The sequence below is a fragment of the Colius striatus genome, chromosome 1 (assembly GCF_028858725.1).
Source record: "Colius striatus isolate bColStr4 chromosome 1, bColStr4.1.hap1, whole genome shotgun sequence".
Lineage (NCBI taxonomy): Eukaryota > Metazoa > Chordata > Aves > Coliiformes > Coliidae > Colius > Colius striatus.
In genome coordinates this window covers 152,205,752-152,273,885 of record NC_084759.1, presented here as the reverse complement: position 1 = coordinate 152,273,885, position 68,134 = coordinate 152,205,752, and the positions used below count along the sequence as shown (strand labels likewise).

At 48.6% G+C, this 68,134-nt stretch overlaps 6 protein-coding genes across 8 annotated transcripts in view; 4 read left to right on the top strand and 2 right to left on the bottom strand.

Moving 5' to 3' along the window:
- IL2RB (interleukin 2 receptor subunit beta) overlaps positions 1-10,482 on the top strand; it is a 13,569-nt gene extending 3,087 nt beyond the window's left edge. Inside the window, exons 5-10 of the mRNA XM_010201209.2 lie at positions 1,645-1,753; positions 2,702-2,850; positions 3,246-3,417; positions 5,201-5,297; positions 7,057-7,141; positions 8,712-10,482. Of these exons, the coding sequence (XP_010199511.2) occupies positions 1,645-1,753; positions 2,702-2,850; positions 3,246-3,417; positions 5,201-5,297; positions 7,057-7,141; positions 8,712-9,533 (1,434 nt within the window). The 3' untranslated portion in view covers positions 9,534-10,482. The remainder of the gene's footprint in view (positions 1-1,644; positions 1,754-2,701; positions 2,851-3,245; positions 3,418-5,200; positions 5,298-7,056; positions 7,142-8,711) is intronic.
- Positions 10,483-15,530: 5,048 nt separating this feature from the next.
- On the top strand, positions 15,531-32,634 carry TMPRSS6 (transmembrane serine protease 6). Its single transcript, XM_010201210.2, has 17 exons — positions 15,531-15,678; positions 15,851-15,993; positions 16,198-16,265; positions 17,506-17,690; positions 20,273-20,314; positions 21,220-21,424; positions 21,779-21,915; positions 22,479-22,591; positions 23,056-23,165; positions 24,215-24,360; positions 25,282-25,380; positions 27,823-27,936; positions 28,261-28,377; positions 29,577-29,745; positions 30,117-30,388; positions 31,657-31,793; positions 32,476-32,634. Exons 1-17 carry the CDS (start codon positions 15,531-15,533, stop codon positions 32,632-32,634), a joined length of 2,364 nt encoding a protein of 787 aa, XP_010199512.2.
- A 1,361-nt stretch (positions 32,635-33,995) lies between these two features.
- On the bottom strand, positions 33,996-41,400 carry KCTD17 (potassium channel tetramerization domain containing 17). 2 transcript variants are annotated; one of them, XM_061988934.1, is made up of 7 exons: positions 41,188-41,400; positions 40,459-40,567; positions 38,663-38,754; positions 37,423-37,518; positions 36,924-37,049; positions 36,070-36,208; positions 33,996-34,723 (listed from the first exon to the last, which is right to left on the bottom strand). In XM_061988934.1, exons 1-6 carry the CDS (start codon positions 41,398-41,400, stop codon positions 36,119-36,121), a joined length of 726 nt encoding a protein of 241 aa, XP_061844918.1. In that variant the 3' UTR covers positions 33,996-34,723; positions 36,070-36,118. The 2 variants fall into 2 exon arrangements, with proteins under 2 accessions (XP_061844918.1, XP_061844919.1); XM_061988935.1 differs by lacking the exon at positions 36,070-36,208.
- A 5,779-nt stretch (positions 41,401-47,179) lies between these two features.
- Positions 47,180-50,102, bottom strand: MPST (mercaptopyruvate sulfurtransferase). 2 transcript variants are annotated; one of them, XM_062012027.1, is made up of 3 exons: positions 49,935-50,102; positions 48,729-49,381; positions 47,180-48,120 (listed from the first exon to the last, which is right to left on the bottom strand). In XM_062012027.1, exons 2-3 carry the CDS (start codon positions 49,321-49,323, stop codon positions 47,822-47,824), a joined length of 894 nt encoding a protein of 297 aa, XP_061868011.1. In that variant the 5' UTR covers positions 49,324-49,381; positions 49,935-50,102; the 3' UTR covers positions 47,180-47,821. The 2 variants fall into 2 exon arrangements, with proteins under 2 accessions (XP_061868011.1, XP_061868020.1); XM_062012036.1 differs by lacking the exon at positions 49,935-50,102 and adding an exon at positions 49,610-49,734.
- An 8-nt stretch (positions 50,103-50,110) lies between these two features.
- Positions 50,111-58,587, top strand: TST (thiosulfate sulfurtransferase). Its single transcript, XM_010205279.2, has 2 exons — positions 50,111-50,745; positions 58,095-58,587. Exons 1-2 carry the CDS (start codon positions 50,160-50,162, stop codon positions 58,391-58,393), a joined length of 885 nt encoding a protein of 294 aa, XP_010203581.2. The 5' UTR covers positions 50,111-50,159; the 3' UTR covers positions 58,394-58,587.
- Positions 58,588-59,259: 672 nt separating this feature from the next.
- Positions 59,260-63,939, top strand: CIMIP4 (ciliary microtubule inner protein 4). The gene is made up of 5 exons (XM_062014506.1): positions 59,260-59,268; positions 61,108-61,665; positions 62,180-62,324; positions 63,547-63,657; positions 63,854-63,939. Exons 1-5 carry the CDS (start codon positions 59,260-59,262, stop codon positions 63,937-63,939), a joined length of 909 nt encoding a protein of 302 aa, XP_061870490.1.
- The last annotated feature ends 4,195 nt before the right edge of the window (positions 63,940-68,134 follow it).

Below are 68,134 nucleotides of genomic sequence, written 5' to 3'. Positions count from 1 at the left end.
GGCAGAAAAGGATTTGTATGTGGAGCCTCATCTGGAGTATTTTGTCCAGTTCAGGGCTGCCTAGCTTAAGAGGGACGGGGAACTTCTGGAGAGAGTTCAGCACAGGGCCACCAAGATGATCAGGGGACTGGAGCATCTTCTTTATGAGGAAAGGCTGCAGGAACTGGGGCTGTTTAGTCTGGAGGAGACTGCTGGGGGGACCTCATTAATATTTACAAATATCTAAATGGTGGATGTCAGGAGATTGGGGCATCACTTTTCTCTGTTGTATCCAGTGATAGGAAAAGGGAATGGAAAAAAACCTGGAACACAAAAAGTTCCATTTAAACATAAGGAGAAACTGTTTCACTGTTCAGGTGAGGGAGCCCTGTCACGGGCTGCCCAGGGAAGGTGTGGAGTCTCCTGCTCTAGAGGTCTTCAAAACCTGTCTGGACACGTTCCTGTGTGACTTGATCGAGGGGAGCTGCTTTAGCAGGGAATTGGACTGAATGATCTCTAGAGGTTACTTCCAATGCTTACCATTCTGTGATTCTGTGATTTTGGGTGTATAAGCAATGTGACATCCAGGAGAAGTATAATAAAGCCCAAACCTAATCCTTACTCCAGTCCTGGAATTGGACTTGATGTATGTTGTTTATATGTATCATCCCCGTGGGTTCACCTGCAAGGAGGGATTTGTTTCATTTTCAGCTGGACCATGCTGTCCCGACTCATGCAGGCAGAATGCAGGACAGACAGATCACGTGCAGCATTCCTTGTCTCAGTTACATGGATTTGTCTCCAGTTCCTTCCTCTGAGGAGGGATGGACATCACCATCAGCTGTGAGCCACCTCTTGACCTCATTTTCCTTGAAGAGCTCACTATCATTTTCCCGATTAACTGCTCTGAGGTCTGGTTAGGTGTGTCAAATGCAAGATGCAACAGCAAGGAATCACAGGAGCTAATGGTGATGCAAATCCTCTAGCTATTATTATTTAAATCAGTCTTTTTTTAGACTCATTATGTACTTCTTTCACTCATATCCAGAGTTACTGTAGTCCTTGTGTTTTCAGAAAAAAACACACCCAAATATGAGCTAATTCTCCTTATTGACAAAGTCACAATCAGTTCTAATGACAGACAAGCTTTCCTGCATTTGCACATCACGTGGAAAAACAAATTGCAGGGTTGGTAAATGGCTCCAAAATCTTTTCTTTCTAATCAAGCTGATTTCTCTATTGCTTATTTAATGTTGCATGATGCCTGTGGTACTTTAGTATCATTGCATTTCAGGAGTAATATTTAATACTACAGTCATCTCAGTCTTACCAATGGACACAAAACATTTTAGTAAAAAATATCTTTTCTCAATAAATGCTATTTGTAGAAAGTAACTTGTTCCTCTCTTAGTCAGCATGTACATCAATCTTAGCAAACCATCATACTCTGTGCCCTTCTCAGCAATGAACAAAAATACCCGACCACATGAAGTATAAATCTTTGGTTCCTCACTCACCATTGAGGCTTATGCGTTTCAGTCGCAAATATCGTCCACATTTGTTGCAAAGAAGCTCCCTTAAACCTCTTATACATAAGCAATACTTAGAAATATGAGTGCTTATTGATGAAGCTTCACTGTCACTAATGGAAAATTTTCCTTGCAGACTCAATGCTTCACCTCTGCAGACCGTCTTACCATGTCTGTCCATTGCCAGACTGGAGAGAACCGGTCTACACCTGTGCAGATAGAAGATTTCAGTCCACTTGCAAACAGTGAGTATTCATGTATCTCACAGTCTCTGAAACTTCCTCATGAAACGATAGCTAAGTTCGCTTCCCCATCCAACCCTTGTATAACCCCTGCAGCTGATGTGTGTCTTTCCTTGTCTCCTGCTACAAGCACAGATTAATCAACCATATTAACTCCTGCCACTCTCACCTCTAACATGCAATATCATGCCAGCCACTTCCTGTCCTATCCTCTGCCTGGGACATTGTTTAGAGAGAGTGCTTTGAACTCGGAGATCTCACTTCAAACAGCTCAGCTGATGTCCCCAAAAATGCACGCTGCAAAAAAGGAGGGAAAGTCTTGCTGCTCTTCCTCCTGCCACTCTTGCCAGATACATGTTTCCAGCCTCTTTTAAGCCAGCTTTGGCTTGCACCAGTCTTTGATGAAAAGATTCAACTCACTAATCCAGGAGAAAAACATCTGTTTGAGTCACTTTTTTTTTTTTTTCTGGATGTGTGAGAGATTTCCTGTCTCAAAGAGACGTGCAACAGAACTGCTGCAGAGTGAGGCATATAAGGAGGCATGGCTGGAGCCTATTGGGAGGGATCAGCCTAGACGGTCTGCGCAACTCTATTTGCTGTGGCTGCAGCTCTCTGAAGGAGCAGCTGGGAAGCAGCTGTCTCCCCAGCCATGCTCCATTCTTGTCAATGAGATTGCCTTGTGGATCACCCCTACAAGATAGGATGTGTGGCCATGTGAGATGGTTTACAGGGACCACTCTCACAGGGTCACAGGAGGAGATATCTTCAATGTAGCCCAGAAACAACTGATCTTTTGCCATCAATAACAGTGGAGAAGAAGGGGGAACAGAGAAGGGGAACTCGCTGACCCCGGTGGCTGACACCTGCTTGTGTCTGCATTGGGGTTTGCAATGGAGTCCTGTTATGGACAACAAGGAAGTCACAGCTCTGCTCCTTCTTCTCTCTTTCCAGTAAAGCTAAGGCCTCCAGGAAATCTTCAGCTGATTAGCAAAACTGAAAACACCTACAACTTAACGTGGAGCCTGAATATTTCCTCTCACTACTTGGATGGGGAGCGGGAATACCAAGTGCGGTACCGGAACACGAGTCAGTCCTGGGAGGTGAGTACAGAGAGGGGTACTGGGATCTGTCACCATACAAGTCTTGGTCTTCTTTACATCACCCAGGACTTGCTCCTGGACCTCCTGAGGACAAAACAGTTTTGGTGAAGCTGGAGCACAGACAGTACCCTGCACTTTTGATCTGCGGCACCTGTTGCCAGTGTTTGGTGATGACATGGAGGCACATGGGAATCCTGTTTTACTTAGTGCTGTCACAAAAAAAAATCCAGACAGCTCCAGTGTAGACCTGAAAGGCATGAAAAAAACAGGGTGAACAAGCAGTGCACAAGTTGTAGGGATCTGAGAGAGGCCCTCTCTGAGGGCCTTGGAAGAGATGGGTACGTGAGGCTGTAAGCCTGGATGTTGATGATGCTCTAATTTTGTCCTACTCCTAGGAGGCCAGGATCTTCACCATTTTGCAGGACCAGATGTGGCTGGTGTTTGAGCGCCTCTCACCCAACTTGAAATATGAGGCAGCTGTCCGTGCAAGGCCAAGTGCCTCAAGTACCTACAAAGGCGTGTGGAGCGACTGGAGCGAGGTGATACTGTGGAGGACACACGCTGACCGTAAGGATCAGAGTCAGTCTGTCTGGGAGGGGAAAACATGGACTCAGGGAAAACAATCTAGAAGGGCCAAAGCAGGCTGAGAAGCTGGAGGAAGATGGGTAGAGAGTATTGAGCTGACCAAAGGTTGGAAACAATCTGTCCCTCCTAATCTGTTAGTTCAAGCTGGTTCAACAGAGCTTAAGGGAAAAGACTCCCTGACCCCAACAGAACCCCTCTGACTTCCAGAAGCTAAGCAAAATCTACAAGATGTTAATTAGGGACTGCTTTCCCAGAGCAGCAAGGCTAGATGTCTGACCTGCAGAAGCAGTGCTCAGGTCTGGCATTTTCCCAGGTGCTAATGTGACCTAGGAACACAAATCCAGCTTTCTAAAAAGGCCCAGTCTATTGGAGCCATTGGTCAGGGGACTGCAGTGAAACAGAGAGCTCAGCTCCTGAACCGAAGGACAGCCAGAACCAGGAAGCAGAGTCTCACAGAGAATAAAAGAGACTTACACGCATGTTAAGTCTCTTCCAAAAACGTCTGCTGGGACTTGCATCAGTCACTGCTGTGAACCACAGCACAGAGGACAACTCCAGCCTTGAAAGACAGTGCCCTGAGCAAATCTCTTCGGTGAGTCATGGCTGTGGTCTCTGCTATTTCTTCTCCGAAAAACAAGCAGCTGGAGGTTATTCCTTCTCATGTCACCCCCACCCTGCCCCTGCTCAGCCCTTCCCTGTTGTGCCTGGTGCTCGTATAAACAGAGGAGCTATGTTTAGAAAGGGCACCGTGTTGCTGTGGCGATCAAATTTTGACAGTGTGTGATGTCAATGAATAGGATAAAACCGCAACCAGTTGTCATAGCAACCAAGACCCAAAGATAACCAGGGTACCAGAGGCAGAGGAAACAAAGTGATCTGAGTAGTATCTCAAGGACAGGCAAAGAAAGAATGTCCTAAAAATTTCACCTCCTCCTTTTGTTTTCCTCTGTTCCCTCACAACTACTCCAGAGGTGCTCTGCAGGCCCAGACTGAGGAACACTCGGGCTGGAGGGAGATGAGGGGGCAGGCAGAGGAGATAGGCACCAGAAGCAAAGGTGCACTGGGGAGATGTGTGTGAAAGAGACAGATTTTTGTAAAGTTTGAGATGATGCCAGACAAGACTGAGGAGTGCTGGCAGGACTGGCAATGTGGGAACTCAGTCTCTTTTTCCCAACCATGCAATCAAAGTACTAAAAAAACAAAAGGAAAGCTGTAACTTTCCTAGCCTCCTAAAGCTTCCCTACACCACTCCAAAGAGAGAAGCTAGCCCCTTGACCCCTAACTCTCTCCATTCTTGGTCCTCCTGCCTTTTTAAAGGCCCATGAACCCCATGACTCTTGTCTCCTCAATGGCCCATAATGCTATCTTGAGTTGCCAAGCCCACTCTAAGCTGATTTTAGAACTCCCTGTTTCCTTCGTAATTAGACAGAGAGGTTGATGGACATTTCAACCAGTAGTCTGTGGCAACTCATCTGCGGCAACCCCTAGCTACAGTGCCATTAGGGACAGGGAGTTCAAGCTGTTCAGTACAAATTATCTGTTGAGTAGTGCCAAGTAGTCTCTCAAACCCGTATCAGCTCAAAGACATCCTACACAACACAGCAGAACTCATTTATCTGACCTGGATATTTTAATCTTATATGATTTTGTGACATTATATAGAACTATAACAAAGGCCGGCTTTGATCACCTCGAAGGGCTCTTACCTCCAGAATCCTGGCTAAAATTGCACAGCAACTCCCTTGTTCTCCCTCTCTTCTTGCAGAAACATCCCGGTTGATCGTGCCAGCTCTTATAGCGAGTACCTGCATCTTCGTGGTCATTGGGACTGCCTTCCTTATTAACTTACGGACCCTTAAATGGTAAATGACAATCAAGTCTTCCTCTCTGTCCCTCTCCTATACCTTGCACGTCTTCTCAAAACCTGGGTTAGTTTTCACTTGGCATTTCCCAAGATAGAGAGTGGCTTAAAACTATAGTTTATAGTCCAAGGTTTTGAGGCTGAGGTTGTCTAAGGACATGTATCACCGTCCAAGATGATGTGGCTTCACCACCACCATTGTATTGTGCTGCGCTCCTGTGGCCTGGTGCCGTGCCCTGGCTGACTTAAAACCAGATGCCTCAGCACTTCTGTTGCCAGGGGTTAGAGTAGTGCACCAAAATTGTCACTTAAAAAGCAGGTTGAGCACTCCCTCAGCATAAGGGACCAAGCAAGCTTAGGTACTGCTACCTTCTCACTTAGACTCTCCAGCAAGAGCTCAGGCAGTACATGGTGACATTTGGTCTGTAGGTAAAACTCCTGAGCAAAGAGCATAGTTCTTCCTCTCCCTGTTCTGTGCAGTCCTGAGGTGTCTCATCACGTGCTGGCAAACATCTATATGATGCTTTAAAGATCTCTTTGCCGGTGCTCCTACTCAGACACTGCTTTTACTCAGAACCGAAAATGTCTCACAAGATTACCCCGTGCAATAATATGGAGAGTGACCTGTCAGCACAGCGAAGTTAGAAATGGCCACATGTTTTCACATCAGGGTGCTGATGTTCACAGCAGGGAGAAAGGAGAAATACTCTCAAGGATGAAGCAGCAGAGACTGGATGGCTTCTCTGTAAGAAAAGGAGGAGCATGCTGAAGGAAGATGGATGCTGAGAAAGTCACTGGTCACTGTGTTTTACCTTGAGTCATGACACAAAGGCGAGGAAGTGCTAGCAGTATGGTAGAGAGAGAGATAAAAAGGCCTCCTTTCTCCAGAGAGTACAATTAACCTGGGGGAACTGGATGGAGGATAATGCTGAGGCAAGACACAAGGAAGGATTAGACATGCATGAATAAAAATAGCATCTGCAGTGCTGTAAGGTAGTTTATATGCAAGAACTAGCAAATTCTGATGCTTCAGAAAGTACACTGATTGCCTCCAGAGGTCAGGAGGGTCTTTCCTCAGAGCATCCCACAGCAAAGCTTCAGCAAATTACTGACAGGATCAGCCGACCTCTCCAAGGGACTGAGGAGCAATTAGATCACTTCGTACTGCCCCGGGATGACAACACAGTGGTTCCAGTACAGCAGAGGCCTATGAACTCATGTTAGGTGTACTCAGCTGGCTTGCAAGGCCATCATGTCCCAACTATACCATGCAGCATCCTGCTAACAGGGCAGAGAGTCGAGGCAGAGCTTTGCCAGCCATGGTAGTGGTCGGGCCATGTGGTCCTCTGAGTCACCGTGGTGTCAGCAAGGCAAAGAGAGGGCAGCTCAGCAGCTGGAGCTTGGAAACAGGGGAGACCTGCCCTGCTTGAGACCAGGACAGGGATCTAAAGGGGTCAGGTGGAGAGATTAGGGTGACCAGCCAAGACAGGAAAGAAAACAGTGACCTGTTGGTTGTGGTTCCCCAGGATAAAGGCTGAGGAAAGTGTATTTTCCAATCCTGGACTCTCTATACCTCTCATCCCTCACCTACTGTATTTCAGACCATTCAAGAGCAAGGAGAGCACTCAGGCTCTTTCACCTCTTCCCCATGCCAGGATAGTACCCATGAGCTGTGATACTCTCTCCTGCCCCCACCACAGTGACAGATTGGTCAGGATCAGGCCCAGCTTCATTCTTCCTTCTGATTCTCTTTTCTCAAGGTTTAAGAAGATCCTGAAGATTCACATCCCAGACCCTGAGAAGTTCTTTCCCCCACTCGTTTCAATTCATGGAGGTGACATTCAGGTACCATACTGGGGGTGGTGTCAGTGGTTATGAGGGAGAGAAAGAAGGGTCCAGCTGCACATGCCTGAGACAAATAGATATTGTCAGACTTACATGTGGAAACAGGACACATGTGCCCGTAGCACCAGCTGCTGGGTTCTCTGACCTTCTAAAACCTGACTCTCGGCTGAGATATCTCTAATTACAGAACTGAGAAACAGCAAACCACGCAAACCTCAGCACCTTGCTCCCCTAACAGGGAGCCTGAAAGAAAACAAGGGACCTGTGGGAGGGAGCTTGGCCTCTCAGATCCTCTTCCACCCTGCTTCAGTCCCTCTCTGCCTGCCCTAGTCTGCCCAGCTCTTCCCCAGGTTTCCATCTGTGATCCCCTCCTCCTGGCTGGGAACCTTTCCTCGGCTCCTAACATGAGTTGCCATCACGCTGGATGAAACGTAGATGTTTTCTGCATTCTTGTTGTCTCTTTCCCTTCCTTCTCCACCCCCACTTTCTCCCTTCCTCTAATCTCTCCGTGAGTTTGGGCACCTGCAAGGAGACAATTACTGTTCTGTGCAGTATTAAAAGGAGTGTCATATGCAAGATGTGGGAGGTGATCCCAAGGGGCATCTTACTTTAAGAAGGATGGAAACAAACTGCAGAGAGTCTAGAGGTCAGTGAAGCTTTGGAAAAGCCTAAGTGCAAAAAGCCACAGAAAGCTTCAACTACAGGGAAAGAGTGCAGAGTAGCAGGGCAGGGATGTGTAGCAGACACCAAAGACACTTTCTCAGTGCAGGAAGAGCTAGAAAAAAATTACTTCACTGACCATAAAGGCAATTGAGTTTGATCTTATCAAAACTAGCAAGTTTGATCTTATCAAAACTAGTTTATTTTTTGCAGGATATCACTCATGGTGAGTGTGGAAATCTTCGGCCTGGAACAGCACTTTAGACAAGAAATCTGTGTAGGGCTATGTGGATGTATCAGAAACTGGCTCAGCACCTAGGATTAGATTCCATGAGAGGCATCATAGAATCACAGAATGGTTGGGGTTGGGAGGGACCTCTAGAGATCATCCAGTCCAACCCTATACTGAAGCAGGTTCCCCTTGATCAGGTCACACAGAAACATGTCCAGGTGGGTTTGGAAACCTCCAGAGCAGGAGACTCCACACCCTCCCTGGGCAGCCTGAGCCAGGGCTCCATTACTTTACAGTAATCCCTTACACCCTTACAGCGTCTCAGCATTGCTTTTCATGTTTCCACCTTCCCTTCATCTTACGGTCTTGTAAGTTGTTTTTCTTCCTTACACTTTAATCCTCCTTCTTGCATTCCCCACTCCAGAAATCTCAAAACATAGACTTGCAAGATCTGCTCTTGATTTCAGAGTGATAGAAGGATATGCTCTTATCTGAAAATCCTGAAGATAAGACATCATGAATGTGAATTTCCTTCCCGACTACCGCTGGCAACTCTTGCTTGGACACAGAAAAAGTTACTTGATTGCTGTGGGTTCTTGGGAGAGGAAATCTTTGGTTCCTTGCTGGGTGTTGTATTTTGGGAGTAACAGTCTCTGACCTGTGTTTCTTTCCCATCAGAAATGGCTCTCCTCCCCATTCTCCACATCTTCTGACTGTGTGAACAGCACAATGCCTGAGATCTCTGTGCTAGAGGTGATGCAGAAGAATGACCAGGAATCACAGTTTCTACTTTCAAAGGGAACCTTGACTCCTCCCTCAGAAACCAGTGGGCACTCTGTATCCAGCTGCTTCACCAACCAAGGCTACTTCTTCTTCCACCTTCACAACTCCTATGAGATTGAGCCCTGTCAGGTCTACTTCACCTATGAGCCTTTCACCCAGGAGTGCAGTGGCAGTGAGGATGGCGAGTCTTACCATGCTCTCCCCTCCCCAGATCTCTGCACACTGACAGAAGAAAGGCCTGTGTTGTCCCACAACTTCCTTCAACGTATCAAAGTGTCCCAGGGCTTCCAAAACAGCTCCTTTGTGGAAGAGACAAAAAGTGAAACCCAATGGGCCACGGCTATTTCTGGGCCTCTCCAGTCAAGTGAAGACACCTCACCAACACCAGTTTTGAAACAGGATGAGAAGGTGACAGACAAAGCAGCATTACAACCTGTTGAGACCCTGTGCCAGCTGGACACTGACTTTCCTGACCCACCAGACCTGCATGACAGCAATACTACTGACGTAACGGTGGGGAGCAGGGAAGCAGGGCCTCCTATTGACCCCTGTACACCAGCAGCACATGCTCCCTCTTCTTTATCTCAGCCTCCACCTCTATGGAACAGCCAGGATGAGGATTCATGCAGAACAGCCTTTTCCAGCCAGGTCCCAAACACTGGTGCCTACCTTTCTCTGAGGGACCTCCAAAGCCAGTACAGCCATCGCTCTGTATAGAATCTGCCTGGAGGAAGGCCATGGGTAGGAAAGGCCTTCTCTGCAGGGAAGGCTAGAGGGATAGTTTCTCTATTCAGCACATGAATGTGACTTCAGCACCAAACCCGCTGGGACTGTTCTTTAGTGATGCTGGAGAACACAGTTACTTCAGAGGGCCACAAAATCAGAAAAGGGGTAAGATGAACAAGGTGTAAATTCATGGCTGGTTACACGGGTAGTAATAATCACCAGGGTAAGGTGTAGTGAAACAGACTGCTGGAAATGAGAGGGCATTTTGTGTGGATAGCTGGACTAATGGACAGTAAAGCAACACACGGAGTATGACAAAGGCATGTTAAAGCTGCTCGGTAGCTACACAGCTGATGGAGACATAGAATCTTGGTTCTAGGTATGAAGGCCAACAAGGACTCACCTTCATAACTGAATCTATTTCTCTGCTATTACTGGGACCAACAGCATAGAAAACCTTTCCCACGCTGCTCAAGTGACATCCTGAACCTCAACAGCTTGGCTTTTCCTTTCCCACCTCCCAGTAGGAGGCCAGCACTTCCATGGCCTTTATCTTGGTTGTAAAACAGCACTCAGCTTTGAGGCTGACATAGTCCGTTTGCCTCATCCCAGCATCAAAAGCTCCAATGGGAGGGAGAAATGCCTGAAGAGGTCAATAGGAGATTTTGTGCAGTAGCACTGCCAGTTGGTGCTGGAGCCAATGATGAAAGGGAGGACGACATCACCTCCTGATTGACCAAGGGTGTAATTTTTTCTCTAATGTCCTCACTTCAGCTTTTAACCGGAGATTACTGAGCTACTCAGTCCAGCTTTAGACACAAATCTCTAAAGTCAGCTCAGAGTCACAACCCACTCAGCTGCGTAAGCAGTGCAGTGTAAAAAAGAAAACCCCACTATTTGGTTAAAAATACTGGGGAAATCCTGTCCCCCTCCCCCCTGTTTCCCCCCGGTCTGATGATGGCAGTAAAAAGAACGCACATAATTTCCCATCCTTGCTGCAATATTTTTCATGAAATCGAAAGTCTCTCTGCCTTGCTGGCAAAATGCAGCTATTTGACTACGATAAGCTGATTGCAGAATAGCTCATCCCACATCCTGTATTAGTGGAAAACATCTCAACGGTGCTGCCCATTCACTTCCATTGCTCAAGGGAAAACGGTGCGTACTTTGCTAAGATGCGGCAGTTTTTCTGAGCCCAGAAAAGTAACCCACGAATCAGCACCTTTGCTGAAGAGGAAAACCTCAGTCTGCTCACGAAGAATGGGGATAACAATGACTACTGGCTTTGGTCTTTTATGTTTCCTCCGCATTTGGTGACCTGGGTTGAGAATAAGCAACACACCACAGAAGTGGCAAGGCAAAGGAAGACAAGCTGTTCTGGCAACACTCATCCCTGCGTTCAATATCTGTACTGTCTGTCCACTTTCTTAACATATTTCTGGACTATTCAGCAGCAGGAAAATACCTGTGCTAAAGGTCTTTCTTCTAAGACCTTTTATAACAAAAAGATCAAAGATGTAAAACTTTGTGGTACTTCTGTCACCCCTGTGAGTATCACCAAAACTAATTCTTCCCTATCTCTGCTTGTACACATGTCGAGCTATCCCTTTATGCTGCTCCCACACTGTTACCTGACCTTGCATTGTGCAGTCTGAATGTCATCATGAGTCCCAGCCACAAGGTGACCCTGTGGCTTGTATTTCACCTCAAAAGAGCTGCTGAAAGGAGCTGAACCTGCCTGCAGCTGAGAGGACTGGGGGAGATATACCTCTCCTCTCATCAGCTTCTTCACCACCTGTATCAGATGGGGACTGCTCTGTTGTCTACAGGAGATAGCAGGTGAAGATAAGAAAGCTTACTAGCTTCCTAGGTAAGGAAGCACAGGGCTTGTCCAGCTGCTTGTTGTGTTTTGAGAATCTTCCCAAGTGGACTTCAAAAAGAGCTACTGAATCCCTTGCCCCTGATGGGCAATTTGCTCTCTGACATGAGCCACAGTTGTACTGACGGTTATCTTGTCCCAAGGTAGATCTTCATAAGCTTTTCAATTATTCTTGCTGCTGAGTACAAAAGCAAAACTTTGCCTCACTGTAAATAAAATAAATATTAAGGAATCTATGGTATTGATCTTTTCTTTGGGGTGGAGGGAAAAGTTTATCTGCTTTTCTAAATAGGGAACTATCAGCTCAGGCTGACAGACCTTTAGTGCTCCTTCCTACTCCTTTCCCCAAGGGACTCAGCCACCTAAAACAGAAAGCAGGGTTGCAGGCGACCCTGCTGCAAGCCCCTCAGGACCATCCTGCTGGCTCAGTATTTTTCCCCCTCCTTGTGAAAACGCTGACAGGTTTCGAGCTGGCAAGCTGCTGGCACCGCATTCGCAGCCACACTGGGTGTAAATGTGTGACACACCATGGCAGGAAGCGCTCGACATCAGATCTGGCGATAACTGGACCTTTCTTCCAGGAAGACGAGATCATGTGGTCGCGTGTGTGAGTAACCCAGGTCGCGAATACCAAGGGTTTATAGCACTCTCGGCTGGGTCCCCGAGAGCCCTTTGGAAATGTCATACGGGGAGCGGCCCTGTCTCGAGCCGCTGTGAACGTGCAGCGTGCAGCTCGCGTAAACCACAGAAAGAGGCTATGACGGTGTCCAGCAGAACCAGAGGCAAACCAAAGGTCAACGTCAACACCGTGTGGAAAATACTCAGCAAACAGCCACAGATGCCAGCCCTCTCTTTATCTTAAGCCTGGAAACAGCTGTCACATCTCTCATCTCCCTTTTTCCAAAATACCTTGTTCGTAAATAGGCAACAGCACTTTCAGCCCTCTCCCACATCCCTTCCTTTTTGGGTTTTTTTTTTTCACTGTGGAGAAGCAGAAAGTGAAGGGTACTTTCGGTAAAGGAATTCCTCTGAAGTCAGATCTGATCAAGGTTTGGGCCTTTGGTTCATTCAAAAGCCTGTGGTGATAGATGTGGTGTGCTTGCTCAGATAGATCAGATTGAGGTTCTGTATTTTTTGTTCTGCTCAAAACAACAGAGAAGGAGGATGCTTCTTTCCAGTAAAGCTGGATATAAAAAAGCAAAGTGTCTGGCGTTGGGAAACACCCTCAGCTGGGTTCTGACCCACTGTGGGAGGGACTCATAACATAAGCTTGGAAATGGTATGTACAAATATATACATGCCTAAAGGTGCAGCTAGTCCCCAGTTATCTGGGGAAATGTAACCTTTGAAAGTGAAATTTTGTCTCTTAAATGTCTTAAGGAGTTTTGAAAGTACTTCTTACTGTTACTACATGCCTCAGTTTCCCATGCACTTTATGCAATGATTTAGTCAGGATAACCACACTGATGTTATTCCCAGTTGAACAACTCAACTTTTCATCCACAGCTAACATTTTACTGCAATTCACCGTGAGGCAACTACAGCAATGGCTTTTGGTCCTTGTGCAGTCCCAGGTTAAACCTGAAACAGTGGCAGAGCTGCAAATAGACATCCCTTCCTAGCTGCCAAAACAAGCCCAAATGGGCCCTGTCCAAAATGAGCTCAGCCCTGGGTCAATGCCAGTGGCTGGAGCTCAGCCTCAGGTCAACAGTCATCCATGTCCCCGTACCCTCTACCCATTTATTGACAGAATAACTCTATTTACTCTGCTTTAGCCAGAGTGTGGTTGCTTTCTGTGAAAAACAAAGAGGCACACGGAGAGCTGCGGGGCTGTAAGCAGAAAGTGGTGCAGGTGCAAGGTAGGTGAGGAGGACACAGGGCTAGAAGAAAAGCAAACGCTGCAGGGAGGAGTCAGTGGCAGTGCAACAGGGTGCGAAGAGTCCCGTGTCTGGAGACTGGACAGCAAGAAGTACAGGAAGGCCAGAGGGAGTCTGGCAGGTCAGGACTGAGAGACACCACGCTTTGCTTTCATCTGAATGTGGCTTTCATCATCATGTGGTAACCAGACCTGCTGCCTGCTGCTGTCTTCCCTCCTTCCAGTGATCTACACCTGCTAGACAGCATCTGCTCCATCCCTGTGCTGGGGACCACACACTCTGAGTCTTGCCTCTCCCTCCGATGAGACCCAGGAAGGTAGCTAAGAAATACAGCAGTTGCTCAGCAACTCCCTGTTCCCTGAGGAGGACAACGTAAGCTATCTACACCAGCCTCCGGGGTTGTTCTTCTCTGCTCTGCTGGAGGTACTCCTACCCTGACTTCTTCCAGGCTCCCCCTGCTCAGCCCGTGCATCCCCTCCCCCAGCAAGCCTCCGAAACCTCCATTTCAGAAAAGAAAAGAAGCCATTGTCCGGGTTGCGCTGACCCATCACGGCAGGATGGGGCAAAGGCCGAACTGAAGCAACATGGCTTCGAGTTATTGATTGCCGAGGAGACCTTGAGCTTGGGTAAACAGATGTCCTCCTCTCTCTGCAGTTCCGTGTGTGTGCGAGCTGGCTGGTGTAGGGGGTGTGGGCCAAGCCTCACAGGTGGCAGCAGGTTTCAAAGGTAGGTCTGCAGCTCCTGGGGGAAACCCCTGTGCCTACCATCAAATCTTCTAACAAAGAGGCTCTTCTGCTGCTGCTGCTTCCTGCCTTCTCCTCTCCCCGCCCCTCCGTCTGCGGTTCTTTGCTTGTGCCGACTGTTTCTGAAGGGATGTTGTGATAGTGGAGACATGTCATCGCTCCCCTGGACCACCTAACCTGCTTTGTGGGGGGGGAGACCATCCCTAGGGGTTGCACAGAGAAGTAACCCATGAGAAGCAAGGAAGGGCAGTTTGTGCTGGGCCTCTTTGTACCGTGTGTCTCTCTTTAAGGGTGCACTACAGCAAGCAGATTGTTCAACTGCTGATGTTCTCCAAGCTGGGTTTAATGTCCCAGAGTGAGTTACCCAGTTGCTTAGATCCTGCAAACATGTTTCGATGTGGCAAGGCAGCCTTGGAGAGCTTGGGCCACAGGAACTGGAGAAAGCAAGGAGACTGAGAAGACCACTCACCCTTATCGTGTGAACACTCTGTGGCATTCACGCAGGCTAACATGAGGCATGAGGCCAACCACCTCTTCCCACACCTGCAGCAAGTCCCTCCCACTTGTGGGCATTCATGCCCCTAAGATCACATGCACCACTGGGCACAGAAGACTCAGAGACAAGCAGACAGGGCACGGGCATTCCCCAAGACCTCTGTGCCCTCCCAGACACCATTTTCCTCTCCAGTCACAGAAATACAGAAAGCCTTTGGGGGCAGCCATGCACTGGGTGATGGAAAGGAGAAGGAAGATGGATGTATATCCAAGATTAATGTGATTATCTTGAGCAATGGCATTTCTTACCCTCAGAGACTGGGGCTGACAGAGAGGGTGTAATCAGGAGGCAGCCTGGGGAAGACAGAATATGTCCACTGGCACAAGCAGAGGGTGGTAGAGGGATGAACCTTATTCATGTGCTCTCTCATCACTAGCTCAGCTAGCGAGTCAGTGCCAGCATGGGCTTAGCCCTGGGACACACGGTCTGGTGGGAATGGCAAGGTTTGTTTACTTTCAGGGGCAGAGTGCAAAATGGCACAGCAGGGAAAGTGCAAATTCAGGCTCCCAGGCTGTGGCTGTTTGGTGCAACCTCTGAGTGCTTTTGAAGTTGCGGATTTTCTTTTGCATTGATTTCTAGGTCAATAAAATATCAGTTTTAAAACCATTCCCAGCCTGGAAGGACAACACTTTGCCTACGGAGAAATCCATTATTGTGCTCATTTATGGTTTTGGCAGAAGCAAAACCCAGGGAATGCCTTTGAAAACTGAGGGATTACCAGGAGGTGTAGACGTGACAGTGTCTGAATTCACTGAATTAGAAGCTTTACTCATATTTGCACTGAGCAAAGTCTTTGACTGTTAGCACACAGATCTCTCGGGGCTATAGATCTTGGGAGAGGCACACAGAGAGGGAAGAGGACCTCCAGGCAGATGTAAAGGGATGTGGAAATCCCAGCCTGACCGTGGTGCACCGTGTCTCTAGATGCCCCTGATGGAGGCCGAGGAACAGGAGGAAGATGCCAGTTCCCTCTCAAAGGATGGATCAGAGACCAGCTCCCGTGACTGCCTTCGCTATGTGCCCCTGGGGATAGCCTTTCTTCTGCTAGCTGGAGCTGCTGCAGCAACCTGGTACTTCCTAGGTAAAGATTTAACGTGTTTTGTCCCCAAGCAGGAGGTGGGTGGGGTGTAATACAGGCAGCGCCCAGCTTAAAGCACATTACTGGCTCTAGGGTGATCTTTATAGACTTATACAGAAGGGCAAACCCCTCTCTGCTGTGTATAAGGTAATCCAGTAGTGTCTTCTGTTGGCAGACTACAGACCGTGGCACCTGGAACCGTCCCTCCTGCAGTTTTACTGTGGCAGCCTCCAGGTCCTCAATCGCCAGTACTCCCCGGACCTTGGGCATGTGGAGTCCAGAGCCTTCTGGTTGGAGTCAGCTAAGCTCCAGAATATGGTGAGGGCAATTTAATCACCAGTGCAGGTGATTTCATCACCTGAGGCAAGTCAGTGAGTAGAAAGAGGAAGAGAACAGGTACCCTCACCCAAGCAACAGACTTGCTGGTTCTGTACAGCAAGAAGGATGAAACGTAGGGTTGGCCATCTGTTCTTTGTCACTGTAACATTGCACAATAATTACCAGATGACATTCTCATTGCAGCTGAAGGAACTGATTCGTGCCACAGAGCTGGGTCGATATTACAACTCGAGCACAGTGTATGCCTTTGGGTGAGTAGCACCTACAGCATACTTGCTTGTTCGTGTGTGAAAGCTTCCAGTCAATTGTACTCTGGTTTCACTGAAATCTGGTTGTGACAAAATTGCTGCAGTCCTCACCATGAGCTCTAGGCTAGGCTGGGCAGTCCAGATCCAGAATGGTTCCAGTGTGACAGAGATGGGGATATTTTGATGCTCAGGTTCATCTGAGGTCATGATGAAAAGCCAAAACTGAGAGTTTTTTCAGAGAGGCAAAAGTTCAAGAAATTCCCTGGGAAGAACTCAAAAAAAAACTCCACCAGGCTTGGCATTCTTGATAGAAGCTAAGCAGCTGGAAGTTGATTTGTCTAAGTCAAGGAAGTCACTTTATGGCCTGATTCTAGGCACCAGAAGGGAGAGGTCAGAATGCACCATGGAAAAGGTATTCCAGCCAAGAAGCACAGTCCACCTGGGAACAGGGTAATAGTGGAATGGGACAGATGTGGGGCTACAGCTCTGCAGGTCATGACAGTAGATCAAGAAAGCAGGAATAACTTCCAAACTGAAGTAGACATTTGTTTCTGATCTTTTTCCACAGAAAACTACACCCCTGATTTTGTCTCTCAGCTATGGAAAATTCCAATTTTTAATGTAACTCCATTTTCAACCAGGAAAATAAAACTTTCACTTGCAGTTCTTCCTCTAGCCTTTTACTGAACAAAGGTTTTGTTTCAACATCTCTTTGCCCTCCCCCAGCCAATTTTCTCTGCCAGCTGGTTGAACAGAGCTTTCCCAGTCACTGTCTCCTGCAGCTTGAGCCTGCCCAGCATTAATGGCTTGTGGTAAGGTACCGAGTCATAAATCATCCACTTGTCACAACTGGGAGGTGAGACAATGAAGTCTTGAGTGTTTCTTTTCAAGCCCTGGTCAGCAGTAACCAAAGGTCATTTCTACCTGAAATGAGACTACTCATTACTCCAGTCTTGATTAATTAGCACATTAATTTGACCACATATTGTCATCATTAAAGCCAGATGGTATAAAATGACTTTGTCCCCCAAAGGACTGAGCATTAACTAGCACCATGGACACAGCAGCTCTCCTCTCTCGCTTAGAGTATTTCCTCTGGGTCACAGCAGGGAGCTGGAAATTCCTCACAGATACATATCTCTGATGTGTGGATGAACAGTGAAGGGTTAATCTCTGGGGTTTGCCCCTCCAGTGGTTCTGGAGAGGAAAAGAAAGGATATTTAACATGCTGTTTCTCTGTTAGGGAGGGGGCTCTGACCTTCTTCTTCTGGTTTGGCCTCCAAATCCCTGAGAGTCAACAGAATGAGCTGACTGCTGAGAGGGTAAACACGATGCTTCACCAAGAGCTCTCCACCAGCTTCAACAGCTCGGGCAGCCTGTCCTACCAGATGGAGTACAGAGTCAACCCAGACTCGCTGGTTCTGCTGGGTAAGTACCAGCTGCCCAGCTGTGGCTGAAGGTGCTGAAGGGATACTAGAAGAAAAGGCCAGAAGTCACTACTGAAGGGGACAGGGAAAACTTGAAGAGAGTAGGGAGGCTCAGGAGATACAACTACATAGATTTATTCCTGATAAAAGAGAACTAAAGTTTGATTAAAAGAAAAAGCATCCTTCCTTTAAAGGATAAAAGATTATTGGAGACACAGCTGACCACGACCAGCTAGGTAACTTTTTTTTCCTTGCTTCTGTTCCCGTCAGCTCTGACTTCTGCGCAGTAAGATATTACACAGGTCATGGCTTTGATCAATTCAGCTCAAAAATAGCAAGCAATTAAGTTTCCTACTTTCCTTTGGGAGATTACTCCTGGCTACTTGATTGAGAGAAAAACAGAGGCAATGTACCTGAGTCACCACTAGCCTTCCTCTGAGACAAAGCCTTGTTGCCACTTCATTTCCTGACATATGATTTTTAAGGATTATTTATTGTTGCCCACAGTGAAGATCACAGCCTGTTTAAAAAGCCACCCCTACAGAACTGCTCTGAAATAGGTGTTAGATAAAGAACTATGGATGTGTCTGTATTCAATCCAATCCATCCTAGTCCAATGGAACTTGTATTTGGTCTTTATAATGAGACTTAACTTCTCAGCCTAATCTAATCCCTCTTACAGAGAGACAAACCTCACAGGTTTTAGAATGCATTTCTTCTCTCCCCTTGGGATGCTCATTTCCAAGTTTCTTCTTCCTGTGAAATGTTACATCTCCAAGTTTTTTTTTTCCCCAGGCATATTATCATGCATTTTTCTAAGGTGAATCTTATTTTAATGTATCCCACCCATATTTTCTTTAACCTTTCCCTCACAGTTGTTTTGGTTTGGGGGGGGTCATTTTTTTCAGAGAGTCTCCCCAAAAAATGTGCTTTCCTCAATGATTTTCACTCCCTCATCCAGACCATCATGTGAAGATCTTATTCTGAAGCGACATTAACATCTCATGAAGATATCTCCCCCCACTTCGTCACTTAGTTTTACTTGTGATTTGTTTCCAGCATACCAGACCTTATGCTCAGCCAATTTAAATTAACTTTCTTAAGAAAGATATCATAAGATAACATGCTAAATGCTTCCAAGTCAGCCCACCTAGCATTTTCGCTTTATTTACTCACTTCATCATGTAACTCATAAACAAGGAAAAACGATGGTGCTGTTCTTTTAGCTGTTCCCTGGGTCTCTCTTATTCCCTTCACATCTGTTTCACTGTTTTATTCATTTCAGCAAGACCATGCTTCTTTCTATTTTGGAATTAACACATCAGTTGTAGTTTCTCCAAATCCTTCTGCTTTCCCTAGTCCTTTCCACCTCCTCCTCCAGTTAGAAGCACAGCCTAGCAACCAAGGCACAAGCCAGAAGCCTCTTAGTCTGCTGGGCCAAGGTGACCTCAAGCCAGTGACTTAACCTCTGGCTTCATTTGTAAGATTGGAGTGGAAAATAGTTAGCTAATAGCAGGTCATTAGCATTTCATTGCTTTCTGATAGATTCATTTGCTGACCTGCATAGCTCTTTATTTCTAGGCTGCAGCGTGCCATAAGACACAGAGCTGCAAACCAGTAACTAGTGTAGGAGCCTCTCCAACCTCTCCAAGGCTTTATTTTCACTAACAGCTACACTCTCCACATGACACCAGCTTTTCCTTTCCCAAAAAAAAACTTTCAGGACTTCCTTCTCCTTACAGGAACTCTGTTTTCTATTACCTTTAGATAAGACAGTACTTCATATCAGCTCAGCAAATGTCCTTTCTTATAGTCCATGAGCTTCTGCAGGATCCTGCCTTAACGCCCGTGGGATCATCTTTTCCACAACATCTGGTTTTGCCATGACAAAACTGCTCTAACTCTCCCCACAGAATTGCAAGCTCTGCCTAGGAGCTCCAAAAGACCAAAGTCCTGACCTAGGCAAGCCCACAACTGCAATTCTCACACCCAACTGACCTCACTGTGCCTTTTATTTTGGCAGTTACTCCCAGTAGCACCTGATCTCTGGCTGCTTCCAGTTCAGCTGGAAGGCTGGAGCAAAGCCCAGCTCTCCTAAGAGCATTGTGACTCTGTTTTGTACAGATGTTCAGTCCTTGCTGGTGGCTTTCCCTGTATCTCCCTTCTCCAGAGGTGGACTCCATAAGGATGTTATATGCTCGTCAACCAGTGTTCACCAAAAGAGACTTTCATCCCCATCCTCAGTAACTCCCATGCTTTTCTATGAGGGCTATTTAAACTGGGAGAGCAGGGGAGCATTGCACAATTGGGCAAGGGAAACAGGCAGCAAAGACTGTGGTGGGCTGGAAAGCGTGAATTGGGGCAGTTGGATTTGGGGTAGAGAGATGGAGTGGAATGGGGAAGGCATGACTGAAGCCGGTCCCTGAGAGCAGACAGAGAAGTACCTGGAGGATGCCCCAAGCCAAAGTTGTAGGTGAGCCATTTACATAGGAAGAGAGGGAGTTGTCACTTGCCATGCTAGCCTTCAGATGCTACCAGTTTCTCTTTTTGTTTATCTTCCTTTATATATTTTCTTTCTAACAGAATCCACTGTGAAAGACATCGTAGTGCTGAAATCCACTCTGGGTAGGCTATCTTTTCCTTTCCTTTTGAGTTTATGATTTTATGGGAGGGATTTTTACAGAGGACAGAAAGCTCGTTGGCTTCCTGGAGGTGTGAGTCCTGAGAAGGGGAGATGAGAAACAGTAGCAAGGAAGCATCAGTGCCGCTGCTTGACCAGGTTCAAACTACGTGGCACATCTGTGTGCTAGATTGCTCTGAGCATCCTAACACCTCTGCAGCACACCTCTGTGCAGAGATACCAGCTCTCAGGAGCAGTGCAGTCTTGTCCCTGTCCTAATGGGTCCTGCCAAATAGCTTGGCAGGATAATGGTACAATGGTGAAAATGGTGATAATTCCCTGCATGGCTCTGCACTGGATGTGCTGTCAGTCATTTAGGAGTCTGTTGTCTTAGTGGTGTTTGGAGATGCTTTTAGTAGTTTCAAGCAGTCTTGTAAATGCTGGGCCTGGCAGCTTGAATTAGACATGCTATTAGAAACTCACTTTTAAGCTGTCTTTTACTCAAAAATCCTAGTCTGGAAGCCTACTGAAACCTCAAAATCAGACATTGGACTGGTAAAGCTGGGAAGAATGTGGAGGTGGGAGGAGAAAGGGGTAACAGAGAGAATAAAGCCTGGGGAGATAAGCGTGCTGTGCTGATATTTAAAGCTCGAGGTAGTATGAGCTTAACCAAGGAAGAGAGAACGGTTCTTATAGAGAACTGGGGCAACAGTACAAGGGGGCTGATGCCACCATGATATATGTAAAAGTAAACTGAGTGAACTCACTGGGATGAGTCAGCCTTAACCTGAAATAGGGCTCACATTGATGTCCCCAGTGACTATTTCATACTTAATTTCCCTTACAACAACCCTTACCCCCCCTCCTTTGCCTCCATTTACAGCACCCTCTATCTTTCCCCTGGATTCAGGTTGCTATAGGTACAGCTATATCCAGGAGGATGACATCCTAAGGCTGGAGGGCCCTGACTACTTGGCCTCCAGCTGCCTTTGGCACCTCCACGGCCTCAAGGGCTACATGATCAAGCTACGCCTGGAGTGGACCCTTCCAGACTGCAGGGACCGCCTGGCTATGTACGACGCAGCCGGGCCCCTGGAAAAACACCTCATCACCTCGTAGGTATCTCCTGAGCAGCGTGAGCACGGTGGGGATGCTGGGCAGGATGGCACGGCACACCACAGCAGGGGAAGGTGTTAGACTACATCACAGGAAATTCTCTTTGATGCAGAACCTGCCTCTTGCTGATCAGCTGAAGTCACTGATGTGGGATATCACGCAGCCAGTCTTGTAGTCTGAGAGATCACAGCAGCATGATCTGTCTGTCTGCTGGCCCTTTATTTGATTCAGTTAATGACTCGCAGCAGGCGTATGCTGAGGATAACACAGACCTCCATTGTCCCTCTTGCTTTGTTCTCTTTTGTTTGTTGCTTGCTTGCTTCACTCTCATCCTTTTATCTCTTTCCCCTGAGGATCTACGGCTGCAGCCGGCAGGAGCCCATTGTGGAAGTCCTTTCATCTGGCCCTGTCATGTCCGTTGTGTGGAAAAAAGCCATGTACAGCTACTATGACCCCTTCATCCTCTCAGCTCAGGCGGTGCCCCTCAAAGGTGAGGAAGGCTGGAGGAGAGCAGCCATAGATGCAGGAAGGAGACAGGTTGTCTCCTACAGCATCACAGGTCCTAGAGGTACTCTATCCCCATTAGGGGCAGCATGCACTCAAGAGTCCAGGAGTAGAGGTGGTGGTCAGTAAAAGAGCAGATGTTGCTCCCTCACCTGGCCTCATACATTAGCATCTGGCTTGAGTATTTACAGACCGGGATCTGGCAAGCAGAGCCTGAGTGATTGTGATACTTTAAGAGAAGGCTAGGCTCTCATGCATGGACAGACCAGATGTGGCCTGGACGTCATGTCTAGACACACTTGCAGATAAATAATTCAGTATGAGTCTAAAGCAGCAAAATATACCACCATTCCCCTTTTCTGGAGACAAGGAGTAGGCTGAAAGTCTTGCCAAGGCCCTTGAAGGGGAACAGTGGGACATCCCAGTCACCTTTAGCAGCAGCTAAAGCCCCTTTTCTCCCTTCCTACACAAGGGTGAGTAGTGCATGGCATACCCAGGCTGAGGCTGAGCTGACAGGTAGCAGGGCTTTGAATGTCTGTGTGTTTACAGCCTGCGAAGTGAACATAACCCTGCGGGAGGGCCTGGAGCTGCAGGGGAAGATTGGCACCCCTCACTTCCCCAGCTACTACTCACCCAACACACAGTGCACCTGGCACATGACGGTAAGAGCCAGCTCCCACCGGAGCATCCTCCCCAGCCCTGGAACCTGTGGACCCCACACCGATGTGAGTACAGCCAGTGCTCTCAGCCAGATCACCACGAGAAGCGAGTGGAGCCTGTCAGCCTGCCCAGCCTCCACGTAACGGGTGTTTCTGAAGGGGAAGGAGTCTAATACTGCAGAGATGCCATAGCTGAGGAGGGATCTAAAATCTTGTCTCCCGAGGAGTCCTTCGAGGCAGAACCAAGTTTCTAGAAATTGCTATGAATTACCATGCTTTGATGCCAGCAGCAGAGCCATCCTGGGCTGTGGCATGGCCCCAGTTTAGAGTGTGCTTACTTCTGTCTTACAATGTGCAAATTGGCAGCTCACCTCTTCACATCTACCCTGCTTGTTTCTGGCATATGGAGTGGGCTGCAGCACTCATAGGAGCCATCTACACCCTGCTCTGGACCTCCTTCCCTACAGGTCCCATCCCTTGACTATGGGGTCACCCTGTGGTTCGACGCCTACGCGCTCAGCAGACAGAAGCATGACTTGCCCTGTACCCAAGGCCAGTGGATAATCCAGAACAGAAGGTGTGTGCTGGGCTCCTGGTTTCTGTCTCTCATTTACCATCTGGGATTAAACTGCAGGTTACCTGCTCGCTTCAGCTACCGGGGTCTGAGGAAGGAGAGCCTATCACCACAGTCAGTGGCCACCATTTGTGCAGATGTCTCTTAATTTGCTGTTTCTTTTTCAGCCTCTTTTGTTCACAGGCTCCTCGGTGAGCATATTTCTTAAAGATTTTGTTCGAGCTACCAGCCTGCCTTCTCTGTCTTGCTGTTTGCATCAGGCTTCCGAGTTTCCTCCTGTGTGTGTAACCTTGGTGTCCTCCCACGCCTCCTGTGTTTGCAAACCTGCCTGTCACCACCTCTGCAATATTATCTGTGTGCCATTGCCTTGCATCCACCTCCGTACAGATCTTTCGCCTATCCCCATATCCTCCTGCTTTGGCTACAGCCACTTTTCCCTGCAGAACTTCCCAAAACTAGCATCTGTATGTAGCTGGACCTGCTGACCCACCACTGCTCAGGTGCAAAGGACCGAGAGCTGCTGCACTCCCATCTCCTCAAAGCAGGCTCTGAGATGGATGGATCCATGGCTTTTGATTTTCCTCCTACTTACTGCAAAAATGCCCCAAATTGCCCTCCAAAACTTCCCCCGGCCCATCTCATTAACTTCCTCTCCAATGCTCCTGTGAGGGTAACTTCATTTCCTCTGAAGGATCTGATCCAGAAGCTATGTTCCCTTGTTTTTTTCTCTCCTTGCCTCCCTCTCCTAAACTGTCAGTGCCACAGTTTCTACAGCATGGCTTCTCTGGGAAGATAAATTTAAGAACTGAATTGCCTTGTGTAGCCTGAATCCAGAGCTTGTCCAAAAAACTGGGAATGTCCAAAGACAGCAGGGTCACTCTGGATTCTGGATCTCATGTCGTACTGAAGACGTTTTGCCTTCCTCGCTTCCTTCCTGCACCCAGTCTATGTGGCCCTCTTCCCACACCAGCCCTCCAAGCCTGCTTGCCCCACTTTGTGGTCTCCCCACCATCCCAGCCCAAGCTGACTCGACTGTGTTTGCTCCTCTTCAGGTTGTGTGGCCTGCGGACTTTGCAAGCCTATGCCGAGCGGATCCCAGTCACGTCGTCTCCTGACATCACCATCACCTTCACCTCACAGATCTCCTTAACTGGCCCTGGCGTACAGGCGGCTTACAGCCTGTACAACCAATCTGACTGTAAGTTCAAGCTCTTCCCTGCTCCTTTGTGGGGCAGTTGGCTACCAGCAGCACCCCATGTGCTTGGCTTGTGTGAGGAGAAGCACAAGACACATCCCGCGAGCCCTGGGTGCCACCTGTCTTTCAGGCACACGCTCACAAATCAGTGACGCACACACAACTGATCCCCTCCCTGCCCCAAAAGAAGAGGCATTTATTTGTGAAGCCGCTCCTGCACATGTGGCCCTGCCTCGTGTTGCCAGGGCATCCGTGCGCCAAAACCCAAGGTCAATGAGCTGTCTACAGTCTCATCCCAGTGCCCACGCCAGGGACTGGCCTTGGGAATTCAATGAGAGACCATCTCCAGCTTGAACTGACTTCTATTTCGATTGTAAGAGCTCTTAGAGAAAGCTGTTTCCTGCTCAGCATGGAATCTGCGCGAGACACAAATAAAACCACATACAAATAGGCATACGCAGATATGCAGACACATACCCACAGTCTGTCTTTCCAAGGCTTCTTCATCTCCTTCCTAAAGGGTGCCTGTAATGCAAACCAGTCCCCGAATGTGTGCACCTGCCAGCGTGTGTCTAACACCAACCCCTTCGAGGGCTGGCCAAGTGTTAATAACAACTCCAAAGAACCTGTTTCAGCTTCCAAGTATCATTCAGGAGTCATGACACAGCACTGAACCAGAGGTATAGCATGCCTGGTGAGGAGTTGTCCTGGTTCTTGCCTGTTAGTACAAGGGGAAGCAGGGCAAAAGCCTTCCTTCCCCAGGTGCAGAGCCTGTCTTCACCCATCATTGCTGAGAGCAGCTGACGTGGCACACGTGTGGTCAGGAAGGTGTGCGGCTCCACGCTCCACTTTCAAGTCACTGGTGCTCTGCTGCAGGGAGATTTCCAGTCAGTGGGGACTGACTACTCTCTGGTGGTTTCACAGCCTGTCCCGGGGAGTTCCTGTGTTCGGTGAACGGCTTATGTGTCCCAGCCTGTGACGGGATCAAAGATTGCCCCAATGGTCTGGACGAGAGAAACTGTGGTGAGTGATTTCTTCTCCTTGATGATCCCTGGTCTCAGCAGAACACAGACCCTTGGTCCTCCAAAGGAGGTACAAGCCTAGGGACAGCCTTGGACTTCCCCTCCAAGAGCTTAAACTTCTGCATCCTCAAAAGCCTCATCCCACTGCTGTACTGCAGGTTTCATCCTGCTCAGGAAGGAGCAGCAAGCTTCTTGCTTCCATGCACAGCACAGTCTTTCTGGGAGAAGCCCCTAATACTCATGTACCAAGAGCTCACAGGCAGCCTGAAAGAAGACCCTTGCCCAGGCTGTTCCCCACCTTACCCTTCTTTCCCCCCTACAGGCCCAATAATCCACCTCAGCCCTAGCCTACAGCCCCCTCTGCTGTCATACCACTCAGCATCCCCCCTCCCAACCCTTCCACCCTGCACACACCTCCCCAAGCCCACCTGCTCCCCATTCCCTTTCCTCCCGAGCCCTTTGTGTACAGATCTCCACCCATATGTTCTGCTCCAGTATGGGAGCATCTAAGTACCCATTCAGCCACCAGTTCTTCATGCCAACATCCATTAGTGCTGATGCAGACACCATCCCTGGTATTTGAGGACACCTGCAAAGCCTCGTTCTCATAGGAATACCTATTCAGGCTCAGATATGACACCTAATTCACCTATTCTCCCACATCTGGTGTGAGTCAAGGGGCTCAACACATTGCTGCCACCACTCATTTTTTCATTAGGGAGCTGCTGGAGAGAGTTCAGCACAGGATCACAAAGATGATGGAGTGGAGCATCTCCCTTATGATGAAAGGCTGAGGGAGCTGGAGCTCTTCAGCTTGGAGAAGAGGAGAATGAGGGGTGACCTCGTTAATGTTTACAAATATGTAAAGGGTGGGTGTCAGGAGGATGGAGCCAGGCTCTTCTCAGTGATGGCCAATGATAGGACAAGGGGCAATGGGTATAAACTGGAACACAAGAGGTTCCAAGGAAATACAAGGAAGAATTTCTTCACTCTTCAGGTGAGGGAGTACTGGCACAGGCTGCCCAGATGGGTTGTGTAGTTTCCTTCTCGGGGGACATTCAAAACACACCTGGACAAGTTCCTGTGTGATCTGCTCTAAGAGATTCTGCTCTGACAGGGGGGTTGGACTAGATGATCTTTTGAGGTCCCTTCCAACCCTTAAGACTCCGTGATTCTGTGATTAGTTGTCCTCTGATGCTGTTTTTTTCACAGTCAGAAAGATCCCCAAACCACTGTGAGCAGTGGCCAGCTCTGTAAGATTCAGAGGAAGGTACAGAAGAGTGTAAAGTAGAAGGAGAAATATTTCTCAAAGAAGTTTCAATTCATGGAAATGAAAGAGCTCTCACATGGTCACTGAGGTTGGGTTTTGAAGTGTCTGCATTCTATCTCATCATGCAGCTATCTGATATCAGGGCTTGGTTGCTTCCCTCATGCAAACACGGATACATATGCATCCTTATGAGTATCTAATCCTTTCTTGAATCTTCATAGCCTCTTGACTCCAGTGAATGACTTGTGTCATTCTCTTCCATAGGTTAACACAGACCAAGACAGAAGGAAAAAAAAAACAAGAAGTATTTGTTTTCAAACATCCTCTTGTGTTTGAAAAAAAATAGCATAGAAACATCATGGTTTCCTTCCTTTCTTGTACTCTTGCTGCTGTTGCATCTCTGCATATTCATTCCATGTCTGTATGGAACAGTCCCTGTCTTAAAAATCAATGCTCACAATGCCTCGGCCCTTCATGTGCTTTTAGTCATCTGGAAGCCTCACACTAACTACTGAAGAAATTATTGTAGTAAGAAAATGCCTGGGAGGTACTAGGCCATCATGTTTGATGTTGCACATAGATGCACACACAGGACAGGTTCCTGCTATGCAAACATATAATCAGAAGTCAAACTCTGTGATGGGTGGGCACCCTAGGCCCATCTCTGTCCTGAGCATCTGTGAGAGCTCAGGGACACTGAGGAATCTGTTGTTGTTCAGGACTGTCAGAGCTCCAGGGGAGCAGCTGCTCTGTAGGGGAAGGTGACCTGTGAGCTGAGGGTGACAGCAAGGCAGGAGGAACAGTGACCTCACCAGACGGGATGCAGTCCTGCAGAGCCTGAACAAGGCAAGCAGGCCAGGTCTGCTGGCAGAAACCCACGGGTCAGCCAAGAGTCCAGTGACCTCGAGGCAAGTCCACAGTGATGAGGCAGATCCAAGGCCAAGACAAGAAGCCAAGGAAAGTTAAATCATCAGCAGCAAAGTGTAAGACAGAGTTCATAAATTCCTACAATGATGATCAGGCAAGGATTACAGAGCTGCACTATACCAGAGCTAGTCTTAAGCACATTTTGCGATGTGAGGGAAGAGGTTACAGAACCTACCGGTGCAGTTAGTGCCCAGACCTGACCACTTTGTCTTGCTTACCTAATTCCCAGCTGCTTCCCTCTCACAGTGTGCCCTGCAAAGTTCCAGTGCCACGAGGACAGCACTTGCATCGAGTTTAGCAGGGTCTGCAACCAGCAGCGAGACTGTGCCAACGGGAGTGATGAGGAGCAGTGCAGTGAAGGTAGGAAGGGGATGGTGCTGGGCCTGGAACGGAGGGAGGGGACAATGCTGGGATGACAAATACCTTCCCCAATGCTTGAGCCAAGGCTGCTGGTAGTGCACTTCCCTCTTGTGAGGTAAAGGGCATCAGCTGGGAGTTAACTTGCCTGACATGCTCATTGTATTTGCTCTGTTTGTAGCTGGCCAAGCTTGATTAGGAAATTCCCTGACGTCATTTACGGGGTTCCCCCAAGCTCTCTGTTATCTCCTTCCCCCCACCTGAAGGATTTCAGGCTGCATATACCTGCCACCCTCCCTCAGCTTCAGCTCTCCTTCCTCTTGGCAGGGGTCCCCTGTGGTCCCTTCACCTACCGCTGTGAAGATGGGACCTGTGTGAAGAAACCCAACCCGCTGTGTGACACCACTGCAGACTGCAAGGACCTGTCCGACGAGAAGCACTGTGGTGAGGAAATGCTCAGTCACATGCCAGCCAGCCAGGCTCAGGATGCCACGTAGCTGCAGGCCAGTCCCTTTCCCCACCTCATCACCATAACCATAAGCATCCACCCTCCCTCGTTCCACCACCTTCTCCCTGCCCCAGCCCCACAGCAGCAGTGCCATTTCTCCATCCTGCAGCCACAGTGGCAGCAGCAATGGTACAGCTCTCTATGTTAAGCTGGTAGGGCTACCAAGATGATCAGGGGACTGCAACATCTCTCTTTTGAGGAAGGGCTGTGAGATCTGGGGCTGTTTAGCCTGGAGAAGACAGAGGAGACACTTTATCTATGCTTACAAATACCTAAAGGATGGGTGTTGAGATGATGGTACAAGTCTTTTCTCTGTAGTGCCCAGTGATAGAACAACGGGTAACAGGCACAAGCTGGAACACAGAAAGTTCCACTCAAAGATGAGGAGAAACTTCTTTCAGGTGAGGGAGCCCTGGCCCAGGCTGCCCAGGGGGAGTGTGGAGTCTCCTGCTCTGGAGGTTTCCAAACATGCCTGGACACGTTCCTGTGTGACCTGATGGAGGTGAATTTGCTTTAGTGGGAGGTTGGACTGGATAGTCTCTGGAAGTCCCTTCCAACACCTACCATTCTGTGGTTCTGTGATTCTGTGTGAGCTGGCAATTCATCTTTGGACTGCTGCTCCCTATTTCTCCAGACAGAGGCATCAGGCCAGATAGACGTGTCTTATAAGCCAGGTCCTCCCCACTGGATGCCTGTTGGACCACTGTGCTGGTTTATGTGAAGTAATGCCATTCTGCAAAGCTCTAGCCAGGGAAACCACCCAAGACTGCATGCCCACTGGCAGGGAGAAAGCTTGTGTTTTGATTTCCCTGTTTGTTTTTTTCTGGAGACTTGATGAGCAGCAAAAGGGAATGACTGCAAGGGTCATTCCCTTGCAGGAAGCACAGGCAGCTTGCTGCCCCAAAGTCATCCCCAGGCTGCAGCTGGAAGTGGGGTAGGGCTGTGCATGTGCAGGCATCAGTGGGGACACACACAGGCAGGGAGTGCTTGCTAGACTTATCCTGAGTAAGGGTGCTGGCTGGGTAAGGCTGGTTAGAGGTCAAGCTCTTCAGTCAATCAAGTAGGAAAGGAAGGGCAGGCATGTGACACCACGTTGCCTTCCTCCCCTGAAGCCCGTGCTGTGTTTCCTCCTCAGACTGTGGGCTGCAAGCCCCCCTCGGCAGGATTGTGGGCGGTGCAAACTCCGTGGAAGGGGAATGGCCGTGGCAGGCCAGCCTGCAGGTTCGGGGACGCCACATCTGTGGGGGAACGCTCGTCGCTGACCGATGGGTGGTCTCAGCCGCACACTGCTTCCAGGATGACAGGTAGGCCGAGAGCAGAGGGTGCTGGACAGGAGGAGGATGCACGTTGCCTTCTGTGTCATTCACAATGGGAAGATCACCTGGCTTTGGAAGGCATCCCAGGGCAGCTGCACCCCTCACCTGGCACCCATGCCATGCTTCTCTGTGGCTTGGAGGTGGATAAAGGGGTATGGATATGCACACTAGTGTTCGGGTGTGCATGCAGGGGAAGATGGGCAGTGCTGCAATTCACAGCGTAGGTTTTGGAGGGCACCTCTGAGGGAGATGATCATCTCATATCAGACACTCCTCAAAAGACTGCAACAGAAGCAGCCAGGCTTTGTCCATCCTCCTCTGTTCATGTAACCAGTTATCTTCTCTGCTGTGGCCTACAGACTAGCCTCACCCTCCATCTGGACCGTTTATCTGGGCAAATATCTGCAAAATGCCACCAGCTCCACAGAGGTGTCCTTCAAGGTGATCCGCCTCTTCCTCCACCCTTACTACGAGGAGGACAGCCATGATTACGATGTGGCCCTGCTCCAGCTGGACCATCCTGTGATCATCTCACCCTTAATCCAGCCCATATGTTTGCCTGCTCCTTCTCACCTCTTTGAGCCTGGCCTTCACTGTTGGATCACTGGCTGGGGAGCCCTCAAGGAAGGTGGTAGGTGTAAGGGCTTTTGTCACTGGCCTGCTGTATCAGAGCCAAGGTGGAAACGTAGCTTCAAATGTGAGGTAGGCAGAATAGGCTTCTGTTCACCCCAAACCATCATGCCTCCTTCACTCCCTTTGCTTTTGGGTCATAGGTCTGCCAGAGTTGCATGTTCAGTGCCTTGAAACTTCATTTGGAGAGGCAGCATGAGAATCTGGTAATCTATATGGGGACAGTATGTGTTCCTTCAGCCAAAGACTAGAACAGCCTTACTGGAATTAGGGGTGTGTCCAGTTGCTCTTCAGCCATAGTCTCAGCATGGAGCAGCCCCAAAGCTCAGTCCCATGCTTAGATAGACCTGTGGGATCCTGACGGGTCATTCCCCAGAGACAGTGCCTGTCAGGAGCTAGTTGAGATAAAAATCCTGTTCTTCCTCAAACCAGGAGTAAGTCTCCTGGGGGCAGCTATTTGCAGCCCCAGGAGCAATATTTTCCCCACGTCAAAGACCTTAGGACTTGGGTCCCAACAGCAACACCTGTGCTGGTAAATTCACTGGGAGCAGTGCAGGGACCCCCAGGGATCACACTGTGAAATTGTCAGCAGGCCCCGATTCCATTTGACCATTTTGACCATATAGCACTCACACTGCTGAGGGACAGCATAGGCCAAGACCTGCTCTCATGGGGTGCTATGGATGAACCCGTTCTGCTTTGTGAGGAGGTTTGGCTGCATGGGTATGGAACCTTCATATTCCCTCCCTATAGTGCCAGCAAAACAGGTCCAAGTTGTTCTTTAGTAGTGCGTGGCACAGGAATACAGACATGCTGACCCAGGTCAGCTTTGTGCCTCCTCTCACTCACACACTTGCTCCAGGTGCTTCCTAAATGGAAACGCTCAGCTGATACAGACCTCAACACTCCTAGTTTGCACACTTTGCTGGAAGAGTTGAACATTCATTTCAACTAGAAGCAAACTCAAAACTCTTACATCGCAGAGGTTTCCCCAAACCAGAATCCTACTCGTCCCAAAAGCATAAGTGCCTACAACATATCACTGAAGGGAAAGGGACTCAGAGAAGGACTGTACGGAAAGAGATTGAATGTTATTCCTTCCATGCAGGTGAAAATCAGAGGCTGTGATGCCAGTGGAGAGCAAAACAAATTCAGATGGCAGCTTTCAGCATGCAGTGAGATAGATAGACATGAGCTAAGGGATCACAGGAAACAGTGGGAAGTTCCACCGTTGCTCACCTGCACTGTTTTTGGTGCTCTACCCCTCAGGGCACATCAGCAATGTTCTGCAGAAGGTGGACGTGGAGCTCATCCAGCAAGACGTCTGCAGCGAGGCCTATCATTACATGATTTCTCCCAGGATGCTCTGTGCTGGGTACCACAAGGGCGAGAAAGATGCCTGCCAGGTGACAGAGGAGTTGTGGGATCAGGGTTGACTACTGGAGGTGGAGCATGTCTCAGCTCTCCCAAAGGCACTCCATGGCCTGAAGTGAGGGTGAAAAGACCATAAAATGCTTGACTCCTCCAACACTTCCTCTGATTTAAGTGGCCAACAACAGCTCTCAAGGACCACTTCTTCCCAGCATCTTTACCTTAGACAGGATCCAAAAACACTCAAACATCTCCTTTTCTCATTTCAGCCCCTTCTCCCCTCTTTACCTCCCACTTTCAAACCACATGTCTACCTCAGCCTCTTTAGCATCTGTCACAGATGTAACCTGTCTGTTCCTTCATTACTATCAATCTAAAGGAATTCCTGTCTCCCATTCCTCTGGGCATCCAGGAAAATTCCATTCTTCCTTGCTCTCCACATTTGGAAGTGCCACACGGAGGAGAAGGGAACAAATAGAGCTGTCAGCTTCTTGGGACCTGGCTAAGGGGGAGGAATTTGCATGGTGAAGGAACACAACAATGGGTCAGATGTTTGGAGACTGTTTTTGAGAGCTGCCCAAGGCACAGGCAGCTGTCCCAGGTTTGAGTTGAGGGGATACAGGAATCTGCACGCAGGGAGACTCAATGCCAGTGTAATCATTCACCAGGAGAAGCTGGTAGATCACCATCACCTTATTTTCCTCTCCTTTTCTCTAGGGTGATTCTGGAGGTCCACTGGCCTGCAAGGAACCCAGTGGCAGGTGGTTTCTGGCTGGTTTGGTCAGCTGGGGAATGGGCTATGCACGTCCAAACCAGTATGGAGTATACACCAGGATCACTCAAGTGCTGGGCTGGATGAACCAAACCATGAGCTGAGAAAAGTGCATCTCTGCCTTCTCTTCATCAGACCTGTGCTCACATGGCACTCATTCCTGATCTTACTCACTTGCCTCTCAGAGAAAGAGGGTTTCTGTGTGGGATGTTGTTAAAACCAGGATGCTCTTCTGAGCAGGATGAAAAAAAAAAAAAGCCTGCTGTGAGGATTGTGGAGAAACCCAGGCAGACCCTCTTCCCCCTCAGTGCTTCCCAGGGAACATCCTAAGGTGTTTTTAGGCCATGCATCCAAAAGAGTCTGGGGAGGAGGATGACACACAGAAACAGTCCCGAGTTGATTATTTCTGAGAAAAGGAGTAGGGGGAGTTGAACTTTTCATGAACCATGTGATTCAGCCACAATCTTATGCTGGAACATTTGCTGAAAGAAAATGTGACTGATGTAGTTAGAGATTCCAGTAACTGTGAAATCAATCTGCCTCCTTCTTCCTTCCTGCTCTCGTCCTTCTTCCCTCCTCCCCTCCCAGCACTCCTCCACTTCTATCTCCCTAATTGCTTTTCTTAGCTGGCGTGTGCTGTTCAGCTCAGCCAGGCAACTCTTCACATCTCACTGACTCCCAGGCACGAGTCCAGCCCCAGCACACCCCTGAGCACGTGTCCTGCCTCCCTGCTGGAGCGGCACCCAGCCTCCACTGCTGCACATTCCTCAGGCGAAGGCCCTGGCCCGCAGTAAAAACATTGGAGCAACCTCCAATCCCCTTCCCTCAACCTTTCCAAACACCTCTAAGGTGAGGGCATCTCAACTGCTTCCATCTCCTAACTCAGATAATCCAGGAGATCGCTTTGGGGTGCAGCGAGTGCTTAAACAGTGACTGCTATGGGTTTGAGGTTTTTACTAAAGATAGATATATATATATATATATATATCTCTTTGTCTCTCTCTATATATATATGACAGGCCACTCTGAAAATAGAAATAAAACTAATTTGAGGGGGTTTTGGCTCTAGTTTGCCTTACTCTGTTAAAAATTATCTTGGGGGTTGCATCTTTTTTTTGTCCAAACACCAATCCTGGCATTGGCAATGGGCAAAAGTTTCCACACTCCTGCCATCCCTCTCAGCTGTCCCCTATCTATCTACATAGACAGATATCTACCTACCTCACTCATTGTTATGATTTGGAGGTGCAGACACCAACCAGCAAACCTGCTCTGTAGCTCCACTGCCTGCAGTGGGGATGCAGCACAGATGCATGGCTGCAGCTGTTCCTCCAGCCCCCAGATGCCAGGCATAGCACAAGCAGCTTATAGTGCCTCCAGGTGATGAATCCAAACCCCTCTTTTCCAGCTGCTGCCCCCTTCTACCGGCGCCCACTTTCTGCCACGTGAAATGAGAGGCGGCAAGGAGGAACAGACTGGATTTTATTCGGGGGTTACAACCTGGTGTCTTCAGACACAGCAGCAAGGCAGGGATCTGCTGGTGCTGGCTGAGACCCGGGCAGCATGCCTGGCTCCTCCTCACCCTGCCGACACAGGGCTGCTCTGGGGACAGGGAGGGAGGCACTGAGAGAAGCGTGACAACCAGCACAAGGACACCCCACGACCACGAGCAGTGTGGCTGGCCAAGAAAAGGGCCGCAGCTCAGCATTTGCCCTTTGGCCACAAGCCCAGACCAGCTGCCTGTGACAGAGAGAGGGTGAGGACTGGTCCTTCAGCAGCTGCCACCACCTCGGGTCCTTGGTGGTATCCAGGCCGCTCAGGAAGGGACCTGCTCAGGCTGCAGTGTCTGATTACCGATGTCCCCAGCAGAGGACACTGTGACACTAAGGAATGTCACCCTGCAAGGCCTGGCAGGGGGACGTGGGCTCCAGCCCCTGCAACGGCCTCCACGGAGCATCTGCCCTCCTCCGGAGCATCTGCCCTCCTCCGGGGCCCAAGGCTCAAGCCACCGACGGGAGTTTGTAAAAAAAGAATGGCTTAGTGTGAGGAGTGAAGGGGGTGGAGGAGGAGGTGTGACTGTGGGGCAATGGGGCTGCCATACGCTGCAGTACAAAAATAAAGCTATACAGAAGAAAGGAAAAGGCTGGAGCGGGAGCGTTGGGGTCACATCCTCAGGCCTCTGGCTTGTAGCAGCTAGAGGAGGAGAGAGAAAGAGAGAAACACAGTCAGTGGCAGGGGAAAATAGAGATTGAGCATATTGGGGAGAGAAACGAGAGCAGGGAAAGGACAGAGGAAATGAGAAGAAAAAGAAAAGAGATGAGGAGTCAGGGTGGGAGGTCAGAGGAAATAGGAAGGAAAAGACTGTGTGATTAACATACAGTGACTTTGAAGAGAATAACACTCAGGTCCCACAGCCATGGACAAGGAGGCTCTCAAATAGAAGGAGAGAGAAATGTCAGCCAGCAGTGCCTTCCACCAGGACAGAGAGTGGTACTGGGCACTTTCAGTTTAATAAGAGCCTCGCAGTTTTCCAGCACGAGAAAGGAACACTCCTCTGTACCCAACCCCAAGCACACCAGCCAGGCAGCCTCCCTAGCAGGACGTCAAGCACAGAGGCTCATTTTGCACACAGCTGTGAGAACATCTGAAGCAGGGACCGGCCACTTCCAATCTGCCTTTGCTGCCCTCTCCTTCCATGCTCTCACCCCAACACAGGCTGTGGGGGAAACCCCAGGGAAGAGAGAGCAGGGAGAAGGAAAAACTCCTTTGGGGCTGGCAGGCAAAGAAGGGCTGTCTGCAGAAGCAATCTGGCATGTGTGGCAGGCAGACACATGTTAGAGCTTCCCCCTTCCCCGTGCCACCCCTGCCTGCTTCGCATTCATTTCCACTCCTCTCCATTTCTCCCAGCTGCGCTCTCCTCTCTGCTGCAGGAGCCTCTGGTCTGGAGCCATAGGACCTGCTCAGCAGGGAAAGGCACACATAGGATGAGAACTGGAAAAGCCACCTTAGGGATGAGACAACCTCCCCTCCCTCCTTCCCCTCTCCAAGCTCTACAAATCAGGGCCATACCCACAGGAGGGAAGTGAGTCACTCATGCAGAGCTCAGGCTGGCAGGAGCTGAGAGTGCAGACAGGTAACATACCTGCAGAGGAGGAAAAGTGAGGAGCAGAGAGAGACAGGGCCCCAGGCAGGGACCACACAGAGCCCTGGGGGTCAAGGAGAGCAGAAGGAAGGATGCTGGAGGCTGGGGAGTAGGGCAGGGTGGGAGGTAGGGGACAGTGCTGGGATGGAAACAGAGGGCAGCAGGAGGGAAGGTCCGGAGGAAGAAAGGGTTTAGTGCAATCCCACATAGATGGACAGTCTGCAAATTAAAATATAACCACAAATAAAACAAACAGTTTAAAATACAAAGCAGCAGCCACAGTAGCAGCTCTCTCCTGTCAGTTTTATCTCCAGAGAGACTTCTGCTCCTGGAGAGGACTGCCCCCGCACCCCACACCTGCCCTAATGCTTGCCTGCTGCTAGCTGTGAGCTCTCACCAGAAAGGTGGACGAGTCTACGCTTGGGGGGTTATTTTTATCATTTTCCTCAAGGATTTGCTGCACCTCTCTCCTCTGCTTCTGCCTCTGCCTCCTCCTCCACCTCCTGCTCTTCTTCCTCCGCGTCCTCCTCTGTGCTCTGTGGCCCAGCATGCAGGACAAAGGGAAGAAAGAGTGGAAATACTTGCAAGATGAGCCACAGCAGTTCTTTCTGACACACAAGGGAATAAAGCAGTGGTCATGACACTGGAAGAAAAAGGGATCTTTCCCCATGGCCAAGACAGCTCTGGGTAAGGGAACAAAGAGATTCATCTTCCCCTGGAGCATCACATCAGTGCTACCTAACACACTAACAAATGCTGTGATCCTGCTGCCCAAAAACTACCACGAGTTGCTGGTGCTCCTTCCTGTATCCTACGTGTCTGCAGGATGTCATGCACTGCCTCACGCTTCTGCCCTTCCCTCAAATGGGGGGCCGGTGACCTCCTGCCCCTTAGGCTGGGACCCAGCCAAAAGAAAGAGAATACTGCAAAATCACCCCCTCGAGGCAGAGTAACACACACACAGCACAGTCATGAGTAGGCATGAAGGGGGTCTTAGAGTAGCAGGAGAAGTGCCAGGGTCACTTGCTAAAGCCGTTTGCCACACGCAGCCAGACACCACCACTCAACACACACCCCCCTTCCTTTGGGTAGCAGGCGTAATGCCACGGTGCTGAACACCAGGACAAACCCCTACATCTCACCACGGAGGTGCCCCACAGACACAACGGAGAGAGGAAAGAAAGAGGGAGCAAACAAGAGCCAAGGATCTCACAGGCAACGAGAGTAGGGCCCTAGCAAAGTTGGTCTCACCTTGGCTTTGTGGCTGGGCTCAGAGCTCAGGCCATTGGGGGAGTTGTACAGCTCTTTGGAGACCACGCACAGGAACTCTGTCTGGTCCTCGTTCCCGTAGCTATAGGATGAGCCAATGTTCACAAGCTAGAAAAGAGGAGACCAGGAATCACACAAGCATATTACTGCCAGCATCCACTCACCCTGGGGAGCAAGGCAGAAAGCCCAATGCATAGCATGGAATTCACCCCACACCCCCAGTAGAAAGACCTCATACTAAGCTAAGGAGGCAGCACAGAGAACCAAGAGAGGAGTCAGCTAACACGTAAAACAGCTTAACCTCACACAGTACCCTCTAAATCTCTAGAGAAGGGGCAAGAGACAGACAGTATGATAGCACCATCAATGATTGACCCCATCTTTTCAGAGAGGGAAGCTGTCTTGCCTGGGAACTGTATGGTACCCATGATCCTTTCCCCAAAAGACAACTCCTTCCCATCCTCCTCTACCTTCTCCGTACCTGCTCGAAGCGCCATCCGTCTGACATAGTGGAAACCATCTGAGTGAGCTCCTCTTCCTGGCACTGCAGCACACGGTAGACGTGCTTAGGAGGCACCTGACAGCAAAATTGCACAGCATGTTGACAACAGCCAGATGTTAAAGGCTGCTGCCCTTCTGCAGAACAAAGTGGTAGGGTAGCACCCCTCCTCGACAGATCCTGTCCTCTTCTCCCTGCCACAGGCTACAAGGGAGTGGAAATGACAACCCAACATCCTACTATGCTGTTATTGGGGGGATAAGAAAGGGATTTAGTTGAGTGCTTCCTGCATTGTCCCCAGTAGACACAGGGTTCTTTCAATGGGGAGTTTGCACTTGTCATTACACAGTCACTTATGCAAATGTCACAAATGCTGATGGGGTTTTGCAAGCGCAAAGTGGCTGTGTTGCTGGAGCCTGACAACCTGAGGCAGACACAACTAAAAGTGAAATATCAGCCAAAGCTCCCAGAAGTCAGATTTTCAAAGGTTTTTGGCCAAGACAGTGATTGTGTGTGATAAGTGTGATTGTGCCACAGGATTGTGCAAATTGTGCATGATGCAATGAGGCATCAGCATTTAACTCTTCCACAGACATCTTTTCCTGTTCCTTCCAGGTTTCTCTACAAGTGATTACACTTTCAAGACACCCCACACCTCCTCCCCACAACACCTTCACTCTCTTCACAAACATTCTTCCACATCCCACAGCAACCAGCTGCCTTCTTCCAAAAGCTAGAGGAGCTCATTTGGTTTCATGGGCTACATCCAGTGTTACCCCCTGGGATGCAAAAGAAGCCTGTAACTTGTTTATTGTAACTAAAATGTGTTTTTCCTGCTTTTGTCTGGGATAGAGTTAATTTTCTTCTGAGTAGTTGGGTTTATTTCTCTTGCTCCCTGTTAGATTTGTTTTCATTACTGTTTTTATAGTTGTTATTATTGTATGTTATTGTATATATGTTGTTATTATTATCTCATTTTAATTATTAAACTGTTCTTATCTCTACCCACAAGTTTTACTTTTTCCCCCCAGTTCTCCTCCCCATCCCACTGGGGTTAGGGGGGTGGGGGGTGTAAACAAGAGGCAGTGCTCAGTTGCTAGATGGGGTTAAATCACCATCCCTCGATGCTTCTGCCAAGCCTACTCTGCCTCTAGGCTCACCTTTCCATTTCATTCCCTCCTTCACTTACCCCACTTTACCTTTCTTTGCCATTTCTCTCTACCTGAGTTACCGTGTAGTCCTTCTCCTCCAGCCGATCTTTGATTATCCTGATTAAAGGACCAATGTTATAGAATTCAGCTTCTTCTAGGACCCCTGAGAAAGAAAGGACCACAAAGAGAGAAAGTTAACAACCTGGGGGGTTTTTTTGGATTTTGGCTTGCAAAATACCAGTCCTGAGCTTCCCAAGGTCCATAGGGAGAAATGATGCTGCAGTCCCACTTGTTACTCTTCCTGCAGAGAACTGAATCCTGGATCTCTGCATTGCATTTCTAATGCTCACCCTGATCTCCTTACACTGCCTGCTACTACCACAACAGGCACTGCCAGGACTAATACCTTTCCCAGACAACTGGCCAAGGAGAATAAATGTAGGCTCCAGCCTCTCTTGATGGCCACTAATTATCAACTTGTTCAAGGCAGAAAACCTGTTTGTGCAGACCTTGTCACCAAAGGACACTAGAAAATCCCAGCTTTCCCCCTGGGCCAGCTGGAGTTGCACCCACCTTGGAATCCTGTATGATTTCAGATGATCTTTACCTCTCTCCCCTGTGTTTCACCTCAAAGCAAATAAACAGAGAAGTGTTTTGGTTTTCTTCTCTATGGTGTCTGCATCAATCAGCCGTCCAGAGACTCCCCTGTTTGCTAACAGGCCCTCAGGGAATGGGAGTTGGGTTCTCAGAGGGTTGGTGAGGGAAAGGTGGCTAGGAGCCAACACTCACATGTCTCCAGGGCAGTGGACAGACAATACAGGTAGACAGACTGATCCTTTACTACCTGACACACTCAGACCTCTTCAGACCTCTGAATGAGTCCCTCATTCAGCTGTGAGCTATCTAGTGGGTTAGTTTTATGCCAGCTGAGTGTCTGCAGCAGGAGCAAAAAGCAATCTCATAAATGGGATTTGTATTTATGCTTCAGATTTTATGTTAAAACCTGTGGATGAACTCCATCTGATCTCAGGATTACAAGAAATGTCAAGTAGGAAACACCTCAGAATTATGTTTATTGCAACTCTGTACCACTGCTTAGACATATTTTTGGAATAGTAAAACGATCCTAAAGAAAACTTTCCTCACATAAGGTAAAAATACGTAAGAGAGAGAGGCAAGAGGACTAATGAACATGCAGAAACTGTGCTTGGCAAGAGCTGGAGAGCACAGCCTGTCTTTGGAGTTGGCTCCTTGTTAGACTATAGCATCCAAAAAATAACGAGGCATTGGGGACTGCTGGCTGGTGACACCGTGATGTTACTGAGTTATCCTATCGGACTCCCTGCCAGCCTCAAATGAGTGACTGGTTTGTCTGGCTCACTCCACTGGAATTGCTGCAGTCCACAACCCATCACAGCGCTAGTAGCACACATGACAGATCACTGATTAATGATGCTCTTTATTACAGCCAGTAGAAGAGATGAGCTTGGCCTTCTGAGTTTCATTCCTAATTAGAAACAGTCATTAAAGGGAAACTCAGTCATAGAACCTGGTTAAAAGTGGATCAGGGACAACTGAAACATAGTTTATTGAGGCTGAGGGATCTTGCCTATCTCTGTCTTGGTAACATCTCTGCTGAATGAACAGTCGTGAAGCCACAACACTTGCAGCTTGTAGGATGCCTTCCTCACCTACTCCAAAACCCTTTACTAAAGGAAACATTGATATGCTTTCCAAAAGCTGCAGGCAAAGCCCTCTAAAATCCCCCCACATCGGCTTCCAGAAGAGAGACAAGATTGACAAGTCCTACTATGTCCTGCCTACGGCGGTGACGTTGAGTGGGAAGTTTCTGAGCTCCAAGACTCACCCTCTGCAGCCATATCTTTATCCAAGACCAGCTTCCCATGACGGAGAAAATTCAGGATAGGTCCAAAGTAAGTGGGGTCCCGGTCTATTAGGTAGGCACCAGTCTCATCCTAGCAAGAGACAAACCAGGAGGAGAAAAACCCCATGCGAACCTTAGAACCAAACCTTAAATGCTCCAGACCGTAGGTAAACACAAGCCTAAGTGAAAATGTCCACTATTAAGGCTCCTTGGAAACCATGGGCCCCTGAGAGTCCCTATTCAAGTCCCTGTTCAGCTTGGACTTTAACCTCTGTATTGGCATGCTCAACGTGCCCACCTCAGCAAGGACCAACCAGCTGAGAAAGCCAAAAATACAGGCCTCAGCCTCCTCCTGCAACTGTGCATACAGGCCTGGTGGGAGAGAGCAGAGAGCCCTCTCACAGGGGACACGGCGGGGTCAGGCAGGTCGAGCTGGGAGGTAGACCCAGGGGGTGTGGGGTGACACAGAGGTGGGAGAGCAGGGGTGGAGGTGAGATGACCTCTCTTTTCCCCAGCTCAGGAAGGCAGGTGCCAGGCTACAAACACAGCAAGGTGAGATCTGGCAAGGGGAAATCCTTCCCGGGAGAGGAGGGAGAAAGAGCAGGGATTTTTCACTCAGATACTCCTGTAGTTTTGGGGGTTTGGCTCCGACCCTGCATCCCTCCCGATGCTCGGTGGGGGCCGGTGCAGGAGGCAACCCAGCTGCCTTACCCGGTCCGACTGCAGCTCCTCACCCTGGCACAAGCGACAGAGGAAAGATTTCTGCTCCCGGCACAGGGTCTGCCTGGTGGTGAGGAAGACAGTGCCCCCCACATTGAGCCTCACCCACTTGGCCTGGGTGCCAGCGGGTGGCGGGATGTCCCAGGCGCAGCGTAGCCCCACGGCGCCCTGCATCTCCTCCCCGCCCTCCATCCTCATCCTCATCCTCATCCCCCCGCTGCCCCCGCCCCCGGGCGTGCAGGGAATGCCGCAGGTGAAGAATGCCGGGATCTGTAGTTTATCTGCCTCTCCCTCCGCAGCAGCCCTGCTTCCTGGGGACCAGGGCTCCTCCTGGGGACCGCCGAGGGAGTCCCGAAGGATGCTTTGCGCTGGAGGACATCGCTGTGGCTATTAAGGGTGGGTAAAACCACAGCCCCACTGCGCCGACGCTCCCTGTTCCCATCCTCACTAAACAAGGGCCGCCCAAGAACTTCGGAGGTGCTGCCGGTGTTATGCAAAAATCACCGGCATTTCTTTCCACAGACAAGCTTCTGGGAACTGTAGTTTGAAGGGACGTGCACAAAAGGGTGCTGGGAGGTGTAGTTTTCCCAGCCCCCTGTCCCTGCAATGAGGATGTTGTAATGAAGGGGGTTGCAGTGCACTACGTGACCTCAGCTCCGCGGCTCCCTCCCAGACGCGGGTGCCGCCTGCAAGCTCCCTCGGAGGCAGGAAGAACAACCTGATCCCTGGAAGCCGGCAGATTAAGCCTGTCAGCACCGTACTGCTCCACAGCTTTCACTTGAGAAGATCCATTACCCCAGGCTCACAGCTCGGTGCTTCATCGGTTGCCACTCCGCTTTTGCTGCAAAACGTGCAGACAGTTGCCTTCTTGTTAACATATGTAAGGACGGGTCTGGGAATTGGGATCTGCATAAAGTGCTGCCAGCGGGCGGGAATAATGTTTTCTTCCAGCTTGGAAGAGTTGCCGACTCAGCAAACTCCCCCCCCTACCCCTCCCTCGTGCTCCCCTTACCAGCACAAACCACGCCAGACAGAGCCCGCCCTGCCTGCTTCCCCTCTACCTCTGCTACTCCTGCTTGTGTCTGGGCAACAGAGAGATAGGATTTTAACTTGTGGACCTTGGTACCCACACAACCTGAACCAGCTCTCTCTCCAGCAGCTCTGCTTTTCCCCACTCCCACCCTGGTGCAGCCGTGCTTGCCAGCAGCTGAAGCTCATTAGGAATGGGAAGGAAAGGCTGATGTTTCACCTGAACGTAGCCCAAAGCCTTCCTTCACCTAAGCAACTTTCTGGCTCTTCCTTGCCAGGGCAATGCAGCACTGCAGAGATGCAGTGGTGCCTCACAAACACCTTCTCCTTCTTGCACTTAGATCTTTGTGTCTTTTGAGGTGGGGGCTTATTGGGGGAACAGGGTGGATAAAGAGAAACATTATGTTTTATATTCCTTTCCTTCTGGTTCTTCCCTTCTCTTTTACTGACAAATCACTCCCTTTGATCATTACAGGAGGGGAAGGCAGCATCACCCTTCCCCCAAAGCACCCGGGACTTTCTTTCACAAAGACAGTGTCAATGTGTACTTTGCTCCTGTGGAGGAGTGCAAAAGGGAGGAGAAGAAGAGAGGGTAACACTGAAAAGGTTTAAAGATTGCTGACCTCCAGCTAATTTAAGCCCAGGAACAATTCTGTTGCTGCAGGCTGTAAATTCAAATTACTCTCCTTGAATTTATAACTGGAGCTGGCCAGCACTAGAGTGACCAATAACGAGGAAGGAGAGGAAAAACTATTTTTGCCTACCTATTTGGAGCAGACTTTGGCCCAAATTAGTGCCCAGCCCTTGAATCAGCCTCCACTGAGCAGTGATGTGCATCAAAACTGCTCAGCCTGACACTGACCTGAGCTGAAGCATCACAGAGCACAACACAGCTCCGGGCTGTGGGACTGTTACCCTACCACTTCTGGCTCTGAGGCCAAACCATGGCAGCTCTGCCTTGCACTCTGGTGTGCAAGTGATGTAGGACACTGTCTGTGCTGGCTGCAGCTCCAACAGAGAATTAGGGTGAGGGCTGCGGCTCTCCGATATGAATATAGCACTTGGGTGACAGCCTAGAACCCTTTATCTCCCCCTCCAAGAAATCTGCCATGCCTTACTTTTCTTCTTTCTTCTATCAAGGGTTCACCCTGTCTCCCTTGCATACAGACCTGTTTTGCACACCAGCACCAGACAGTTCAGAGATGCAACTAGCATGCCCCTGTTAAGGTGTGAGAGTTTCTTGGTTGAGCAGGCCTGCAGCAGAGACCTGCAGAAAGCTCTGTGCCTACATTGCAGCCTGATGAGACAGCCCAGCCTGAAGCATCGTTGTGCAGCTGCTATTTGGGACCCATTGCATTGTTGTGCAGCAGTGGAGACAGGGATCACTGTGTGTTGGCACAGGATCACCGCTCTGGCAGGCTGGGAGCACACATCTGGGATCAAACCTCTGCAATCATTTAGTTAATGAACACCCTGTGACATGAGGCACCAGATAAGAAACGGTCTCCAATATTTTGGCATTAAGCCAACAGTGAACTGAGCAAAGAAAACGCCTCTCAAGGCCATTGGGAGGGGGAGGAAAACAGTTCACTTGTAGCCAGCAGAGCCCAGCTTGACCACCAGCTGAGACAAGCCTATTGGAGCAGGAAGAGAAACGCCCTATGGCATGCAAGTGAGCTAATCTTTCTCCAGCTCCTTGTGCTTGGTGCAGTCTGTGAGCAATGGACCTGCATTCAAAACAGTGTGTAAAGTCTGTGTCTGTATGTGCATTCCTCAGCCTCTCTGCTGGGAGAGTGCCAGGAGGAGGAGAGAGGACAGTCCTGTAGCACCCAGCTGGGAGCTGGGAGGAACAAGAAAGGCCCCTGCAAGGTAACAGCAATTACCATCGTTCCTGCAGGGCTTGTTGGTGTGAAGGGGCAGCAGTGCTGGCAGGGGAAGGGCTGCTCTGGAATTTGGGAAAGTGTGGAGAGGAACAAAAGGTTCGTTGGGAAGTGGGGTGTGAAATAGTGTCATCTGACTGGTAGACAACAATAGGGAAGGAAGAGGAAGGCAGTGGATGAACAAGACGTGAGAAACAAGACACTGTGGGATTACTTTTGGAGAACCATTGATCAAACTCTTATCACAGAGTCCAAATCTGCTTCAGGACAAAAGTATTGCAGATAGTAATATATACCAATAAATCATTAGAGAGTTTACACATTGGGATCCTCAAATTTACAGAGAGCTGTAAAAGCTCCAGTCTCAAGTTAGACACAGGTCACTATGACTCTTCCTACATCAGGGCTGGTTTTCGGGCTACTTTCTGGCCACCATGAGCCCTATCCCACCCAAGATATGCTATTCCCCTCTCCCTGGGGCAAATTTTCCATAGGAGAGTCACAAACATTAGTGATTTGCATTCATACCCACTTCTTCCCTCCCCGGTTCCCAGTTCCCATAGGAAACCCACCCACTGAGTCAGGGACATAAAGATCTGCAGAACATTTATAGTCCCGGTGCAAGTCCCTTCAGCTGTTCCATATGTCCAGTAGCATCTGTTATGGCTCAAAATAGGTTTTTGCAGTCTCAAGGCTTTGAAAACATTGTCTCCACGATGTTCCCAGTGCTTTGCCTGCAGTGTGAGAACAGAGCTAAAAGGAGGGAGAGTATCAGAAGACACTCTTGGATGGATATTTTGATACATGCTGTAACAGGGCATACCCCAGAAAGACAAAGTATCTTGTCATGGGGAGGAAGTTCTCGATTTCTCCTCTGTAGGGTTATCATGGCAAAGCTAAGCATATGGTCAAAGATTTGCCAAAAGCCAGGAAACTGTAGGACTGCTGAGATGGCGTGCTTCAAAACCTGTCTGGGAGAAGGGCAGTTGAGTACTGCCAACCTTGGCACACAGACCAGAGAGGGGAAAGGGCCTGCTAGATGTCATCAAGCCACACAGTCAGAATGTAGAGCAAGGGGAAGAGGAAATCTTTCCCTTAGTTTGCAATCTCCATGTGGACAGCTGGGCTGCACCAGACACTCCCTGCCCACAACACACAGGACAGAAAGAAGCAGCTGCCTCAGGAGGAAGCAGAGAGGTTCTCACTGAACGCAGGGACTGATGAGTAGGGAAAAAAGAAACACAGTGTTTAAGCTGCATTGCTAAATGTTCTGGAAGCACAAGAGCAAAAGCCAGCCCTCCCTATACCCTTTGGAAATAATTAGCAAAGCCTGAGAGAATATGGCCATTGTCTCTAATAACTAAATTTGCTTTATTTACAGACAGAGCAGGCACAGCTCTGTCTGTTTGTAAATAGGGGCCTGGCCACGTGCTCACAAAATCAGCCTCACCTCTCAGCCACACTCAGGGTGTTAAACCTTAATGACTCACCACACCAAAGCTTCTTAGCTTGGCTGATGGTGAGAGAAGCTAGAAATCTTGAACTGAAAAGACGTCACAAGCCAGATCCTGCTACCATACTAGACAACACTGTCTGTACAAGTATCTTAAAGTGTCTTAAAAAGCAGCACCTTTGCTGCTCGGATTGGGAGGCCCCTCCAAAGAGAGTATAGCACCACTTGCTGCTCCCAGCCAGTCAATCCAGCCAGGGCTTATCCTTTTGTTTTCATGCCAACACCATACTTCAGCTTAAAAAGTCTGAAGTGCTCTCAGTTACAGGCTGCAATCAGATGTCCTACATGACACGCTGCCTTGCAGGAAATGGTTGGCAGAAAATCATTCAACTTGGGATAAAGCAAAAGTGCTGTTGCCAGCCTTTAAAAAAACACCTGGGTGGGGAAAGTCACACAGCATGGGAGTAAAAAAAACCCTTTCCCTAGCAGGAAGGAGGAGAAAATGACATAAACTGACAGTTACATCCAGAACTGAAGGTCTCAACAATGTGCAGGCCAGGCTGTAACCTGCAAAGGAAGCCCTTTTGGAAGTCTAAGCCCAAAGAACTAAATGGGAGCCAGCAAATAGAAAAGACTATTTTATTCAGACCTGTGTCTTGCACTGCATACTAAAGGGTCACTCCCTTCAGCCCCCTGAGCACTCTGTGTACTCAGCACTTGTTGTAACACCAACCTCAAGTATCCCAGGAGCTGGGCTGTTAGGCTGGACACAAGCAGGGAAATGGAATGCTCTCAGTCACTGGAAATGGGTGGAAAGAAGGATCAAACCATATGTGTGTGGGGGAACAAAATCATCCAGGCAGCAAAACTCTAGCTCTGCAGAAGGTGAGCAGAAGTGGAATTTGTGTGCATGCAAGCCAAGCACTGGAAGAAGCCAGGGCTGCAGCCAACAGAGGCCAAAGGGAACACAAAGACTAATAGGAAAGGATCCAGCCCCAGTATTCCGTGGCCAGGAGGGGACCTTGCAAATCTGTGACTATAAGCAAGCCATAGCATTCCCTAGAAAAGATAATCCTCAGATGTCCACAGGTATCTGTCACTGCAAGTCCAAGTGCACAAACTGCCTCAATAACTTTCCAGTGAGCCAGAATAGGTGCAGGCTTGTTTTTTGGGGGATGGTTTTCAGGAGGAAAAAATCCTAAAGGGAACAAATTGTTGAATGTTGTGTCAAGGGTACCCAGAGGGATTTCACCTCTTAGATATAAGACAATGGTCTTAGGGAAAAATTGTGAGCCACTCCTCTGCAGGTCTGAGTTCCCCTAAGTCAAATGTTCACCATGTCAGATGACATCCAGTCTTTGAAGAACAGAGCTGTGACTAACAGGGAATTTTAGACCAAAAAGCAAATGGATGAGGACTGAAAGGAGGAAGATGGTGAAAAGTCCCAAGAGACAGGCATGTCATTGTCCTTCCCGGACCAAAGGGCCTGTTTGAGGGTAAGAGACGTGGTTCCACTCAAGGAAATAAGGAATTGACTCATCTGAATCATCAAAACACAGTGATCCCATAGAGTTCCTGAAATCACCCAAGCAACACTCACAGAAGTTCCATTCAGCAGAAGTACCTTGAAACATGTATTTATTTACCCTTTTTTAAACCCAGAACCTTTTCTTATTCCCAAGGGGGATTTTAGACCATGGGGGTACAAAACTGGCTAAGTACATGCTGCAGATAGGGTCCAAGTGCAAGAAAAAATCCAATCAAGTCTCTAACCTAAGCGCCAGCCTGGAAGCCTGTCATGGTTTAATCCATATTTGCTATATAGAACAGCTACGTCTTTACCTATAGTTTTGCACTTAAAATGTCCATAAAGTGCACGGATGGCTTCTAGGACAGAGGCAGAGAGCAAGATCAGGAGGCACAGCTACACAAGTATGACCATCCTGTGAGTGAACATGATGAGTGACTGTAAAAAGGTCACAGAATCACAGAATGGCCGAGATTGGAAGTGACCTGGGGAGGACATCTGGCTCACCCCACCTCCTTGAGCAGGGACACCTAGAGCTGGTTGCCCAGGTCATTTTTGTGCTCCTAAGCAGCAGCAGCAGCAATAGGGTAAGGAGAAAGCGCCAAAGCACCATGTGTCTGTACTTGTTACCCAACACCTTCACCTCAAGTTGCTTCGCCAGGAATGCTAAACCCATCTTTTCCAAATCCTGTCTCAAGGCAAATTATCTGCACTGCTGGGAGACGAAGAAGTTGATTACACTGTCTTCCCCTTTCCCTCAGAAAGAATATTTTCAGGCTGTGCCCGCATGTACCATTCCACCCAGGCCCCATCGTACACGGCCACGTCTGCTTTGCCACACAGGTATGCCCCCAGAGCCACATGGCAGGCAGTGACCCCAGAGCCACACGTGGCTACCACTGGCTTTAAGAGGTCCACCTTCTTCTCCTGGAACAGTCTGCGGATCTGCTCGGGGGTCTTCTCTAAGCCAGACTCTGTTAGGAAATCGGTGAAGGGGATGTTCGTCGACCCAGGGACATGGCCAGGCTCAATTCCTGGAGGAAAAACAATACAGACAGGAATTAGTCTCTGCTCTCCAGGACAAATCCACTGCAAAACCCATTCCCTGTTTCACTCAGAGGAATATTTATTGTTCAGTGTATTTTGTTACAACAAATACATTTATTTTCCTTAAAACAAACACATTTATTTTAGTTAAACTTTGCTTTACAAGACTACTGATTACTCGAGGAGGATGGTGATTACTCAGGGAGGATGGCTCTAACCTTCAGGTTACCACACGGGCCTATCAAGTTCTGTTCCTCCTGTTAGTTCCCTCTGTGCATCGGAGCAACCCACTCTGATGAGGCACTGACAGAGGCCCTTCTGAGCAGAACAGTAGCACCAGCACACAAAGAGACCAAGGAGCATCTTTGAGGTCCATGAAAAAAAACCACATGGCTTCCCCACACCTGAATTTCCAAAGAGCAGCACTTGCTAGTCAAAAGGGGAGAATGCCAAGCGGATACACTGCCTCACATCCCATCCCATAAAGGACAACCATATTTTTTTCCTTCATTACCTCTACAGAGTCAAACTGATGGGCCCCTTAAATCAAGAGCCTGTTGTTATTATTATGCCAGTATCCCAGGAAGCACATTACCATCTCGGGGCTCTGGCTCTACTCCCCGGAACCGTCCTGCGGCGCGCGCATCCACCAGCTGGAAGCGGTGGGAATCCAAATTATCCAAGATGTCCTCATATGTTTTCACCATGGACTTGTCCAAGGAGGCGTGGAACTCAGAAGGAGCTACCTGACTTTTCCCAGAGGTCAGCGCATTCCCCTCTCGCTGCCAGTTCTTCAGGCCGCCGTCCAGAAGGGAGACGGCTTCATGTCCAAAGGCCCGGAACATCCACCACACCCTTGGTGCTGAGAAGAGCCCTTGGTCACTGCCATCGTACACCACAACGTGGGAATCGTTCCCCACACCCAGCTTCCCCACGTACTCGGCAAAGTCACCAGCCTTAGGCATCATGTGGTCGTAAGGTGAAGTTCGGTCGCTGCATTGGTCGATGTCAAAGAAAACTGCACCGGGGATATGGCGCTCCTCAAATTCCCGCTTCGGGTCACGGTTCATCTTCGGCAAATACCAGGATGCATCCACGATTCTCAAGGCCAGACCAGCTTGCTGGGACTTGAGGGCTTCTGAAAGCCATTTTGCAGACACCAGAGCACGGTAGAGGAGTTGTTGAGACATTGCTCCCGTGTCCTGGACAAGTTTACCCGACTCCTGCGATCTACCTGAATCCACCTGACTGCAAAAGGAAGAAAGTTGCAAATCAGAGACCAGCCTTACAAAAAGCGACCGGACAAAGACACATTTTGGGACCAAAGACACGTGTCTGCACCGCGGTGCTGGCTAAGCCGACAGCGAGGGGTTTGAAATGCTCGAGCCCTGAACGTCAAGGGTTTCCCTGAGCTCTGCCCAAGTCCTGCCCCGAGTGGGACAGCCGTGCCACAGTCCTGCTCAGCGCCCAGCCCACCTGGCTCCCCCACCTCCAGCAGCCACTCGCCAGCGCTGACAGCAGGGAGCGGTTCAGCCCCGGGGACCCCGAGCCGAGAGGACGGAGCGCCCAAGGCCGAGGGTACGGCCCCGCGCCGAGGCGGGCTCGGCCCTACCGCTCTCACCGCCACGGAGCACACCCCCAGCCGAGGCCTGACGGCGGGCCGTGACCCCCGCCGCCTCCCGATGCGGCGCCGCCAGCCGCCAGCTGCCAGTCCCAGTGGGGCCGCGCTTCCCTCCGTGTAGCCCCCGCGTAAGGAGCGGAGCGGAGCGGGGCCGTCCCGCCGCGTCGCGCCGCCCCGTACCTCCGTGCCGGGCCTCAGCCGAGCAGCACCCGCCCTCAGGCCCCGCCAGCCATGGCCGCCGCCGCCAGGAGAGGAGGGTAGCGGGGAGCCGGGGCCCCCTCCCAGCGGGCCGGTCCCGGGCGGTGCCGGCGCCACCGCCCCCGCACCGCCCCTTCGTGCCGCCGCCATCTGGCGTGCGTGCGCGCGTCCCGGCGGCGCGCCCCCTCCCGGCCCCGGCGCTCGGCCATGGCGGCGCGGGTGCTGAGCAGGCCGCTCGTCACCGCCAAATGGCTCTCGGAGGCCGTGAAGGCCGGGCGGGTCGGGCCCAGCCTGCGGGTGCTGGACGCCTCCTGGTATCCGCCGCAGGAGAGGAACGCCCGGCAGGAGTTCAAGGAGAGGCACATCCCCGGCGCGTCTTTCTTCGACATCGAGGAGTGCCGGGACAAGTCCTCCCCTTACGACTTCATGCTGCCCAGCGAGTCCCATTTTGCCGACTACGTGGGGCGGCTGGGCGTCGGCAACGACACGCACGTGGTGGTGTACGACGGGGACCAGCTGGGCACCTTCTACGCCCCCCGCGCGTGGTGGATGTTCCGCGCCTTCGGGCACAAGGACGTGTCGGTGCTGAACGGCGGCTTCAAGAACTGGCTGAAGGAGGGACATCCCGTCACGGCAGACATCACCCAGCCTGAACCGGCCGTCTTTAAGGCCGAGCTGAACAGATCCCTGCTGAAGACCTTTGAGGAGATGATACAGAACGTGGGGTCCCTGCAGTTCCAGATGGTGGATTCCCGCCCCGAGGGCCGGTTCCGGGGGACCGAGCTGGACCAAGGTAATGGAGGTGGGAGTGGCTCTGGCACCAGCACCCTGCTCCAGAGTGGGACCAGTGGCAATTACTAGTCTGGGAGTGGCAACTCCTTCCAGGCAGCAAGCAGGTTTTCCTAACACAAAGGCTTTCCTTAAGGGATCCACAGTTGCACGTTTGGATCCCAGTGCCTTCCCAGAACACTTGTCATTGGTCATAAAGCTGCAGGAGGAAATAGCAGAGACTGCTGCTGTCTGCTGCAGGATACCTGGTCCCCACACCCTGCAGAAGTTAATCAGACAGAAAGCAAACATGGGAGGTGAGAGCTCGTGGGGGTTTGTTTGGTCCTATCTAACACTAACAGACACGTACAAACTATCAGAATTCATACAGTCACCTCTCACCATAATGAGTGCACCAGAAGAAGCCCAGGTTTTAGGCAATAGAGCAACCCAGGGGGTATTTTCCTTCTTGCTCTGGTTCCTTGAGCTGATCTTTGTGCTTTTCTTAAGAAAAGCCCCAAACCATTCAGGAATGTCTGTGCTGTCAGCCTCTCTCTTTTGGACACCCCAGTTAACGGGAACAAAAATTGTGTGACCTCAGTCAAACACCAGACACATGAGCAGCGGGGGTGAGAGAAGTCCTGTGCAGTGGGGACAGCTGGTACAGCATGAAATTCAAGTTGGTTGTTAAAGGACGCCCTGACTGGGTAATTTAAGCCCTGTTAAATCCCAGAATAACCCTCTCCTCTGAAAGGGGAATCACAGAAATGCCTTTAAAAGAAATACAGAGTTTCGAAAACAAGACACAAAAGCTCAGCCACAGTTGTTGGGCCCAAGTCGAGCTTCACACCGCAGGAGCGGGTGAGCGAAGGCTTCAGAGGTCCTCCTGTCCTGCTGCCTTGCAGGTCAGTTGTCATTCCGGTCAGGTTGTTTTCTTATGTGTGTGTTGCTGTACAGCCAGCGAGCATGACACCGTGTCTCGGAATGAATGCCCATGGCCGCCCCTCAAGAGGGTTTGGCTGTAAATGTCTCTGTGCATGTGAGTCACAGAAGTGTCTACTGTGAGTAAGCCCCCCGACACACAACACACCCAACCAGTGCAAGACAGTGCTGAAGGTGAGAGAGGGAGAAGGGAGTGACAGAGGAGCGCGTCGCAGGGAGAGAGGGGGAGTGAGGCTATCACTCACGTTGTTTTCTTCATCCTCCTGGTGTCCGTCAGAGGGAAGGTTGAATTTTTAACCTCAAGACCTGAGTAAAGCACTCCTTGCTGGGAGCCAGGTGGATTTGGCGTTCTCTCTCCCAAGCTGGGGCTCGTCACCAGGTGACAAATGCCGCAGCCCCTGACAGTGCCCTGGAAATAGGGTTTTTTTTCCTTTCGAAATGAGTCAGCGAGGAGCAGTTTATTTGTGGTGGTCTGGTTTTGCTTCCCGCAGCAGATCCGTCAGAACGAGTGCTCCAGCTGCAGCTGCTCTTTCCACGGGAGCCTGACGGCCTTCTGAACCAGGAGCAGGCCAGTAAGCTGCGTTGCAGCCAGCTTACACCCAAAAGAGCGATTTGAAATCAATGCTCATTCATTACAGGGGTCATGTAATCGGGGAGGAGAGACGTTGCCTGCAATTTGGAGGAGAAGAATGGTCTTGAGCTGATTTCAGTTTAATTATTGCCTCAGCTCTTGACTTCCTAATTAAGTCGATTAATCTCTCCAGTTCCATGAACTCCATCTCTAGAAGAGGCTAATTTCAGCTGACTCTTTTGCCCCTTTAGTTTTTCAGTTCCTTGTAGTAAGCATTAGCTGTCCCTGGTTTGTTTTTATGCAGCAGCCAGCTTGCTGGAATTTAGACCTTTGTAACATCAGCCGTAATACGTGGCTGATTTTCAGTTGCTGGGGTAGATTTACCCAGGTTGCTAGGGTGGAGAAAAACCAGACAACATTTCTATAAGCTGTGTCTCATAGGTCTTTGGATGAAAAAGCTTGGATGTGCACTCCTGACCGATATACAGAGTGGTTAAAGGTGCCTCTGCACCGTGCTGTGTTTGTGGAGGAGCTAGCAACTCAGGCCTCCTCTCTGTCTGTGATTCAGCAGTGGCCCAGCCAGGTTCTACAAGGGCCTGCTTCCTCAGGCTGTGTAGGGTGCAGGTCTGTGGAACCAGCCTGAACTGAGACAATCCCAGGCAATCCAGGGGCAGATGAGAAAAATAATTACACGGTGGTTACCACCACTGGCTCTCTGAGCGTTAGGCACTGAAAACTGAGGGACAAGAATTACAGTTGAACAAATATATACAGGAAAGTTGCAAATACCTGAATGTTTTGCAGACATCTGAGAAAAGAAGGGAAAGTTGCCAGGTGAGAAATCTAACATCTAAAAAAGAAGTCAAACCCACGGTCTCTTCATGAGCTTCCAACTGTTTTTCTTCTCATTCTCAGCCCTTGAGTAGCGTTGGTCTCCCTTGCATATTTGCAAGTTATAAGGTTTTGTCCGTTTTCACAGCTCTCAGTCCTCCCTGCCCCAGACATAAAGCTTTTGCTCATATTGAATGTTCAGTGGTGGCGGGAGTGAGAATGAAATGCTGCTGCTTGCTCCTTCTCTTCTCCAAGTGGAGTGTGCAGCTGGGAGCGGCCTGACCGTACTTCGACCCTGAAGTTAACAGTCAAGGCACAAGGTGGAGAGTGAGATACTTTGTCAAAGTCTGTCTCAACCCACAGGAACCTAGGATCCAAAGCTGTCCGTTCATATGACGAGGCTGGCAAACATCAGCTGCCAGAATTAGCCCCATGACTCTGCTGGTTGGTAAACTGTGCTTGCACACGGTATTTTTATACTGGTGGCAAAGGCCTATTGATCCGACTGCCGGGACTCTTGGGGAGCAGGCCAGGACCAAGCTTGAAGTGGCCCTTCCAATGAGTTCACAGTAGGTTAGGGGAGATCACTAATGGTCCCTTCCAAGGTGTACAATTTGAATGGGAGAGAGAGGAAAAAGGAAGCAACAGAGGAGGCATTTGGAAAGGAACAGCTATCTGCAGCCAGCCAGCTCCAAGACCACGGGGAGTTAAATGTGGACAGGGCACATCTTTTATCTTTTTGACATTAAGAAATTCCATCTGGAGCTTTCATTGCAAAGGGAAAGGTTAGAGAGAAGGGGCTGTACTCTCAGCCAGATAAACAGCCAACAAATAAATGTATACTGAAGCAGAGAACCTTAACAGATGTGGAAAAGGGGATTAAGTGGTGAGGAAGATAACATATTACAGGTTACAAATTGTAAGAGAGGTTTGCCAGAACCCAAGCTGAGTGAGACTTGGCAAAAGGAATTAAAACAAATAACAAAAACTGCTGGAGTAAAGTAAATAAAAAGAGAACAAGGAGAGGGAGAGTAAATAGGGTTGCTATGCAGTTAGCAGAGGCTTCAGATGAAAGATTGTGTACAGCCTCAGAATTCTACTGGGCTTGCTAACAGCTTCTCTTTTTTTACTCCTGAGGATAAGTCTGCAGAGTAGGGGGAGGGATAGCAAGAAGAAAGGGAAAGAAGCAGAAACGATCGTTTCTAAAGAGGAATTATAACCGAAAGATACCCACGTACTCAAATCTGTGAGGCAGACAATCTCCATCCCAAGTAAGTGTCAAAAAGCGGTCAGGTGACACTGCAACTCCATGAGGCAAGGATTTAATATATTTAATCAAAGCACGTTTCTGTAGGACAGAAACACTAACAAGGTTGTTTGTATTCAGGGTAGGAGGTACAGCACAGTCTGGGCAGCTGTTGATCTGTTACCATGGGTAATAGACTGGAAGACTTTAAAAAGACTCCTCAAGAGAAAATATTTGGAATTAAAGCAAAAATGAATAAAATACCTCGGTGAACATACAGTGCAGCTAAGAGCTCTATTTCCTTGCCAAATGGGAACATCCATGCCTGGGAGTTATGTCTGATCTTTTCTTCCAGCCCTTGGAAGCACCTGTGAGGTAGATTTGTTGCTTTTGGACTTCATTAATACTTTGGACATAATATTAGAGAGAGCAAGATTGGATGCTTAACAAAACACTTATAGGGTGGTGTTTCTCTTAAAAGCTCAAGGCCCGTGTTTGGAAGCAGTAGAAGAGGACAAGATTTTGATCAGTTAGTTGAGTGCAAGAACTTCAGATGTGGCTTGGCCTTGGCAACAGCAATTATTAACCACCTGTGTTAATAATAACCACCTGAGATGCTGGGAAGTGTCACTTCTTTATCCATGAGACCTTGTGGTCGCCTGGAACTGTTTCTAGGATAGTGGAGGCAGTGAAAAGTGTATCAAACAGCACTTATTTGTTTTACACCAAGGGCAGGAGGCTGCTGGGAGTGGAAAGTGCTTGCTCTCGGTCTCTTGGAGCAACAGCAGAAAGGGAGGAAAATTATTTCAGCCGTGAGGTAGTGTTAGCTCAAGGATGAAATGGTGTATGAACCGACTGTGACCTATAACATTGGAAATGAATATTCTTCCTCAGGTGAGCAAGAAGGTGCCTCAGCAGGAAGTTTCATGCCAAGAATCCAAACTGGTTCAGAGATGGATACTTTTATGAGGGAGCCTATAAAGTGGTCACTGTAGCAATCAGTAATCCTCTGCTCTGTAATCCTAGGGTTCCTTCCTGGAGTTTCTAAGGGTGACTGTATGAATCTGGTGTGGAATGTGCTCTGTCCCCTGTGAGGTAGGAGCAGATGTCTCCTCTCCCCTGTTCAGATCCCAGCTGCATCCAGCCTTGCCTTCTACTCCGGTGTTTCTCTGCTCTTGTCCTACAAGAGAGAGAGCGAGATGATGAAACTTCCAGAGCCACTCAAGAGCACTTCTTAGGAAGCCCAAGAAATTGTGGTTGTGCAATGTCAGCTCTTTCCTTCAGCTGAACACCCACGTACAGGAGTAAATGCAGTTTCTGCAGAACTCCCCAACTTTACCTCGCAGAGTGCAAGCACAGGTCTCTGACTCCCAACAGACATTTGAATCTCTGTATTAAGGATGTCTCCCTATAGGTTAAAGTCAAAAGTGCTCTGAAATGGGACTGTTATTTTCAGATTTGCTCAGCTCCCAACTGAGGAGTTGTTTAAGGGTGGTGAGTGTATGTCCTGGCAGTCTCCAGTAAGAGAGGGGTACAAACCTACATATTTTAATCTAGGACCATGGAGCCTGGAACACCTCAGAACCAAATCAGTGGCCCAGCAAACTTCTTTGAGCAAGAGCTAGTCCTTCTAGTTCAGCCCCCAGGCTTCTTGATCTCAGTACACTTCCCACTGCCCTAGAATGGTGTGAGGGTGTTGTTCTGCACCTCACAGACTTGTCTGTATTGAGGTCATCACCAGCACTGTAGCAGAGCCTTGAAGAAATCCCTTACCAAATGACAGGGTCAGGTCCATTCACGCTGTGGGAAAGTGGTAGCCTAACCCAGGTGTGTAACTCTCCAGTAAGAAGCACTGCAATCTGACAAGTGCAAACAAGATTTTCTTATCCTCATTTTTGTATTACTTTTATTTCCCTCCTGTCATACAGACATTATATTCATGAGCATGGGTTTTGCAGTTCTTTGTACTCAAGTGATGAATTCCATTTCTATGAAACTGGAAAAAAAAAGTGGCAAAAGCATCAGTCCAGAACACTTCTTTGTTGTTTTGTTTTTTTCCTTTTCTTTGAAAAAAAGGTTAGTCTTTTCAAGAAGTCAGCAGTTTTTCTCCCAACTTCTCCCTGTAATACTAAACATTTCTGAAGGATGCGCGCAGTGACTGGTGGACAATAGCGCCAGATTTATAAAGGCACTCAGGAAGGATGAATCAAAAAGAGAGTCCATCTGGAACAGGGAGAGATCTTGTGAAGCTGACTCAGGGCATCTTTGCTTGTCTTTAGACTCTGATTCTTCATACAGCAGAGCAAAAATCCCCTCCTCGATAGCCCACCAAATCCCCATTTTCCCCTTATATCTCATCATGTCATGACATCAGTCTGCATCAGCAATGAAACTGCAGTGTCAATGTGATGTGTGATATCAGTCTCTGACTAGGTATACTTGAATCGTTTGACTGTGACACAGGTTCTCTGCCCCAAATCTCTTTCATCTCCTGAGATCAGTTACTCTGATGACTTAGGCAAGTGGAAACAGATCACTGTTTATGTGACTTTCCCAGGACTGTTTCGTTAGAAGCTCAAATCTATCAAACAACCACTCCCCGAAATGCATTTTCAATGTAATGTAATATGCAATACATACTTCAGTGAGGCAGGAACCTCTCCAAGCTTCCACTGAGTGTAATGAACTTAGATTAGGCCTATAGTGACAGAGTTTGAATTTCAAGGGCGCGATGAAAGTCTTATCCATCGTATTTTTGTATCTGCTTCTCTCTAAAGACTTTGCTTTTGAGGTGCAGCTTTCGACTTGGATTAAGTGGTCAGTTATACCAGTAGAAGAACTGAACCCACAGTGATTTTGTCCATGGAGGTGATATAATTGGTGGAAAATCTAAATCCTCGCTTCTCTGTCACCTTTGCCTGGGATAACTGCCTCAGCAGTAATGTGGCTGACTTTAAGGTTGCTTTGCTTTTCTGAAATAACAATTTTAAGGTGACACAGGAATAAACTGTTGAGCAGATAACTACTTGAACAAATTACACAGAAAAGACACGCTTCCTGCTTCTGAAAGCTGGGTTACTACACGCTGCTGGCGTACTTCGGGAAGGTCAGAAATGCACCACTACATTCCTCCTTGCACAGATCCTCTTGAATGCCTTTGTTAGGAACTTTTCTGTGGTGGTTCTTTGATTCTTGTCATGTCTAGTGCTTCTTCAGATTCCTATCTCTCATTGCTTTCAGAGGGGGATGCAGTTTGCTAAATATTCTGGAAGTTTTTACTTCAGCAAAGTTTAACAATCTTTGTCCTGTTTTTAGCCCCATGCAGCTTCGCGTCTTCATCATCACCTGAAACAAATGAGTATCTTGGAGTGGGAATATCTGCAGTGATGCTCTTTTGATGTGTCTTTTGCAGAATCATTATGATTGGAAAAGACCTTTAAGATCATGGAATCCAAACACTCACCTCACATTGCTAAGCCCACCACTGAACCATGTTCCTCAGCACCTCAGCTACACGGCTTTTAAACATCCCCAGGGATGGGGACTCTACCACCTCCTGGGCAGCCCGTGCCAGAGTCCAACAAACCCTCTCAGTGAAAAAGCTCTTCCTAATCTCCCATCTAAACCTGTCCTGGTGCAACTTGAGGCCATTACTTCTTGTCCTGTTGTTCATTACTGGGGAGAAAAGGTCGACCCCCATCTCACTACGACTCCCTTTCAGGTGTCTCATCACCTACATTCATGTCTCTTTGCTCATGTTTTCATTTCTTCTTCACTCCTGCAGGGCTGGAATCTGGTCACATCCCTGGCGCAGTGAACATACCCTTCCACTCATTCCTAACAGAAACTGGCCACGAGAAGAGTATCGAGGAGATCCAACAGATATTCCGTGAGAAGCAAGTGGATCTGTCCAAGCCGCTGACAGCCACGTGCCGCAAAGGCGTCACGGCGTGCCACATTGCCCTGGCAGCCTTCCTCTGTGGCAAGCAGGACGTGGCCGTGTACGATGGCTCCTGGTCAGAGTGGTTCCACCGCGCCCCACCTCGCTACAAGGTCTCTGAGATGAAGCGTGGCAAGGCCTAAAGGACAAGTTGCCGCTTCACAGGCAGTGAGCCCTAGCAACTTATCGACCAGCTCAGGGCACAGGGAAAGGGAGGGGGTGAAAGTACAGAAAAAAATCACTGGTTAATATTTTGCCAATTTTTTATGAGACTGATCAGTAGCTTTCTGCCTATGTTGCAGTTTTTCACAATGAATAAAATCTGTTTCTAAGATGATGTATCTGTGAATGTTTCTAATTTTTCTCTGTTGCCTGTGACCTGTTTGTGCTGGGTGGGAAAAGAAGCTTTGCAACAGGAAGGAGAGTTGTGCTCTTCCCTGGAGACCTGCAGAAATTCCAGCGGCCCAGTGAGATCTCAGGTCCAGGGTAGAGCAGAATGATTGAAAAATCCAGAGCTGAAATGCAGCACTGAGTGCCCGACACAGGAAGGCCAAGCTGTGATTTTTTTCACTGACTCAGTGCAAGACCTTTTGCCATCGCCCTTTTTCTACTGTGGAAGGTGCAGTCACCTTTCCCTTCCTCTCTAATGGGAGTCAGTGAGCTCACATGAAGCATTTGGAGGTGCTAGAAGATCCGGTTCTGCTGAAGTACAGTCTTATTGATTATCGTGATTGTGTTACAAAAGTCTCCTAGAAATCCATGTATGTGAGAGCTTTTGGGCACAGGTGTTTCATGAGACATGAGCCTTTTAGTCTCCTCCTTGTGTGTTTTTTCAGTCAGCAAGGATGACTCTGATCTCTTCCATGTTTATTCTGGTTCCTGTGGAGACCACAGCTTCACAGAGGGAGGGCTGTTCCCTAGCAACCATCTCTGTTCTTCAGCCTCCACACCTGGACTTCAGCAGGACCTGCCTGCTTGTACAAGTCACAGTGCAGCCACCTCAGGGATAATGGACCAGGTGAGAGAGGCAGTTATGGAAGAGGCTTTGCTGTTTGGGTTTATTTTTAAAGAGGTAAAAGACCTGATGTCATTTTGACACCCACGGGGCTTCTCAGGTTGGTAAAGTCACTGAAATCTCATGTTTTGGAGGCGAGGCCAGATGTGAAAGGCGTATGAGACCATTCTGGTGGCTAGTGAGAATGGCATACCAATTCCTGCACCTATCTGAGGAGGTTAATTTTCTTGCCTGGGAAAGACAGCTCCCTCTTTCCTCCATGGCTGCATGTCAGAGTGTTAGGCTGTGCTAAACATACATCATTCTTGTTTTTTTAATTCAGAAAGAAAGGTCAAGTTTAATAATTTTAAACTTTTAGATCAAGGTACGTCTTTTCTTGTGTGTTGTCTGTTGTCCCTCACAGAATTGCCTTAGCTAAAGAATAAGTAGACATCGTTCTGTGGCTTCTTTTATCCAAGAGGACGGTCAAATGGACTTGAAGTCCTTAGCATCAAGGTGTAGGAGTCTCAGAGTGGTACTTTTGACCTTCAGGCTCAGAAGTAAAATCAACAATAAGCAGTGACATTGCGTACAGTTACGAACTAGTTACAAATGTTTGCAGCATCGCTTTATCCAGGAGGAACTGGGGAAACTAAAGTTACCGATGAGTGAGACTTGGGAAGTGAGCACATTGCCTGATTACACAGAAATTCTGCTTTGTTGGAAGAAATGGGAGAGGAGGAATTTTTACAACAGCAGACTGGAAAGATCTTTCTGCTGAACATGGCAATGATAACAAACAGATACGGTTTTGGTTTAAGTAGGAGGTTGCAGCTACCATGGGGGTTTATTTAGAAACACAGATTCCTCCACTTTGATCGTGTGTAAATGTTTGGCTCTTCTTTAAAAGGAGTGAAAAGTGATCCAGAAAAGAAGCAGATCTTACCCTGGCTCACAGGGTAAGATCATCTTTTGTGGCTGTGTTGTTTTTGTGGGAGAAGCTCTGTCTCTTTAAAACATTTGCAAAGAGCACAGCACTGACTCTTGAGTTCTTTGTGGTGCTGCTGCTAGTGCCAGCAAGCTCCAGATTGCCATATTCACCACCATGGGCCATGGCTTCCCTTGTGTACTGTCACAGGTTCCACGTGGGCTAAGCCTATCGGGTTCCACTGGGATGAGGACATGCCTGAGGGTTACGCAGATATTCCCTCTGCAGGAAAGACATGAGCTTCCTCCTTCTGCAGGAGGCAGTTTGTAAAGGCCGTGGGTTGAGTCAATCACGTCAGACAGACTAGCAAAGCCAATGGAGGATAGTCTGTGCCAAAATCAGGGAAGAGACCCTGTCTCCAGCCTGTCCCTCTTCCTTTGCATAGCCAGCGTTGCAGAGGGATTTTATGTCCATCGCCTCCTCTTCCCGTTTCTTTATGGCCTTGCACCAAAGGAAGGAACCGTTACAAGTGTACAGCACAGGTCTGACATCTCTAGATGCTTCAGAATGTAGAGATGGCATTTTCACTGAAGTTTGGGTTTGTTTTTTTTTTTATTTTGGCTTGTGTCTGTACCACTGCCTGTGCAAACTCGTTCAGCTTAGTATTGCCCAGAGGCACTGGTTGGCCATGTCCTAGGCAGGCTGTCCCATGTGAGCTATTCATTTGAAAGCCTGCAGGACTCCTGTGTGTTTTTAACCTGAGAGGGTCACAGACTGTAGGACCAACCATGCAGGCAGGCAAGGATAGCTTTGTCTTGATCTGGGAAGATGTGTAGTACATTTGTGTGAGATTAATCTACATCATCTGAAGATGAGCAGGGCCACTGTCCCCGTCCTGACTCTGAACCTGATACAGCCTTTGTTTCTCTTCCAAGGCTTTTCCACAGCAAACCGCCTGGAAGGTCCCCAAGGACTCAGTGGCTCTGGAAACAGCAAAGAAGTCCACACGTATTAAATCCCAGACACCTCCTTCTTCAAAGTTTGTTCAGACTAAACAACAGAGAAAGCAGAGTCTCCAGGTTAAAACTAACCCCACGCCAAGTCTTCATTCAAGAAGACTTGAAAGAGAAGGTATTTCTACTTCCAAAGACCCAACAGTGAGGCGTGAGCCAAGAAGGAGTAGCACTTCCCACCTGTCTGTAATATCCATGCAAAGACAAGCAGCAGGCACCAAATCCATCTCAAAGACCAAAGAACTGGTAGCCGGCCAGCACCAAGCCCTGAGGTTTAGAAGATCTGGATCTTCCCAGAAGACCATCACAGACAAGTACAAAAAAGCCAATGAGTCCTGCAGTAACAGACAATCCGTAGCATCGTTAGGGCCAGATATGAAAGAAAAAAGGAAGGTCCTTCCTGAGATGAAAACCAGCTTGATCATTGCCACCAAAAAATGTCAATTTTTGGATGCAGATGAACTTAGCAGAGTTGAAGAGGTATTGGAGAAAGCCGTTTCATCTGTCTTTTGTGGCAGGTTGAAGGCTGTTTTTACAGTGTAGCAGGGGGCCGAGTGGGCGGGATATTAGCAGCTTCTAGAAGACACACAGAGGGATAGATATGGGCTTCACACTGTAGGGCAGTGACATCTTCCATGGACAGCCTTTCCCATGTCTTTTTTTAACTTTGTTTTTTCCATCTCACTTTTATTTACAAGGCTCCTGTAGCCAGGCAGAGTCCCAACTCAGCAAGGCAAAGCAATGGGGTACCAGGACCCAGTCCAGGGCTCAATACTATCATCCCTTTCTAGTTCCCCCACCCCCTTTTTTCACCCATCCTAGTTGTCCCACACAATGACAATGCCTGCGGGAGCCACCAAGGGAGACTCCAGAACAGACTCAGGTCCCAGGGTTAGTCATAGCTCAATGACCTATGCAGGGGTGGAAATGCCAGGAGTTTGCTGCACTTAGGGAACGTGGACTGATGGTGGTCCCTTGTTGTTTGTGTTCTGAGGAGAACATTCGGCGCATGACAGCATTGATCTTGGGACAGAAAAGACTCATGGACCGTAATGAAATGCAAAAAAACTCCTGGAACTCTACAGCTCTTGACGATTACAACCACGTGGGTTTTAATCTGAGATCAAATATATTTCAAGGTATGAAGACACATATGCTTATGCCTGACCTTCCAAACTGGTTCCATCTACACTTGCCTGAGCTCAGGGCAGCCACGCTGCTTTGGATAGAGGTCTGACTGTAGGTGACACTCACTTTCCCATCTTATTCTTTCTATCCACAGCCACGGCTTTTCCAGGCTGTAGTGCTGGAGGAAATGAAAGCTATAGCCTCCTTTTCTATGTATTCTATCCTTTTCTTACTCTACTTTCACTCTTCTTTTTTCCCAAGGTGCAAAAAGTGATGGATACCTCATGATCCCTGTTCTCCATGCTCAGAGCTGTCCAAATGGACACTAATTGCAATGGAATGTCCCCTGTCATCTCCAGTCCCAATACCGATTTTATTTCTCTTCAAGACCTTTAGAGATGTGGGGCTCTCAAATGTCTTCCACAAACCTCTGTTTCTAAGGATCACAGGGATCCCTCCACCCAAACAAATACTGGGAACTAAGCATTCATCCCTTTCTTTTTACTGTCATATCCAAGAAACTGTGAGGTAATTGTCTTTGATTCGTTTCTCAGGTACTAGCATGGGACAGATTCCTTTTCCTTACACAATATGTTCCATGACAAGACCTCACTGTGTGTTGAAGACTGCACTGTTCTGGGTTTATGCAGTCACACAGAAAGGAAGAATGTCTTTCCCCAGGGAGCTCCAAATTATTATCAAGGAAAGGGGACAATAAAAAGGAAGATGAAGAGGAAAGGATGAGAGATTAAAATAAAGTCCTCTCAAATGGCTAGAAGTCAAGAGGGGATAAAAAAAGAAGTCACAGTTGGGAACTGTTTGTTGAGTATCATGGCAGAAAAAGAGCTCAACGAGGTCTGGAGTGGTAAGATGATGTTTTTTGTGGAGCTGTGCTGCTTGAAGAGGAAGTTACTTACACGAATGAGGGGATTCAACAGGAGATAAGTGGGCACTTGACTAAGGAAAGGGCTCTGAGATACAAATAAAGATGATACCTTGCAACACCCTCAAGTGTGTCTTACACTTGAGGATGAAGAGCAGATAAATTGTCTCTCTCTTGGCTGATGCTGAAGCCATTGTTCAGCATCTAGCCACACACCTGATCAAAGATATTGCAGCCAGCATACGCCTTTTCCTGAGCACTTGAAATTGCTGGTGTTGCTCCCCTGCTCAGTTCCAGCACCGCAGTAGGGAAATTTCTGTGTACAGCTCTTTATTTGCTGTTCCTTGCAGGTGGCCCACTGGAGACCCGAAGCCTGATGAAAGATTCCTACACCCCTGACATATTTCAGAAGGCAACCAGGGATCCTGAGAATTGGTACGGGAGGAAGATCGACGAGCTAGGTATTGCTTCTGCCAGGAAAAGTACATTGCTGAATGCCTGAGACACATGCTGCTTCTGACAAGGGGATGGGTTTGGGCAAAGGTGTGAAGGGACTGGCGTTTTCACAAGAGAGGAGCTCTACAGCTAGAAAAATCCTTAGGGATAATAGCATCAGAAGGGCGGCTGTAACTGAACTATGATTTGTCTTCTGTACAGGGAAATGGCACAGGAAGAACGCCCTGTATAATAACCTGCAGAGAGCAATGAAGGAGAAGAATGGAAAGGGAAAAGAAAGGACTTAGAAGATGAAGGCTGAGAGCTGGAGTGGATTCAGAAAGGGATCATTTCCCTCAGTCATCTAATAAACCTCCATATAAAGCATGAACCCATTACTTGCTGCCAGTGCTGTCTTCCCCTCTCACTTAGGGTATCTTTGAGGTCAGTAATACAGGATAAATCTGAATGCGAATGCAAAAGGAATCACTTTGTTGGTTACTAGCACGGTGGGGCTGGTTAGGGTGTGAGGGACACATCCTTGCAGAGGGATGTGGTAGTGAGAGGAGGCCACGCAGAAATTCATATGTAGGGTGAAGGGTATAAGCACATGAGGTGCAGCAAAACCTGTGAGCAGTGTAAGGGAGCAATGGTGGGGATGTGGTAGTGCATGTGTGCAAACTCTTGCTTGCCGGAAGATTTGTGATCCTTGAACAGCTACCCCAGCAATCCAGAGAGAAGTACAGAGGATGCACTGGGAATGAACCAGGGTTGCCCAGGGACCTGAGTGCTGCTTACTTCTCACAGAATCTCAAGGACTGGAAGGGACCTCAAAACTCACACAGGGAGTCATAGAATCAATTTGGTTGGAAAAGATCTTTAAGATCATCAAGTCCAACCAGTCGCCTCACACTGTCAAGCCTCACACTGAACCATGTCCCTCAGCACCTCAGTTATGCGTCTGTTGAATATTTCCAGAGATGAAGCTTCAGAGCTGTATGTGCACAGCAGCCAGACACATCAAGCAAAGAACCAACTCTGTTCAGGCTTCTGAGGTGAATTCAGGCTCTCTTGACAGAAAAGCACCAAAGAGTGTGCACTCAATAACCCGGCACAAGTCCATATGATTAGCAGCAGATGCCTACATGGGGTAGGAAAGGAGGGTTCTGTCTCCACCGCTCTAGTTTTGTTGTTGTATATCTGCCACATGGAGGATTTCAAGGAAAGCTCTTATGCTGGCAAGGAGCTGCAGTAATGTGCAAAAAATATATGGAAATTCACATGAGAAGAGAAGGCATCAGGATACTCACTAAAGCCCATGCCATTTGCAGGCCAAGTCAATGCAAAGAAAATAAGGTCTTATCCCACGTAAAGGGAATAAGAAAGCTGTAAGAATCCCCAGGACTTTTCCAATCTGCAAATCACTCCACAGTGTGAATGGACTCTAACTGAAGCTCTCATAAGCCCTTTCCTGACTCAAAAATAAATGTCATGTCCCTCAGAGAGAAGCACATTTGTCTACCATATAGTCTGTACAATCTGAAGTTCAGAGAGTATATCTGAACAGGAGCCAAGGGCCACCCAAGGGCACGACTTGAATGATGCAGGACATTCAGGGTCTTTAGGGCTTCCTGATGTGTTTTTCTCACATTATTTAATGACTCTTATTGCAGAGCCCCGCCTTCCAGCTCCAAAGTGTAGCAATTTGGTGCAGCAATTGCAAAGCACTTATCTGGGAACAGCGATGATGACCTGATCTTTCCCATCTGGTCACCATTTTAGAAGACTGATGCTTTGCTCCTTGATATGAACGGCTGGGGGACAAAATTAGGATTGTTACTTCACCCTTCACAGCCCTGGAATTAAATAACTATACTGGCTTCACAAAAGTAGTGAAGGAGGTTAAAATGTAACTGATGATAATCAAGTGATAATCATTTTCCATCACGAGTAATTAACCATTTGGAATTCAGATGTTTCCAGGCGTATGTCCAAGTCTCTCAAATTAAGGAGACTGGCCAAATGGCAGCTTGTAGAAACCTCCCTGTGGGTTTCCCTTGTACATCAGTACCAAGTGGCTCCCCTCTGAGCACACACCACTCCAGCTGCAGCTGAGCAGCACAGCTCTGTAGGGACACCCTGTTCTCTGTGTTACATCCAGCGCTGATGACCAGAGTTAACGCCAGGTACACAACAAATGCTGCCTTCTGAGACCGCAGCAGGTCCTAAGCCAGAAAACATGGAGCTGAACAGAAATCGACTGACACTATTTGGTGTACTGGAAGCAGGTGCTTGAGGGCACAGTTAGCTAATGTTCAAAGCGAGGCATGTGAGCTGAATCAGCACGTAGTCTTGTTTCTAGTACACATCAAAAACAGACGTTAGGGCAGTCAGGCTTCAGGGTTATGGTACAGCTTGAAGTAAATGCCCGTGATTTGCTACCCATGAAGAGCTCGTGAGGAGACTAGATCAGAAGGCAGATGGACTGAAAGGTCTTATTGGTAGACCACTCCACTCTGCCACAAACTGTGATGTTTACCCTCTGCAGTGAAGTCACTTGGTACACTTTTTACAAATGAAAGTATTTTATAGGCACTTAAATAGTAGGCACTGTATAATCCATCCAAATGATGTGATATACGTGTCAGTCGCCTTTCATCTTTGCTTTGCCAAATGTTACGGCCCAACCTGGGGCAAACACTTTCTGATGGGTGCCACACTGAAAGCTGCAGAGATAACTGAGGTGATAGCTTGAAGTGAGACAGCATGCAGATATTGGGATCAAGCAATACCTGAAGACCCTGAGTGCTGAACAGATTAATTTAGCCAGAACCTTGGCAAGGAGCATTAACACGTGTGACACTAGGTGTTGAGTGCTTTGGATACCCAAATGTGTATTTAAAAGCCGCTTTGGAATCTCCAAGTAGCGTGTCAGATGCAGTTAGACAAGAACAGGGCCAAAGCAAGTGTGCTCACTGCAGCTGAAATCTCCCTTCTACACATTCCTGTGCTCTCAGCAGTTTATTCCTTCTCACTTGTTTTCTGCTGTTGCTGACACTTCACTGCCCACACTCTGATTCAACTTGATAAACCTGCTAAAATCAATACAGAAGAAAAAGGCAAAGATAACAGCTTAAGAAATTAAATGTTCTAAGCAAAGGACTCAGTTGCAGGCGAGGCAATGAGTGATGAAGTATGCAGATGTTCAGGAAGAGGAGTGGAAAGGGAGTAGAGTGGGGAATGGCCTTTCACTGCCTTTTTCATGCAATGAGAAATTAGCTGGCTGTATTGTCTCACTGAACTCAGCACTTGGCAACAAAGGTAGCCTGCATTTAAGTGACTTTACAAGGTCTCATCATCGGGTGGCAGCTCTGAGCCAATGTTCTTATCTGACGGGGTAGACCTTCAGGATGTGTTGTTCTCTGGTTTAGCTAAACCATTGACCAAAATGGCTGTTTAAGAACTTATTTGGTCGTCTTTAAACAGTCAATGCGCTTGAAATGTAAACATACTGTAACATTTTGAAATAGAAGAGAGTGATTACATCCAAGCTTCTGCAGCACTCTCCTCACACCTTCTGGTTTTCCTTGCAGTAATGGATATTTCCTAGTTTAGGCTTATGCATCCCTGCAGTTGAGGCACAGATCATTTTGAAGGATATCAGTTTTCAACCAATATATCTTTTTTCTTTTCATTTAATCCTCTGACTTCTACCTTTCTCTTTGCTATCATGGATTATTTCAACCTTTAGTATCTCCACTGCAAAAGGTTTTGAATGGCTTATTAAAGACATGGTAACGACTTACAGGAGATAGTCACTGCAAGAACTCTTATCAGAGCCTTCAGCCTGCTATTAAATTCAATGCTTTATGCTGTAAAGCTCACACTGAAATAAAACTTAAATTTAGAGCCACAGCTATCCTGAGGTAAGCCCAGTATTCCTAAAAGAATGGTGTACTTACTGCTGATCCTGCCTATAATGGGATAAAAGAGAAATCCAGCACTGCTTGAAGTGGCTATAGATCACAATAAAGAGGGAGCAAGTGAATTGACCTCAGTGGATTTCATTCTCGGGCACTGGGGTTGAAGTGCAATTGTGAGTTAAGTTTAAAGGTATTCAAAACACTTATGCATCAAGAGAGAATGTTGTTTGGAGGGTTGGGAATCACCTGTGGTGGTCCCCTTGATAATGGTAGGGCAAAGGAACCATGGAGCAAGAAAGTAAAAAAAAACCCCACCCCAGATGGTATGTTCCTCGGGGTTCTCTTTGGGTTTTGTTTGCCACAGACTCCTCTCTGAGGATTTGAAATGCTGAGGGGGCAGTGTGGGACTGCTGACAGAACTAAGGCTTCATAGGCTGAAGCTGCCAAAAGCAGTGACCCAGTATCAGAGGTGGGATCACTGCACTTGGAAACAGCAGGAGAGGTTTAAGAGCAACGTGTCCTTACAGACGGACAATGGACTCTCTCAGCTCTGGCCAGAAGAGGGGAGTGGGCTGAATTA

Coding starts and splice junctions, on each gene's coding strand:
- TMPRSS6 (XM_010201210.2), top strand. CDS start 15,531: ATGGAGGCCGAGGAACAGGAGGAAGATGCCAGTTCCCTCTCAAAGGAT. Junction 20,315..21,219: donor AGTGCTGAAATCCACTCTGG/GTAGGCTATCTT, acceptor CCCTGGATTCAG/GTTGCTATAGGTACAGCTAT. Junction 21,916..22,478: donor TCAGGCGGTGCCCCTCAAAG/GTGAGGAAGGCT, acceptor GTGTGTTTACAG/CCTGCGAAGTGAACATAACC.
- KCTD17 (XM_061988934.1), bottom strand. CDS start 41,400: ATGAGGATGAGGATGGAGGGCGGGGAGGAGATGCAGGGCGCCGTGGGG. Junction 37,050..37,422: donor ACGGATGGCGCTTCGAGCAG/GTACGGAGAAGG, acceptor CCTCTTTTCTAG/CTTGTGAACATTGGCTCATC. Junction 36,209..36,923: donor AGCCCAGCCACAAAGCCAAG/GTGAGACCAACT, acceptor GCTGGGCCACAG/AGCACAGAGGAGGACGCGGA.
- MPST (XM_062012027.1), bottom strand. CDS start 49,323: ATGTCTCAACAACTCCTCTACCGTGCTCTGGTGTCTGCAAAATGGCTT. Junction 48,121..48,728: donor AGAGCCAGAGCCCCGAGATG/GTAATGTGCTTC, acceptor TTTTTCCTCCAG/GAATTGAGCCTGGCCATGTC.
- TST (XM_010205279.2), top strand. CDS start 50,160: ATGGCGGCGCGGGTGCTGAGCAGGCCGCTCGTCACCGCCAAATGGCTC. Junction 50,746..58,094: donor GGGGACCGAGCTGGACCAAG/GTAATGGAGGTG, acceptor TCACTCCTGCAG/GGCTGGAATCTGGTCACATC.
- CIMIP4 (XM_062014506.1), top strand. Junction 61,666..62,179: donor AACTTAGCAGAGTTGAAGAG/GTATTGGAGAAA, acceptor TTGTGTTCTGAG/GAGAACATTCGGCGCATGAC. Junction 63,658..63,853: donor GAGGAAGATCGACGAGCTAG/GTATTGCTTCTG, acceptor TCTTCTGTACAG/GGAAATGGCACAGGAAGAAC.